At 51.1% G+C, this 71,618-nt stretch overlaps 1 protein-coding gene across 1 annotated transcript; it reads left to right on the forward strand.

The window, feature by feature from the left end:
- The first annotated feature begins 14,491 nt into the window (after positions 1–14,491).
- tap1 (transporter 1, ATP-binding cassette, sub-family B (MDR/TAP)) lies at positions 14,492–56,818 on the forward strand. Its single transcript, XM_030102898.1, has 13 exons — positions 14,492–14,714; positions 19,874–20,201; positions 23,443–23,671; positions 28,290–28,404; positions 28,861–28,991; positions 29,335–29,540; positions 29,623–29,820; positions 47,734–47,862; positions 47,940–48,134; positions 48,211–48,390; positions 54,256–54,415; positions 55,983–56,119; positions 56,190–56,818. The coding sequence occupies exons 2-13, from the start codon at positions 19,878–19,880 to the stop codon at positions 56,418–56,420; spliced, it is 2,235 nt and encodes a 744-aa protein (XP_029958758.1). The 5' UTR covers positions 14,492–14,714; positions 19,874–19,877; the 3' UTR covers positions 56,421–56,818.
- Positions 56,819–71,618: the final 14,800 nt, after the last annotated feature.

Here is a 71,618-nt window from a genome sequence, read left to right on the forward strand (position 1 = left end):
TAGGGATGTGCGCCGCTCCATTCTGGATCTAAATTTCTCCCGAAGCACTGTTCGGATCAGAAAAGCATTCCGTGTGAGTTCTACTTTATTCTATAAACAACGCGAAAGCGGACCAATCACAGCCCTCGACGTTCACGTCACCACGCGTCGCTTCGACGCGGAGTCACTTTTTTCAGGAGGTGGACGTCAAGCCCCGGCGTAGCCCGTCGTAGGGCTACGGCGTAGACGTCGCGGCGACGGGGGAGTATAGACCTTTACGAATATCCGGGCATTTCTGAGATTACCCACAATGCAACACACTTTACTCGGTGAAAACAAGCCTTAGCGGTAGCTTTGTGACAGCTGTAAACGTTTTCTAGAAATCATGCCGAAAAGTTTTTGTGTGGTTAGATGTTCCAGCCACAACATGAAGGAGAAGGCGTCGTCTTTCCACGTCTTCCCCATGGACCTGCCCCATGGACATGGATCGTCGCAGAAAGTAGGTAAACGCCGTGAAGAGAGGAAGAGACGGCTCGGAGTGGAGCCAGCAGCCCTCTGTGGTCAACACTTATTAAGTGGTAAGACTCGTTTTTGAGAAAGATGAAACCTGTCGTTTTGTTCCCAACATGTTTCTGACTTAGCGCCGGCGCCGTGTTGTTGGTTTACTAAGTTATTAACGCCGTAACGCCGTCATGGGGGTGAGTCCCTTGGCACAACACCAGTTTAGAGAAATGCCAGTGGCGTCGGAGGACTGAAAACTGGCGAACGAGTGGTGTTTTTTTTCTCAAACAAATAGCTTTAGGTGGGTGTATTTTAGTGTCTGCGTTTTACAACACACATTCTATTATGACACTGATATCGGGAACCCTCTTCATGAGGGGTAAACTAAACGGCGAGTGCGAGACGCATCACTCTTATCTTCAAATTCTCAGATGCAAATGACTTCAAAACTATACAAGCAGTTAGCGCCATCAGCCGTATCTAAATGCAGCTCCCGACACCTTTTCACCTTCTTTTCTACGTTGTGCTGCTGTAACCCTGCAATTCCCCCGCAGGACGGATAAAGGACTTTAAATTTAATTCTATTCAATGTGGAGTCATGAATAACATCAGTCTGACTGTAGGAACGATGCATCATCATCTAGCCTCATTTATTCATTTTCTGTCTGTTTTCAGGGAGACCCAGCGAAGATCCTACACATCACTCCATTCCCTCCATCTTCAAGCAAACCCAAACTGACCCCAAGTCATCAGAGTCAAACCGCCGGAGATTTGCTGCTGCCGCAAGAGAAAACATGTCATCCCAACACCAAGTCTGTCCAGATTTGTCCGTAACTAAAACTTTGACTGATGAGGTAGATGAACGTGATCTCGGCAGGATTGACAAAAAACTGATTTCTTGTGCAGTTTTTGTCAACCTCGGTGACAGCATTGTGTACCAGGAGTAAAAACACGTTGGTGCCACATTGTGCTGAAGGATTGACTCTGCTGGTTGAACTGACATCGTTCAGGTTGTTTGGGGAGGCGTTCCGGTCTGTTGAAAAGGTTTTTTTAATGTCATCGTAATAAAGCAGCAAACTTGAAAATGTTTCTGCCTTTATTTACAAAGCACATCACAACATGACGAGTTGAACTGACACAGAAACATGAATAATGACAAACTGACTTCCAGTGCAAAGCTTTTATCTGTCACGTGCACATGCACGCTGGCAGTGGGATGTGGCTGAACCACTTACAAGGCTGTGTGCACGTATCTGATGGGATGTGTGATTTGATGTGTCTCTCTTACCCCTTTTCGACCGCACTGGCTCCCGGGCCAAATCGGGGCCAGGGCCAAAGCGGTGCTCGCCCCGGGCCTCCTGAACACGGGCTTGGCTCTTCGACCGCCTCGGGAGTCACGGAGGCGGAGGCGGAGCTACGTCACTGCGTCACTGCAGAACGTCAGTACGTCACTGTGGACGCAGCCGCTCACACGCTAACTCACCACAGCGGTGGAGGACTCCCGGAGATGTTTCTGGCTCTCGATTTTTCATGGCGAGCTATCAAATCATCATCCAGCTGTTGGCGACGCCGACCTCGTCTCACCAGCGACGGCGTTTGAGAAAGCAGGTAAATATCACATGTTTTATTGCTCTATAGTGAACGTGTTACCGTTAGCCTAGCTGCTAACCAGCACGCTAGCGTCAATCATGTCGTGGTTAAACAAATTCAGTAAATATAAGGTGATGTGTGTGTTTCTCTTTCTAGATTATCTTCAGCACTGTGAGCTGCAGATCTCCTGCTGCCTGGTTCTTCCTGGTTCCTCCTGGTTCTTCCTGGTTCCTCCTGGTTCCTCCTGGTTCTTCCTGGCTCCTCCTGGCTCCTCCTGGTTCCTCCTGGTTCCTCCTGGTTCTTCCTGGTTCCTCCTGGTTCCTCCTGGTTCTTCCTGGCTCCTCCTGGTTCCTCCTGGTTCCTCCTGGTTCCTCCTGGTTCTTCCTGGTTCCTCCTGGTTCTTCCTGGTTCTTCCTGGCTCCTCCTGGTTCCTCCTGGTTCCTCCTGGTTCCTCCTGGTTCTTCCTGGTTCCTCCTCCTGGACACATTCCAGCAGCAGCAGTTTGTGCTGAACTTATTTCACTACTTCTGTGATCTGATGGAGGATTTGGATCTTCCTGGTGACTGATGTTCAGAGTGACTGAAGGTTCTGCGTTCTGTCTACAGAACAGAGGGATCATGCTGTTCTGTCTCCACCGCTGCCGTTACTGTCGTTCCATTAAATACATTGAAGAGAGGAAATCACCACGGTGTGTTTGTTCTTAAACACCCTGCTGTCATGATCTCATAAACTTCTCTCAATAACTGAATTTTCTGTAAGTAGCGCGTTCAGACAGATCATATAATCACATTGCTTTGCAGCTGTAGCTGATTTTACCTGCATGGTGCGACGGTAACACAAATATGACACAAAATATTTATCTATTCCAGCTGCTTTTATTCACGCCACACCGGAAAAACCCCAAAGATAAATAATATTTATACAAAGAGAAAGCAGTCCAGTCTGTTCATGTTGTTTAGCTCCCCCTGCTGGCCGCTCCAGCTGCTGCAGGCCCGAATGCTCCACCGGACCGCCGTCAGAACCGGGCTCTGTTTGGCTGAAAAAAAGCACAGAACAAAGAACAGCTTTCAATAAATACTCTATACATTCATAAGAAAACAAATAAATGTTGTGGATGGGGTGGAGAACATTACAATAAAATTATAATGCAGGCGACTGGTTTGATCAGGCGGCGTTCGCGGATCACATGCCGGTCACATGATCTGGTCACATGACCAGAGAGCCGCTCGCGCTGCGCGCTCGTAGCTAAGCTACTCGGTTCAAACAGGATGTCAACCATGAAGCTCCAGGTCCATTCTCCACCATCGTGATTAAAAAAAAAAAAGAAAGAGGCTTTTGGCCGAGTTGGTAAGCAGCTTACAGTCAAGTCGGCGCCGACCAACTCGGCCACTCGAGAGCCCCCCCCCCCCGCCCGCGAGGCCGACTTGGCTTGATGCCGAGTTGACTGTATCCCGGGGCGGTGCCGAGTTGGCCGGGCCGACTTGGAGTGGTGCCGACCGGACTGTATACCTGTTATTAGATATTCTGTAAGGGCATTTTTTTTTTAATTCTTTTTTTTTATTCTTTTGCTTTTTAACCTGTACTGAATGTGTGCTGCTTCTGCTTTATGGCGTGTTTGAGGTTTGGTTTAAAATTATTTCCCTGGATGACACTTCTAGAGTAAACTGTAAGTTGTCCACAAACCGCAGACAGACAGAACCCAGTTCTAACATAGATAATTAATTAATAGTTAAGTTACACAGCTTGATGCGACGACTGACATCCTAGTGTTGATAGGTGCGTTCGACATGAGAAAGCCAGAGGCAGACCTTTAAGACTTTTGAGCCGCCCCGCCCAGATGTGGCCCGGGTCACTGATACGTAGGACCTACGTAGGGCATCGAAAACTCGCGAGACCCAAACGAGATGGGTCCCAGAGGAGCCGGGTGAGCTGCTGGAGAGCAACTCACCCTGCCTGGCCCAGCGCTCTGCTTCAGACAGGCAGGGGATTGGACCCCAGCCCACTCCTCATCAGTTTGATGACAACACGCTTTATTTGCATAAATAAACACCCAGTCCGGCTCCAGCCCAGTGTAGAGGGGGGAGGGGGGGCGGCGGCTACAAGCGGGGGGGGGGGGGGGGGGCGAAAAAGAATCACAGAAATCCACAGATCAGAGGCCTGTTCTACTGTGTCCAACAACATATGATCATTAATCACACTGCTGAAAAGCACAAATAGTAATAAAACAAATGATAAAGTAACCAGCCCTCACCTTTAGTAGAGCTGGAGTCTCCTCTTTTTTTTTTTTTTGGAATTTTGAATAGCACAACACTTCATATTGATTTGACCAAGCCAGCGGAGTTTGCTGTTGTTTTTTAAGCACAAAATAGACTGAAAACTTTATTTATTAATTTTTTGGACTGAGGGGTTGAGGCAGTCTGCCCCCCCTGATGCCTGGTCCGCAGCAGCACACACACTTCACATGACAGAAGCCAAAACGTAACTTAAAATTATTTTGTTTTTTTTTAAATTGTATTCATTTCAGTTAACTGAATATGAATTAACACAATGTGACACACGAAAGAAATTATGAATTCTTTTGTTTTTAATAAGAAAAACAAAATTACCCCTCTGACAGCCAGGGGGGGCAAGGAGGCACAGGCGGGGGGGGGGGGGGGGGGCATTGCCACCCCGGACCATAGATATCTTATAGAACACTAGACGCCTCACGGCAGATTCCACGACGTCCGCAGAGGGCGGCCATCTTTGTACGGGAAAGCTGCAGAGTTTCTGTGGAACGCAGTGTGAGGTTGGTGATCTGTGCAGACTTTTAAACTCTTATTTCACTGAAATCTTTTTAATGGAACGTCTTAAAGCACTATAAGGTAATTGCTGTTGTGACTCTGAGTTATACTATAAAAATGGATTGATCAAGAGATTCACTCAGTTGCCTTTTATTCGTTTACCTAATTATATTGTGACTGTAATTCTATTATTTGACTTGAAACTTTCTGAGCTCCTTTTATACATTTTTACAAAGCCTAATTAAATATTTTTTTTAAACAATGTGTTTTCTGCTGCACTATTTCATGTTTAAATAATCAATGGGGGACATTATACATTCACAATAGATTTAGTAATGTGGAAGGTTACTGTTTAATGTTATATATTAATGAAAAATAATATAATACATTCAATATAATGAGGTTCATGAGATTTAAGTATTTCTGAAGTTTCAGGCGGTAAATTGTTCATCTTCAGCCTCCACTGCAGCCCTGCCACGTTTTCACACAAAACTAAAAATATGGACATGTATGGCTTGTCTAAATTATTCGTAAGAGCTATAAATATATCTCAGTGTCAGGATTTGAACATGGAGCCTAATATGAAGAATATTATGAATATTTATGATATGATATATATTAATGATATATATTTAAGGCATGCCATGCTCATCAAACATCTGTCATGTCATTAACAGAGAATTGATGTTTATTACAAACCAAACCGTTTGAAAATCGTCAAAAATTTGAGCAAGTTACAGCTTGTTAAGCAGTTCATGTCTCATCAACACGATGTCATGAGCGAGCCAGATTCCCGTACAAAGATGGCCGACCTCTGCGGACGTCCGACTTCATTGGCCAGCAGCGGAGACGAGGCATCTAGTGTTCTATAAGATATCTATGCCCCGGACGACGGGCCTGTAAACACCCCCCACTGTGGAGTCATGAGAAACACCGACATGGAGAACATGGGGCTGTCCGACTTGGAGGCAGACTGATAACTCCGCCCCACGGCTGCGCCGTCTGCTTCGTCTAGCTCCGCCTACCTCTGGCTTTGCCATCGTGAACGCACCTAATGCTAGCTAGCTACTCACTCATCTCATCGTGCGGGGGGCACGCGCCGCCCTCGTGGACTGAGTCCCGGGTCCTGCTCGGTCCGGGTCCTGCTCGGTCCGGGGTCCTGCTCGGTCCGGGTCCTGCTCGGTCCGGGTCCTGCTCGGTCCGGGTCCTGCTCGGTCCGGGGTCCTGCTCGGTCCGGGTCCTGCTCGGTCCGGGGTCCTGCTCGGTCCGGGTCCTGCTCGGTCCGGGGTCCTGCTCGGTCTGGGGTCCTGCTCGGTCCGGGGTCCTGCTCGGTCCGGGGTCCTGCTCGGTCCGGGGTCCTGCTCGGTCCGGGTCCTGCTCGGTGCGGGGTCCTGCTCAGGACCGGGTCCGGTGCTGGGTGTGTGTGTCTCGGTGGGACCGTCCCGCCGTGGGGAGGAGACCTGGCGGCGGTGCCGCTGCTGTCTGGCTCTGACAGATCATTAAATGAAACAATAAAAATCTGATCTGTGTCACGTGAGTCCGCCTCATTATTTGTAATATCAGGAAAAACAATATAAAGATGTAACATCAGAGGAAAGCGGTCGTAGGAAATGGTTTTGTTGACATCGTTCCTGTTGCTACAACACGGGACACAGCACCGCGCCGTACGCTTTGGCCTGAAGTGACGTATTCAGCTTCGATGACGGAGCTACGAGCCGTCCCCATACTGAGGCCTTTAACTCCATAGACATGTACACTGGACGCCTCACGACTGGCCTGTACGTACGTCAGTCTGTCCGCCATCTTGGGACTGGTATTTCCGAGCAATTCAGGAACGATGCCGCATCACTGCTCGGCTTGGGGTTGTACAAACCGACAAAATAAAGACTGTAAACTGCGTGGAATTACCTTCCACAGGTAAGAGAAAGTGTGTTTGTTGTTGTGTTTAGCTCACATAATATTTGCTTTGGAGATAGCATTTTTTACACGGTTTGCTTTCAATGAAATGGTCATATATGACGGCTATTTAATCACTTTTTCGCATTTGAAGGTTTCCCACCAACAAATGTGTGAGGAAGCAGCGGGAAGCAGCTCTCCAGAGAGAGGCTTTCGTTGCTTCGTACTGGAGGCTCTGCGGCGCTCTGAGGAGAAGGACCTGGACAGGACGGTCCGACTGTCCGGATCAGGGATGGAGTGTCACCATCTGTATTCAGCTTCCCAGCTCATCTCAGAAGAGTCAGTGCATCACGAGGTGAAGAGGTTAAAACAAGACCACGCTGTTTAGAGGGTTGTTTTGTGTGAATGTTGACGGTGGTCAGGACGGCTGATGGCGTGAATTAGCAGCCTCCCTTCTGTCAGTCTGCCCCAGGGCAGCTGACGCTACAGTAGTACTTTACCACCACCCAGTATGGGCTGAATGAATAATGCACAGTGTAAAAAGCGTCTTGAGTGTATGGAAAAGTGCTATATAAAATCAATGCATTGTTATTAGTATTTTGTTGAGCCGTTTGTTCAGCTCTGAAGAATTAGTTCTATGACATCGTGTTGTAACTAGATGCAGCTTTCCAAGTGTGATTGCTTTCATTTCAGGCCGTGGCCACCAGGACGAGCTGGACGTCACAGCAGGCACTGCAGCGCTTCAGAGCCAGTTAGTGGAGCGTTCCCCACCTGCTCCCGAAGGAGAACCTCAGCTTGACCCCGGTCTGGTGAGTAGGAACTGCTGTCTGGCTGGGCTTCAAACAGCTGAGCAACATGTCACAGATCACTCCTTTCAGACATGTGCACATGTGGCACTGAGTCATTTCAGAGGAACCAAAAGTGTTTTTATAGAGCTAACTGATAGAAAAGGACTTGAATAAAAATAAAACATCCTGCCCCCCCCATTAACTCCCCAAAAAATATGAATTAATGGAACCAGTCAAAAGGACTCAAAACATGAACAAATTATTATGCGCCGTCACAGAAACGTTACTGTTATATTCTGTCGCTGTTGTTTCAGGTGAGGAAAATTGGAACCATAACTATAAGTAAATAAAGTAAAATAACATGATCAAGCCTTTGATTGTGACTGAGATCTGAAATTGTTCGGATCGTGATGGTGAATATAAATGAGTGAGCCCGTAGTAAACAGTTAACAGCTCCAACCGGCGCCATATCTCCAGCAATATTGCAAAGAAACGTTAAAAACTGTCTTCTAAAGGGGTTTAGATCGGCAGCTGTGGGCAGGGAGGAGGGCTCCAGCTGATGACTGGGTTGTAAGGAGGTGGAGCTTTACGTGAATGAATGAATAAAGGGACAAACGATAAGATGCATAAGGCCCGCCCCCATTGCAGGTCTAACCAATAGTACAGTAGTTTCCGGTGGGTTGCGTGAATACGGCTGAAGATGATTTGTCTAACGGTCTGGTACATTGTAAGAAGAATGAGTCAAATTGAAAACATGATCTCAGTTGTCGACTTCATTATTATTATTTTGAACATAGAGAAGGACAGAGACAACAATAACTATTAGTTATTGAAAGACAGTTCTAGGTTAAGTTTAAAAAGGTGAAACAGTTCATTGGGGAATAAGTTAGGTTAAAAAGAAATTCATTGATTGTAAATACCTTTTTTTGTAAATTGTTGTTCACTGGATGTGTTGTTGTATGATCATATGCTCGTAATTTGAATGTTCTTGATGTAGATAAGCATTAATCTGTGTTCTGAGGAGCCTGTGGTCACTGTAGAGTGAGCCGTCAGCTGCGCCGCCACAGAAATGTTATTATTATATTCTGGCGCTGTTGTTTCAGGGAAAATAAATTTGTGTTACACCAAAGATCGACTCCATCGGTTTTTAAAAGTGTAACACACAAGCATTGTATTATATGCTATGTTATATATGGATTCGGATTGCAGATCAGTTGATTGCATGTTGCACAAGCAATAAATTAATGTGATAACACAGGACTCTGAACATGTAAATACTTTTTTTTTCCACTAGGACCACTCCTATGCACTACCCACATGTCCTGGTGCTTTGAAAGCCAGACTCAGCAAAGCCATGGCCAAGGCAGAGTCTGGAAAGAGAACAGAGGAACGCCAGAGATCGAGAACGGAGGGCAAAGAGCACAGTGTGGTCTTCTGGAGGAACTGAGCAAAAAACCTAATAAATGAAGAGCTGAAAGAGAAGCTGGACTTGTACTCAGGTAAAATTACTACTAAATTTTTGAAAAGATTTCACAAATAAAATGTAAAACATTTCCATCTGTGTTTGAAGCTCCTAGTTTTTATTTTGACGGGCGCTTGCTTTTTTGTCTGTGGTAATTCAATGTCAGATCTTCCGGTTCAGCTACTGTCAAACCAGAGCCAGGAAACACCAAAGATCAGAGGGAGCTCGCCCTCACTCTCGCCTACATGGCCCTGAAGCAGACACACACCTGCAGGAGTCCCTTCGCTTGAATCTCCCACATCCACACACTGCAAAGGTATTCATGTCATTTGTAACTCTACTGTCTATACAAGCAGTGTGTATCATTTTATTGGTATATGAAATTACTAGATGAAAGAAGGACTTAGCCACACATCAATATGGATCCTGGAAATTCTGATGGAGCATTCACACTAATTCCTTTGTTGTTTCACCGAGGTGGAGGAGTTCTGTGGATGCCAAACCGGGCCTTAATAAAATGATGCTGGACATGTGAAGAAAGAAGCAGGAGGAGGATCCCACTAAATATGGACGTGTGTGTCTCATGTTGGACTCCATGTCTATGAGAAAACAAGTCCAGTATGATCCTCATAGACAGAAAATGTCCGGCTCTGTTGATATGGGGGATGGAGTGAATGAGACAGATGTTGCTACCGAGGCTCTGGTGTTCATGGTGGGAGGCTCACAAGGCCGCTGGAAGGCCCCAGCTGCCTATTGCTTGACCCATTCTTTGTCACCTGTGACCCAGAAGGTACTGCTTGTTCATGCATTGGAAGAATACATGAGGCTGGCATTCCAGTGGTGTGTGTCACTATGGACGGCTCGCTTCAGATATCAATATGTGCAACCAACTTGGGTTCCAGCTGAAGGCCAGCTCCACTGAGGCCTTACAGACATTTTTTCTGCATCCAGCTACTGGAGAAAGGGTGAATGTAATGTTGGACGCCTGCCACATGTTAAAACTGACAGGTAACATGATGCAAGCTCACAGCCCAATAACGAGCAGCACTGGCCAGATGGACTGGGGGAACATCGTTCGAGCCAAAGAAGGACGACATGCTGCGAATAAAGTGACGGACAAACATGTAAACTTTGACTCCCAGAAGATGAAGGTGTCCCCGGCTGCTCAGACACTGAGGGACGTCGGATATTCAGAGTTTCAGCTCTGTGAGGCAACAGCTGAATTCATTGAGGTAATATTACATTAAAAAAAACTGCAACGTACCCATTGTGTGCCCATGCTCTTAAAATGATTCCCTTTTTCATTTCTAAAAGACGGTTACCAAGTCATGGAGAAATGTTATTTATTTTGGTCATGATTCTGATACTGTTATTAACCAGACTTTTCCTCTTAAGCTCGTGGACAGGCTCTCTGACAGAATGAACAGGCGTACTCCCCGTGCTGATGGTTTTAAAGCCCCTCGGCGCTCTGGACTGGTCAGAGAGAGCAGAGTTCTTGGTGAGAGCCAGGAATTACTTGATGGCTCTGACGATGGAAGATGGCACCCCCCTTCACCAATCAAAGAGGTTTTGGAAATATGAGGCCTATGTTCACACAATAAGTTCAGAAATGTCGAGTTCAGGACATTCTCTCGACCGGGCAATAAGAACAAAAACGCATATTGCGTTGAGTTGGACCAATTTCCTCTATTGCTGCTGCAAGCATCCTGTAAGGATGACTGCTGGTGGTTTCAAACATGACATGGATATAATGTCTATATATTGCCCGGTCTCCTTCTCTTCTCTTGTTCTGCATCAAGTTCATGTGATGCTGTGTTCACTGGTTCCCATCTGTTTCTAGTGTGTTGCTTCTTGCTTTATGCCATTGTTCCAAGTGGCATTACTGTCAGAAAATTAGGTTAAAAAAAAAAAAAAAAGGTTCTGCAGCTATGGCTTGTGTCTTATCATGATTTTTTTTTTTTTGTAGGTACCTGTCTGTCATGGGGTTCATCATTAACATTGATACCCTTATATTTATGATCCCGGAGCTGCTTCAAAATCAGCGATACGTCTGCCCCCATCGCTTCAGCCAGGACCAGCTGGAGCTCCTCTGTCACTCCATCAGGGCATCTGGAAGGGATTTCAGAAATGTTCTTTCTTTCTCCTTATGACTGAGAGGTGTGATGGTCTGCTAAGGGGGGATAAAAATATATACTGTACATGCAAAGAAAAACTTTGGTGTTGAAGCTGATTATTCTGCAGAAGCTGCATTGTTGTCAGCTGCAGAGCTTAATTAGTTTTGCTGTCATTTTTAAGATCTGATGAGAGTAAATGCCCAGAGTTTAAACCACAGTACATCGATGTTGATATGTTTTTGTTGTTTATCTCAGGGGGCTGGAACAACAACCCCTCGGCAGGCCAATTCCAGGCTATTTTCCGCCGCCTCATGGTCAACTGTGGTGTGTCTCCTGGAAAGTCTGGAAACGTGGCAGCAGTAAATGACACTGTGTCCCCGTCTGCTGCTGATCTGTCTTCAGCTGCAGCAGCAGAAGAATCTGATGACCTCCCATCGCTGTTTGTCAACATCCCTGCTCTCGAGTGTGACCACAGCTATTTGCCCACACGTTTTGGTGGCCTTGTGGACAATGCTCTCACATATATATCAGGGTTTGTTGTGAGGATGCTGTCTTGTGGTGTGTGTCGTGGTCGCCTGGCGGCTGATGATCGGAGCGACCCTCGCTGACCCTCAGGAACAGGGGAGGGCTCACGATTCCTTCTGAGGGGGCCGTGAAGGTCGTCACATCACGGCTGGTCCGTGCACACATTGGTTCACAGGACATATTTTTTCTGAAGGGTCACATTGAGGACACACAGTATGGCATTGAAAACCGTCACTTTGGGCTCATGTCAGTGGTCGTCTCTGTTTTCCACCACTTAGCAAAAATGAGAACACTGAAGCTCCAAACTGGCAGTTCACGGAAGAGGCTGTGTAAGACGGTACTCTTCCAAGGTTACTAAGTTGTGAAAATAGAGCAACCTCAAAAATCAATTTGAGCAGTTGCTGTCATCTCTCTGTAAATATATGTAAATATAATGAAATATATAATTGGTGATAAGCAACCAGAAACGTGTCATGTGACGGGTTAGTTTGTAAGAATGAATATGTGAGCAATTGTAAGGGAGTAACTGAAACTCAGCAGTAGGTGGCGATGTAGCACTGCAAGTTGTTCTGCTGAAACAAGCAAATTCTAACAGTTTGTCCTTTCCAGGACACCATCATTTGTAAGCATTCTGTAGGGGGCGCCGTGTTTCTTTATTCTTTTTGTTTCTACTGTTGATGGGAAGCAGTGCTGCTGGCAGCTCACCTGTTTTACCAAATATATTAAGTTGCAGTTAAACAATTAGTGTTTTAAAATATGTTAATATGTTGTGTTAAGCACTGTCTGACTACACTGTGTGGATGTTAAAGAAAGATAAACATAAGAATGATGATTATTCTTTTTGTTTCTACTGTTGAAGGCTGTGTATGTTTGAGCTGTTGGCAAGAAATCCAGTCTCCATCACAGCATCGAACCCTGCCGTCTGGTCATCCTCTCTCTACACGTCACGCTGCTCCTATACAGTACAAGAAACACAATGCAGAGCTAAGCAGGGTTAGTGGAGAGGCGGCTCACAGAGCGGACACTCAGAACAACTGGGTTACACTGTGGAGGATGAATAATGTGCACCACAACACACACACAAAAAATAAATAAATAAAGAAGATAAATAGGTTAGTGTGTGTAAATATGTTAAAATATCTACATTTGTCTTCAAAAAATGTTATAACTTGTGCCCTAATGTACATGTTTAATGTACATAAATGTCACATTTTGTGTAAATAAACGTTTTTGAACATTTTTGTCATGGGCTACATCAAATTAATGCACATCGCAAATTTCTTCCTTTTCCTCTCAATTCTTCTTATAGGTAGGCTACATCCTTAATTATAAAATCAATAAAAAATAAAGTAATAAAAACCCCTCAGTCACGTGATTGTATATTTACGTGTTTTTTTTCAGAAAATGCATCGCTGTCACATCGACTTTAATGGGTTGACAGGGCAGACTTGCCGCTCACAATATGGCGGCCGCTCTGACGTGTCGAAGCGCCGGGCTGACACAAGGTGCGTTCGACATGAGAAAGCCAGAGGCAGACCTTTAAGACTTTTGAGCCGCCCCGCCCAGATGTGGCCCGGCGTCACTGATACGTAGGACCTACGTAGGGCATCGAAAACTGGCGAGACCCAAACGAGATGGGTCCCAGAGGAGCCGCGTGAGCTGCTGGAGAGCAACTCACCCTGCCTGGCCCAGCGCTCTGGTTCAGACAGGCAGGGGATTGGACCCCAGCCCACTCCTCATCAGTTTGATGACAACACGCTTTATTTGCATAAATAAACATCCAGTCCGGCTCCAGCCCAGTGTAGAGGGGGGCGGGGGGCGGGGGGTGGGGGGTGGGGGGTGGGCGGGCATAGGTGCCGAAAAAGTAATGCAGCAGCACAAAAACGGAATCCACAGATCAGAGCTGTTCTACCATGTCCAACAACGTATGATCATTAACCACACTGCTAAAAAGCACAAATAGTAAAAAAAAAAAAACAAAAAAAAACCAAAAAAAACAAATGATCAATAAGCAGCTCTCTCCTTCAGCAGAGCTGCAGTCTCCTCTTCTTTTGACTTTTGAACAGCACAACACTTCATATTGATCTGAGCAAGCCAGCAGAGTTTGCTGTTGTTTTTTAAGGACATAATAGACTGAAAACTTAATGTTTTTAATGAAATACTATATTTTGACTGAGGGGGCGAGGCAGTCTGCCCCCCCTTGATGCCTGTCCACACTTGCAGCAGCAGCACGCGTCACATGTAACTTAAAATTATTTTGTTTTTTTTTTATTTTTTTGATTTCAGTTAACTGAATATGAATTAACACAATGTGACACACGAAAGAAATGATGAATTCTTTTGTTTTTAATAAGAAAAAAAAAGTTACCCCTCTGACAGGGGGGGGGGGGGGGGGGGAGTCATGACAAACACAAACATGGAGAACATAGGGTTGTCCAAGTTGGAGGCTGACTTATAACTCCGCCCCACGGCCGCGCCGTCTGCTTCGTCCAGCTCCGTCTGCCTCTGGCTTTGCCTTCGTGAACGCACCTATTCCGTTCCAGCTCGGGTCTTTCCGTGGGGGTGTGGACCGAACCAACTCGGGTCTTTCCGTGGGGGTGTGGACCGAACCAACTCGGGTCTTTCCGTGGGGGTGTGGACCGAACCAACTCGGGTCTTTCCGTGGGGGTGTGGACCGAACCAACTCGGGTCTTTCCGTCGGGGTGTGGCCCGAACCAACTCGGGTCTTTCCGCTCGTTGGTGGACCGAACCAAGTCGGGGGTTTCCCCTCGTGCGTTGGACCGAACCAAGTCGGGGGTTTCCCCTCGTGCGTTGGACCGAACCAAGTCGGGGGTTTCCCCTCGTGCGTTGGACCGAACCAAGTCGGGGGTTTCCCCTCGTGCGTTGGACCGAACCAAGTCGGGGGTTTCCGTGGGTGACTCTTATCAACAACTACTTTCACTTTCAGTCTGAAGTTCTTTCACAGAGCAGACGTGCGACGAGCCTGCGGACAGATCGCCAGAAGCCTTCCCAGCTGCGTCCTGCTGCCTTCTCGGTGTTCTTCAGCCGTCAGGGCTTCTCCAGCTGTCCAGCTCAGGTGAGCGCGTCACTTTCCTGTTCCCACTGTTTACCGACTCTACAAGTGAAATAAGTGATGTATATTTTCTGCATTATTTTTGTGTCTTGTAAATTGAATTAACAGCAGGCGTGTGTGTGTGTGTGTGTGTGTGTGTGTGTGTGTGTGTGTGTGTGTGCGCGTGTTGTAAGTCAGTCTTTTAAGAGAAAGTGAAAGTGTGCAAAGGAACTGCAAACTTAAAGCTGGTGTCTGGAGTTTCTGTTTGTTTCCAACGTATGAATCATTTTTCAACAGAGCTTCAATGCGTCAGTCTGGTTCGATGCTACAGTATAATATCAGCATAAAGCAATATAAAAATGTATTTATGAGCTCCGCCTTCGTCTCATAGACCCCCATGTTATTAGGTGCGTTCACGATGGCAAAGCCAGAGGTAGACGGAGCTAGACGAAGCAGACGGCGCAGCCGTGGGGCGGAGTTATCAGTCTGCCTCCAACTCGGACAACCCTATGTTCTCCATGTTCGTGTTTCTCATGACTCCCACAGTGGGGGGTGTTTACAGGCCCGTCGTCCGGGGTGTCAATTAGGGGGGCAATGCCCCCCGCCTGTGCCTCCTTGCCCCCCCCCCCCCCCCCCCCCCCCCCCCCCACACACACACACACACACACACACACACACACACCCCTCCCTGGCTGTCAGAGGGGTAATTTATTTTTCTTATTAAAAACAAAAGAATTCATAATTTCTTTCGTGTGTCACATTGTGTTAATTCATATTCAGTTAACTGAAATAAATAAAATTTAAAAAAACAAAATAATTTTAAGTTACATGTGACACTTGCGTGCTGCTGCAAGTGCGGACCAGGCGTCAAGGGGGGACAGACTGCCTCGCCCCCTCAGTCAAAATATAGTATTTCATTAAAAACATTAAGTTTTCAGTCTATTGTGTCCTTAAAAAACAACAGCAAACTCTGCTGGCTTGCTCAGATCAATATGAAGTGTTGTGCTGTTCAAAAGTCAAAAAAGAGGAGACTGCAGCTCTGCTGAAGGAGAGAGCTGCTTATTGATCATTTGTTTTTTTTACTATTTGTGCTTTTTAGCAGTGTGGTTAATGATCATACAGCGCCTCTGATCTGTGGATTCTGTTTTTGTGTTGCTCCGTTACTTTTTCGGCACCGATGCGTCGCCCCCCCCCCCCCCCCCCCCCCCGGGTTTAAGCCGCCGCCCCCGTCTACACTGGGCTGGAGCCGGGACTGGGTGTTTATTTATGCAAATAAAGCATGTTGTCATCAAACTGATGACGAGTGGACTCGGGTCCAATCCCCTGCCTGTATGAACCAGAGAGGTGGGCCAGGTAGCCGCAGTGAGTTGCTCTGGAGCAGCTCACAGCGGCTACCTCTGTGACCGATCTCGCGAGTTTTCGATGCCCTACGTAGGTCCTACGTGTCAGTGACGCCGGGCCAAATGTGGGCGGGGCGGCTCGAAAGTCTCAAAAGTCTGCCTCTGGCTTTCTCATGTCGAACGCACCTAACCACCTTATTCAGGAAGTGCTGCTGGGCGGTGCCATTTTTGAGAGCAATTTCCGGTTGGCCATCTTTGCGCTGCAAAGGAGGACTGAGTCCTCTCGCAAAACTTGCCCGTTTTGTTGTTTTTCAGAAAACGGTTTGTGTCTCTGGCAGCACACTGACACACAGGATCGCTGCTCTTCCTCCTAACTTTCTGCAGACAACATGCGCAGTAGAGCAGGGAGGGAAGTTAGCCTCCCTCCCCCACACACTCTGCTCAGTCAATCTAACAGAAGAAGTGTCCTTGCAGTGGCTCTGCATGTCCCCACTGTCCTCTGCTGAAGAGCCTTGTTTTCATGACAGAAGCATCTCTTCACACCTTCGCTGTGGAAGTTCTAGTGTTAAAGGGGCGTGGCTTGGTCGCTCACTAAAGCGGGGGGGGGGGGTATTTGATGAGTTTGACGAGGGGGAACAAAAATACCATCCACTTCCTTTGTGTCCGTCCCGAAAACCTTCCTGACTCACCTCTGGATAAACAGCTCGCCTCACAGAAACAGTCAGTCTGCTGCTCTGATGACTGAGGAGTTGAGCTCAATGGGCCCGTTTGCCAAAATGTTGAAGTGTGGCTTTAAACTTTTCATGCTGAAACCGGAGCGTGGGCGTCTGCCTGGGGGGGCGGCTCGGATCCGGGCTCTGTGATGACCGCCGGCTGTCTGGGCTCTGAGGGCCTCTCTGGCCTGCTTCTGGCCTTCTCAGGGGTCAGAGGTCATATATACATGATCACTATCACCATCACTGTCACCATCCTATTCACATGATCACGCTGATCTTTAATCACTCTTCACATACTGGGTTACCTTGTCTTCTGGTGGTGGTTAGACTAATGGTGATCTGTAGCAGACCTCTCTTGATGCACGCCCCGAGTTTACTGCTAGTTACTACTAGTTACTACCAGTTACTACCAGTTACTACTAGTTACTACTAGTTACTGCTAGCTATATTCTCAAAAAAAAAGGTTTGTGGTGTCCTTGCATTTCCTTCCTCCCCTACACCTCCTTTTATTTTTGTGGCCTGGTCTGTTCACTACTATGGTTCGTCAGGGGCAAGGAAAAAAAAAATGTATAGAAATATATGTATATATGTATATATATATTTATATATATATATATATATATATATATAAATATATTTTATATATATATATATATATATATATATATATATATATATATATATATATATATATATGGTTAAGTGAGTTCTTGTGTTGGTTGTCGGCTCTGTTGTGGTGTTGTCTAGATTGGGGTTTGGGATTGTTCTTGGTTGCGTGTCGTGCGTCGATAACACTGTTTTGCATTGTGAATTTGTACAGAGGTTGTGCCTCCCCCCCCCCCCCCCCCCCCCTCTCTTTATCTCTCTCTCTTTCTGTCTCTCGCTCTCTGAGCGTCTCCGTCCCGGTCCTGTCCTCAGCCATGCCGGATGCCAGCTTTAAATAAAGGCAGCAGCAGGAGGAGACTCAGTCTCGTCCTGCTGCTGACATTAAAGGTGCATTAAGGAGTTTTACAACCTTAAAAATACTTATTTTCCACCATAAATATGTTACACATTTTTAATGCTGTGTCCAATGTGCCCTGACAGATTCATCACCAGAACCTCTAACAGGCTAAACTGTCACTTGAAAGTCACAGTGCCGGTCCGGCTCCAGAGTTTTTTTGGGGGAGAATTTGAGAGGAATGACGTAATGCGCGCTCCGGCTGGTTAGGTTTCGTTTTGTCCGCCATTACTCCGCCAGATGCTTAGTGAGCAACAGCTGAGCAGGATCTTCCAGGAAGTCAGAACAGACTGGCTTCTAGCACTGCAGCTCCACACAGACTCCACCAGGGAGAGGAAACTTAAATCTTACTGGAGCGCTGCTAAACGAGTGAGGAAGGAGTTCCCCTCTTCCGTGCACGGGAGCCACAGGGACGAGTTTTTCACTAAGCTGCATTACGCCCAAGGCCTGCAGGGGGCGCTGTTTGGCATAAAACGTGCAAACTCCTTAAGGCACCTTTAACATCTGTTCGGACAGTAAAAGGCTACAATCATACAATATTGCACACCCCAGCTGCCGAACAGGACAAGGGGAAAAAAAAATATTTTTCATGCTTTTGCAGAAATTTGCACAATCCTCCTAAGAGAGCGGAAGAAACAGCAAGTACATTTAAACAAAACACAAACTTTATCAACATCACAGTTTGTCTAGATTGATCAGGTTGAGCCTCTCAGCAGAAAGAAAAAGAGATGATGACAGAAAGAAATCTTGCTTTTCTATGAAATGATGAATCCTGGATCACTGCAGCAAACCATGCTTGGTGAATGGGTGAAGTCCAGGAAGCCCGACTGCACCTGGTGACACCACCTTCATTATTGGCTTTAGCTGTCAGTGTCGGTCAACTGTTGGCTTGTCAGCTTTAGCCATTGATGTCAGTCAGCTGTTAGCATGTTATCTTTAGCTGTTAGCTTGTTAGCTTTAGCCATCAACATCAATCGGCTGTCAGCTTGTTTATCTTTAGCACTAATCATCAGTCAGCTGTTAGCTTGTTAGCTTTAGCACTGGTCATCAGTTAGATGATAGCTTGTTAGCTTTAGCACTAATCATCAGTCAGCTGTTAGCTTGTTAGCTTTAGCACTGGTCATCAGTTAGATGATAGCTTGTTAGCTTTAGCACTGATCATCAGTCAGCTGTTAGCTTCTTTATCTTTAGCACTAATCATCAGTCAGCTGTTAGCTTGTTAGCTTTAGCACTGGTCATCAGTTAGATGATAGCTTGTTAGCTTTAGCACTGATCATCAGTCAGCTGTTAGCTTCTTTATCTTTAGCACTAATCATCAGTCAGCTGTTAGCTTGTTAGCTTTAGCACTGATCATCAGTCAGCTGTTAGCTTGTTAGCTTTAGCACTGGTCATCAGTTAGATGATAGCTTGTTAGCTTTAGCACTGATAATCAGTCAGCTGTTAGCTTCTTTATCTTTAGCACTGATCATCAGTCAGCTGTTAGCTTGTTAGCTTTAGCACTGGTCATCAGTTAGATGATAGCTTGTTAGCTTTAGCACTAATCATCAGTCAGCTGTTAGCTTGTTAGCTTTAGCACTGGTCATCAGTTAGATGATAGCTTGTTAGCTTTAGCACTGATAATCAGTCAGCTGTTAGCTTCTTTATCTTTAGCACTGATCATCAGTCAGCTGTTAGCTTGTTAGCTTTAGCACTGGTCATCAGTTAGATGATAGCTTGTTAGCTTAGCCATCAGGGCAGTCAGCTGTTGACAGCAGGACCGTTCTGGGCTCTGACGGAGGAACCTGCTGGGCAGATTCCCACCAGAATCATGACATCCACTCGCAAAACACTGTTTCCATCACTGTGTGTGTGTGTGTGTGTGTGTGTGTGTGTGTGTGTGTGTGTGTGTGTGTGTGGGGTGTTCTCTCATTCACGATGCAGATTTAAGAAACTGAGTTTGTGTGTGTGTAAGATAAATGTGTAAGAAAAATGTCTTGAATGAACCAATCTGCAAAAAAAAGCTGCTGTTTTTAATCCAAACCTTGACAAATGTTTCGCTGTGTTCTGAAGTTCCACCGGACAGAAAAGTGTTGTCAGAACATGAAGTTCCTCCGTTGCTCCAGTCGGTTCTCTGTTCTCTCTTTGCAGAAGGATGCAGAAGATAAGCTCCTCCTCCTTCGTCCTGCCTGTGCTGTGCGTGTGTGTGGATGTGTGTGTGGTGCGCGCCGTCCGCCTGGCCCAGCCCTGCCCCTTCCTCCTGCCCCGCCCCTTCCTGGCCCTGTGGGGGGGGGCGCTGCTCAGGGCCTCGGCCCTGCTCCTCCTGTCCTTCCTGGGGGGCCTGCGCCGGATGCGGGGCCCGGAGGGGCTCCAGAGCCTGGCGGTCCTCTGCTTCCACCGCCCCGCCTACGTGGCCCTGCTGGGGGCGCTGGGCCGCCCCGCCCAAGAGGAGCTGTGGGCGTGGCACTCCTGGGGGAGGGTGAGTGCTGTCGAGGTGGGGGGGTCAGCAACACTCCATCATTTCCTCCATGTGCTGTAAAGACGTAGAATGAAGGCTGGTTCTTCCACGTCGCAGGATATTTGTAAAAGAAAACAAATGTAAAGAAGTGAGATGAGCCAACGGAGAACACCAGGACCAAACGTTCCGCCGGTCTTTAGAGGCCCCGGGCACGCAGCCAGAACATCAGAACCAGGCTCAGAGCAGAACCCTGCAGAACCAGGCTCAGAGGGGGAGAACCCTGCAGAACCAGGCTCACAGGAGAACCCTGCAGAACCAGGCTCAGAGGAGAACCCTGCAGAACCAGGCTCACAGGAGAACCCTGCAGAACCAGGCTCAGAGGGGGAGAACCCTGCAGAACCAGGCTCACAGGAGAACCCTGCAGAACCAGGCTCAGAGGAGAACCCTGCAGAACCAGGCTCAGAGGAGGAGAACCCTGCAGAACCAGGCTCAGAGGAGAACCCTGCAGAACCAGGCTCAGAGGAGAACCCTGCAGAACCAGGCTCAGAGGGGGAGAACCCTGCAGAACCAGGCTCAGAGGAGAACCCTGCAGAACCAGGCTCAGAGGAGGAGAACCCTGCAGAACCAGGCTCAGAGGGGGAGAACCCTGCAGAACCAGGCTCAGAGGGGGAGAACCCTGCAGAACCAGGCTCAGAGGGGGAGAACCCTGCAGAACCAGGCTCACAGGAGAACCCTGCAGAACCAGGCTCAGAGGGGGAGAACCCTGCAGAACCAGGCTCAGAGGGGGAGAACCCTGCAGAACCAGGCCCAGAGGGGGAGAACCCTGCAGAACCAGGCTCAGAGGTGGAGAACCCTGCAGAACCAGGCTCAGAGGGGGAGAACCCTGCAGAACCAGGCTCAGAGGGGGAGAACCCTGCAGAACCAGGCTCAGAGGGGGAGAACCCTGCAGAACCAGGCTCAGAGGAGGAGAACCCTGCAGAACCAGGCCCAGAGGGGGAGAACCCTGCAGAACCAGGCTCAGAGGGGGAGAACCCTGCAGAACCAGGCTCAGAGGGGGAGAACCCTGCAGAACCAGGCTCAGAGGGGGAGAACTCATAGAAACATCAGGAGGGTTAAACAAACTAGAAAAATTTGCAGTTCCTTAAGAAACTGCAAGTGTGAATGCTGAGCTGAAAATGTTAAACTGTAATGCAGAAAAACTGAATAGGAAAAGTTGAAAAACCCTGAAATAAAGTTGAAAAAAGTTGAAAATGTTGAAAACGCTGCAAAAAGTTGAAAGAAGTTGAAAAAGGTTGAAAACATAGCAAAAAGTTGAAAAAGGTTGTAAAAGTTTGAAAATGCTGCAAAAGGTTGAAAAAGGTTGAAAACACTGCAAAAAGTTAGAAAAGTTTGAAAAAGGTTGAAAACACTGCAAAAAGTTAAAAAAGGTTTAAAACACTGCAAACAGTGGAAAAATGTATAAAAAGGTTGAAAACACTACAAAAAGTTGAAAAGGGTTGAAAAAAGTTGAAAAAGGTAGAAGGAGCAGTGGAGTCAGTGTCAGAGTAACAGAGGATCAATAGAGCTCCAGTCTTCATGGAAACATCCAGACTCATCAAGCAGCAGCAGCACAACAGGTGTGTCTGTTGCTATGGAGACCAGCTGCACAGCAGCCATGACAGTGAATCAGCACTTTTTAATGGAGTGCGCATGGTTGAAGAAATGGCATTTCTCGGGGACCAAGATGTGAAATTGAAAAAGATTTTCACACAGTCATATTCAGAAGCCTTTGATGAATTTAATGGTGCAGGAATCATGTCTGTAGGATCATCCATTCAGCCACGGCGATGGTGCGAACACGAGTGAAGTTTTGGATTTGAGCGAGAAAATCTCTCTCCAAAATGCATTGGAGCGGATGGGAGAAAATCCTGCGCTCTCCTCACAGAAATGTAGCTGGAGAGAGAACGGTTTGAGATAGAGACAAAGTGACTCAATTGTACGGGTCACAAGAAAAATGCCTACGTTTTGAGGGCTTATTGTGCAGATTGAGCAGGAAATGTGGCCGTACGGACCAGAAAAGAATTTTTTTTTGGTTAAAATTCAGAGCCTACCCCACTCTAACTGCCACTCTCCCACTCTAGCTTTTCCAATACACACCCATTATAAACTCCAAAAACGGCTGAAATTCTCTCCGTACTTGAAGGCTCACAGTTTAAATTTGGTATAATATCTGGACATGATATTACATACCTGAATAGAGGACAAAAATGCTTACGTTTTCAACATAAACTGACTTGTCTATGTAAAAGTATGACCAAGTTGTAATGGTTTAAATTTGAAGGAGTTGAAAGGTCAGTTGAAGAGTTTTTCCATCCACTTCAATGTTAAAAATAATTTTAAAAAGTTGAACAAAGTTGAAAAAGTTTAAAAAGGTTGAAGAAAGGGTTTAAAAAGTTGAATAGTTTAAAAGTTGAATGGTTAAAATCGGTTAAGATTTGAGGAAGTTATGAGGTTCCAAAGTTTGACAAAATCTCCATCCGTTAACATGGGGCAAAAAGTTGCACAAAAGTTGAAATATTTCAAAAAGTTTAAAACATATTAAAAAGCTAGAACATAGCACCCATGTCCTTAAAAAGCTTCACATTTTGATATATGAATGGTTCAAATCGGACAAAATTTGTAGGAGGAGAAGCGTGCCAAAAAACGGCGGAAGAAGTCAGAAGAGGAATGTAATAGTGTGAATGCCTCAACATTCACACAATAACACAACAATAACAACAACAGTACGAACAGGTTAATGATGAGGCGTCGTTAAGGACCTCAGAGGTCTGGACCACTGAGCAGACCAGTTCTTGAGGACCTCAGAGGTCTGGACCACTGAGCAGACCAGTTCTTGAGGACCTCAGAGGTCTGGACCACTGAGCAGACCAGTTCTTGAGGACCTCAGAGGTCTGGACCACTGAGCAGACCAGTTCTTGAGGACCTCAGAGGTCTGGACCACGGAGCAGACCAGTTCTTGAGGACCTCAGAGGTCTGGACCACTGAGCAGACCAGTTCTTGAGGACCTCAGAGGTCTGGACCACTGAGCAGACCAGTTCTTGAGGACCTCAGAGGTCTGGACCACTGAGCAGACCAGTTCTTGAGGACCTCAGAGGTCTGGACCACTGAGCAGACCAGTTCTTGAGGACCTCAGAGGTCTGGACCACGGTGAAGGACCTCTGAACTGAGCTTTCCCTCTCCGTGACTCCGGGCTGAGCGTTTTCCGGTTCTTCCGGTTCTGCAGGTCCTGCAGGGCTACGCCGTCACCCTGGTGGCCTGGACCTACTGGAGTCGGTACGTGGCGGCGCTCCTGAGCTCCGGCGTGCGGTGGGTGCGGTCGGCGCTGAAGACGGGGTCGGCCGGGGGGTCGGCGGAGGTCAGCGGCACGGCGCTGAAGAGGCTGCTGGGATGCATGCGTCCTTACCTGTGGCGCTTCGTCTTCGTGCTGGCCTTGGTGATGCTGTCGTCCTACGGTCAGTCAGGGTCCGTCCTTCATGTCCTTCATGTCCGTCCTTCATGTCCGTCCTTCATGTCCGTCCTTCATGTCCGTCCTTCATGTCTGTTCTTCATGTCCGTCCTTCATGTCCATCCTTCATGTCCTTCATGTCTGTTCTTCATGTCCGTCCTTCATGTCCTTCATGTCTGTTCTTCATGTCCGTCCTTCATGTCCTTCATGTCTGTTCTTCATGTCCGTCCTTCATGTCCTTCATGTCTGTTCTTCATGTCCGTCCTTCATGTCCTTCATGTCTGTTCTTCATGTCCGTCCTTCATGTCCGTCCTTCATGTCCGTCCTTCATGTCCGTCCTTCATGTCCATCCTTCATGTCCGTCCTTCATGTCTGTCCTTCATGTCTGTCCTTCATGTCCGGGACGAGGCGTGAGGCATGGGGACGAGGTGTGAGGCATGGGGACGAGGCGTGAGGCATGGGGACGAGGCGTGAGGCACGGGACGAGGCGTGAGGCACGGGATGAGACGTGAGGCATGGGGACGAGGTGTGAGGCATGGGGACGAGGCGTGAGGCAGGGGACGAGGCGTGAGGCAGGGGACGAGGCTTGAGGCAGGGGACGAGGCGTGAGGCAGGGGACGAGGCGTGAGGCAGGGGACGTGGCGTGAGGCACGGGGACGAGGCGTGAGGCATAGAGACGAGGCGTGAGGCACGGGACGAGACGTGAGGCACGGGGACGAGACGTGAGGCACGGGGACGAGGCGTGAGGCACAGAGACGAGGCGTGAGGCACGGGGACGAGACGTGAGGCACGGGGACGAGACGTGAGGCACGGGGACGAGGCGTGAGGCACAGAGACGAGGCGTGAGGCACGGGACGAGACGTGAGGCACGGGACAAGACGTGAGGCATGGGGACGAGGCGTGAGGCACGGGGACGAGACGTGAGGCACGGGGACGAGGCTTGAGGCACAGAGACGAGACGTGAGGCACGGGGACGAGGCTTGAGGCACAGAGACGAGGCGTGAGGCACGGGACGAGACGTGAGGCATGGGGACGAGGCGTGAGGCACGGGGACGAGACGTGAGGCACGGGGACGAGACGTGAGGCACGGGGACGAGGCTTGAGGCACAGAGACGAGGCGTGAGGCACGGGACGAGACGTGAGGCATGGGGACGAGGCGTGAGGCACGGGGACGAGGCGTGAGGCACGGGACGAGACGTGAGGCACGGGGACGAGACGTGAGGCACGGGGACGAGGCTTGAGGCACAGAGACGAGGCGTGAGGCATGGGACGAGACGTGAGGCATGGGGACGAGGCGTGAGGCACGGGGACGAGACGTGAGGCACGGGGACGAGGCTTGAGGCACGGGGACGAGACGTGAGGCACGGGGACGAGGCGTGAGGCACGGGACGAGACGTGAGGCACGGGGACGAGGCGTGAGTCACGGGACGAGACGTGAGGCATGGGGACGAGGCGTGAGGCACGGGACGAGACGTGAGGCATGGGGACGAGGCGTGAGGCATGGGGACGAGGCGTGAGGCACAGAGACGAGGCATGAGGCACAGAGACGAGGCATGAGGCACGGGGACGAGGCGTGAGGCATGGGGACGAGGCGTGAGGCATGGGGACGAGGCGTGAGGCACGGGACGTGACGTGAGGCACGGGGACGAGGCGTGAGGCACGGGACGAGACGTGAGGCATGGGGACGAGGCGTGAGGCATGGGGACGAGGCGTGAGGCACAGAGACGAGGCGTGAGGCACAGAGACGAGGCGTGAGGCACGGGGACGAGACGTGAGGCACGGGGACGAGACGTGAGGCACGGGGACGAGGCGTGAGGCACAGAGACGAGGCGTGAGGCACGGGACGAGACGTGAGGCACGGGACAAGACGTGAGGCATGGGGACGAGGCGTGAGGCACGGGGACGAGACGTGAGGCACGGGGACGAGGCTTGAGGCACAGAGACGAGACGTGAGGCACGGGGACGAGGCTTGAGGCACAGAGACGAGGCGTGAGGCACGGGACGAGACGTGAGGCATGGGGACGAGGCGTGAGGCACGGGGACGAGACGTGAGGCACGGGGACGAGACGTGAGGCACGGGGACGAGGCTTGAGGCACAGAGACGAGGCGTGAGGCACGGGACGAGACGTGAGGCATGGGGACGAGGCGTGAGGCACGGGGACGAGGCGTGAGGCACGGGACGAGACGTGAGGCACGGGGACGAGACGTGAGGCACGGGGACGAGGCTTGAGGCACAGAGACGAGGCGTGAGGCATGGGACGAGACGTGAGGCATGGGGACGAGGCGTGAGGCACGGGGACGAGACGTGAGGCACGGGGACGAGGCTTGAGGCACGGGGACGAGACGTGAGGCACGGGGACGAGGCGTGAGGCACGGGACGAGACGTGAGGCACGGGGATGAGGCGTGAGTCACGGGACGAGACGTGAGGCATGGGGACGAGGCGTGAGGCACGGGACGAGACGTGAGGCATGGGGACGAGGCGTGAGGCATGGGGACGAGGCGTGAGGCACAGAGACGAGGCATGAGGCACAGAGACGAGGCATGAGGCACGGGGACGAGGCGTGAGGCATGGGGACGAGGCGTGAGGCATGGGGACGAGGCGTGAGGCACGGGACGTGACGTGAGGCACGGGGACGAGGCGTGAGGCACGGGACGAGACGTGAGGCATGGGGACGAGGCGTGAGGCATGGGGACGAGGCGTGAGGCACAGAGACGAGGCGTGAGGCACAGAGACGAGGCGTGAGGCACGGGACGAGACGTGAGGCACGGGGACGAGGCGTGAGGCACGGGGACGAGGCGTGAGGCACGGGGACGAGACGTGAGGCACGGGGACGAGGCGTGAGGCACGGGGACGAGGCGTGAGGCACGGGACGAGACGTGAGGCACGGGGACGAGGCGTGAGGCACGGGACGAGACGTGAGGCACGGGGACGAGGCTTGAGGCACGGGGACAAGGCTTGAGGCACAGAGACGAGGCGTGAGGCACGGGACGAGACGTGAGGCACGGGGACGAGGCGTGAGGCACGGGGACGAGGCGTGAGGCACGGGGACGAGGCTTGAGGCACGGGGACAAGGCTTGAGGCACAGAGACAAGGTGTGAGGCATGGGGACGAGGCGTGAGGCACGGGACGAGACGTGAGGCAGGGGACGAGGCGTGAAGCACGGGGACGAGGCGTGAGGCACAGAGACGAGGCGTGAGGCACGGGACGAGATGTGAGGCATAGGGACGAGGCGTGAGGCACGGGGACGAGACGTGAGGCACGGGGACGAGGCTTGAGGCACAGAGACGAGGCGTGAGGCACGGGACGAGACGTGAGGCATGGGGACGAGGCGTGAGGCACGGGGACGAGACGTGAGGCACGGGGACGAGGCTTGAGGCACAGAGACGAGGCGTGAGGCACGGGGACGAGGCGTGAGGCATGGGGACAAGGCGTGAGGCACGGGGACGAGGCGTGAGGCACGGGGACGAGACGTGAGGCACGGGGACGAGGCTTGAGGCACAGAGACGAGGCGTGAGGCACGGGACGAGACGTGAGGCATGGGGACGAGGCGTGAGGCACGGGGACGAGACGTGAGGCACGGGGACGAGGCTTGAGGCACAGAGACGAGGCGTGAGGCACGGGGACGAGGCGTGAGGCATGGGGACAAGGCGTGAGGCACGGGGACGAGGCGTGAGGCACGGGGACGAGGCGTGAGGCACGGGACGAGGCGTGAGGCACGGGACGAGACGTGAGGCACGGGGACGAGGCGTGAGGCACGGGACGAGACGTGAGGCACGGGGACGAGGCGTGAGGCACGGGACGAGACGTGAGGCACGGGACGAGACGTGAGGCACGGGGACGAGACGTGAGGCACGGGGACGAGGCTTGAGGCACGGGGACGAGGCGTGAGGCACGGGGACGAGGCGTGAGGCACGGGACGAGACGTGAGGCACGGGGACGAGGCGTGAGGCACGGGACGAGACGTGAGGCATGGGGACGAGGCGTGAGGCATGGGGACGAGGCGTGAGGCATGGGGACGAGGCGTGAGGCATGGGGACGAGAGGGGAGGCACGGGACGAGACGTGAGGCACGGGGACAAGGCGTGAGGCACGGGACGAGGCGTGAGGAAGGGGACGAGGTGTGAGGCACGGGACGAGACGTGAGGCATGGGGACGAGGCGTGAGGCAGGGGACGAGACGTGAGGCACGGGAATGAGACGTGAGGCACGGGGACGAGGCTTGAGGCACGGGGACAAGGCTTGAGGCACAGAGACGAGGCGTGAGGCACGGGACGAGACGTGAGGCACGGGGACAAGGCGTGAGGCACGGGGACGAGGCTTGAGGCACGGGGACAAGGCTTGAGGCACAGAGACGAGGCGTGAGGCACTGGGACGAGACGTGAGGCACGAGGAACCAGGCAGGAGGTGGACAGTGTCAGGGAGGGGACAGCAGTCCAACAGGTGGACACAGAGACACAGCCTGAAACGGAGACACACAGGAGGACAGGAGCCGGGACTCCGGTCCAGAGGACATGTTGTGGTTTTTCGGTTCAGAGCTGAGCGGTCGGAGATAAGGGACATGGTGTATATCAGGTACATGTGGAGGTCAGTGGCTCCTGACGTGACCCTGTGACCTCTGAACTCAGGTGAGATGGCGGTGCCGAAGTACACGGGACACATGGCGGACTGGATCGTCAACGAAGAAGCTCCCAACGCGTTCTCAGAAGCCATCTGGCTCATGGCGGTCCTGACAGTCCTCAGGTAAGGCCGGCTCCGTCTTCTTCTGCGGTTGTTGACCAAACGTCCTGAGCGACTCCGGACAGTGCCGCGCAGTGGGTCGTGGCGACCGCTAGCCGCTAGCCGCTAGCCGCTAGCCGCTGCCAGTTCTGACTTCTCAGGCCTAGTGGTCTGCTCTGATCCGCCTCGTCACTCCAGACGTGTTCAGATTTCAGTTTTCATGTTTTCTCAGAAGGTGAAACTTTCCAGGTGTGGTTGTTGGCGGTGGTTGCTGCTGCAGCGGTCTGAGGTTTGGGGTTGTAGCGCTCCGCAGCACTCTGGCCCGCTGCAGCAATACCCTGCGTTTCTTTGTAAAGTTTGCATGTTCTCCCTGTGCGTGCCTGCTTGGTGACTGTGGCTCAGCTTCGGATGAGACTGTGTTTCCGGGTTCCACTGTGTGACGGGGTGGAACCCCAGCAGATGATGAGTGTCGTGTTTCAGCGCCGTGCTGGAGTTCGTGTGCGACCTGACCTACAACACCACCATGAGCGCCATCCACACGTCCATCCAGGCGGCGGTGCTGGAGGCCGTCCTGCAGCAGGACATCGCCTTCTTCGACGCCACGTCCACGGGTGAGCGGCCGCTCCTACACGCTGCTGACAGGACCTGGATTTGTCCCTGCGCTGGTCTCCGACCGGTCCGCTGTGCACCTCGTCCTCAGGGGAGCTGGTGTCTCGCGTCACCACGGACACCAGCTCCCCTGAGGATGAGGACGAGGACGAGGTGAGCTGGTGTCCTCGTCCTCAGGGGAGCTGGTGTCCCGGGTCACCACGGACACCAGCTCACCTCGTCCTCGTCCTCAGGGGAGCTGGTGTCTCGCGTCACCGTGGACACCAGCTCACCTCGTCCTCGTCCTCAGGGGAGCTGGTGTCCCGCGTCACCGCGGACACCAGCTCACCTCGTCCTCGTCCTCAGGGGAGCTGGTGTCCCGCGTCACCACGGACACCAGCGACATGAGCGAGGCGCTGAGCGACGAGCTCAGCCTGGTCATGTGGTACACGGCCCGCTTCGTCTTCCTGCTGATCTTCATGCTGAGCCAGTCCTGGAAGCTGACCCTGCTGTCCTGCATGGGGGTCCCCATCATCTGGGTGCTGCCGGAGTTCATCGGACACTTCCGTCAGGTGAGGACGGTCGCCGACGTCCCGCGTGGACGGGAGGCTCGCCGCCGTCTCTGCAGTGATCCGTCTTCCCCGATCGCTCCAGATTATTGCTGCCAAGTCTCAGGACCTGCTGGCCAAGGCCAACCAGGTGGCCACCGAGACCTTCTCCTGCATCAAGACCGTCAAGTGCTTCGCCAACGAGGACGGCGAGACGGACAGGTACCGGCGGCGGATGGACGACATCTACGCCCTCAACAAGCAAGACGCGGCCACGTATGCAGCTTCTACCTGGGCCAACAGCGTGAGTTCCACCGGGGGGGGGGGGGGGGGGGGGGGGGGGAAGAACTCAGCAGAGAGAGAGAGAGGGAGGGAGAGAACCCAGCAGAGAGAGAGAGAGAACCCAGCAGAGAGAGAGAGAGGGAGGGAGAGAACCCAGCAGAGAGAGAGAGAGAGAGGGAGGGAGAGAACCCAGCAGAGAGAGAGAGAGAGAGGGAGGGAGAGAACCCAGCAGAGAGAGAGAGAGAGAGGGAGGGAGAGAACCCAGCAGAGAGAGAGAGAGAGAGGGAGGGAGAGAACCCAGCAGAGAGAGAGAGAGAACCCAGCAGAGAGAGAGAGAGAGAGAGAACCCAGCAGAGAGAGAGAGAGAACCCAGCAGAGAGAGAGAGAGGGAGGGAGAGAACCCAGCAGAGAGAGAGAGAGAACCCAGCAGAGAGAGAGAGAGGGATTAACACTTTCACTCAAGTAATGGAGCTGAGGACTTTGTCCACCGCTGTGGACAGACAAATCCTTCTGTCTCCTTTGGGTCTGGGTCTACAGAAAGTCTCCTTTGGGTCTGGGTCTACAGGTTTCTTCCTTTAATAGGGAGGGTCTTCTTCCCCCATGTTACTCGGACACGGTAGCAGTTTGGCTGTGGTGTTTTGCAGTAGCCAGGGCCGTTTCAAGCTTCATGGGGGCCCTAGGCAAGATGTTGTTTGGGGGCCCCTATTTTTTCAGACTGTAATGAAGAGATTCCTAACCCTTTAGATGGTCTACTAAGCCTGGGCTACAGTTAAAATCAAACGTCTTAATAGTTGAGCCACTCAGACAAGTTAAACCGATAAGACTATAATACAAGGAAAATCATCCTCTATATGTCAATAAATAAAACAGATTGAGAATTTATAAAAGAAAAAAACATTTACTTTAAATAATAAAACATAGCAAATCAACATGTATTTTAAAGTTCAACAATCAAAACAAACCACCGCTTAAAATAATACTTAACACGACAGTCTCACACTCCGCACAACAGCTAATAACACACTATTCACAGTAACAGTCACAGTATATTGTGTTCAAAATGTCTGCTTCCTAGCTTTCTGCCATCTTCTTTTCTGGGAAACGTAAAAACAGAGCTGATCTGAAATGGCCCTCTGCCTATCAGTTCTGAATGAATCAGAGAAAACTGACGGCCACTGGCAGGTCAGCTGGATCAAAAACAGACAGCTGACCATGTAAATGTGCAGCTGATGCTTCCTGGGCAGAAAGAGGTTCTAAGGTAAGTGATTGTTCTGGAGTTTCTGGACAGAAGGAGGTTTGGAGGCACTTGATGGCCCCGGGGCTTCCTGGTCAGGATGTTCAGACGATCTCTCAGGCTCGATGTCTGGAGCGCCAAAATATTTTAGAATTGCTCCTGCAACGACAAAGCTCATTAGGTTATCAAGCAAAAAAAGATCCTGAGTACATATTCTATTTTATTATTACAGCGTTGTTGCAGTAATGCAGAAAATTAAAATTATCTGTCTTTAAACTAAACATTGTGATGTACAGCGTCCCTTTAAAGTTTGTACCCAGTTACAAAGTTGCCACTTTTAAGAGTTTTCTGCATTAGTTTACCAATTGTACTAAATTAATAAAACTAAGACAAATGAACCACTGCCATAACAGTCTAAAATAAGAAGAAAACACCATGCCTAGTATTTATAGATCACACTCATTGAACACATTACTTGTATTTGTTTTTATTGGTTTGATATTGTTTTATTGGTTTTAAATTATGTACTTATTTTATTCATATACTTTAATTATTTTGGAGCGCACTTTGGTCACTGTATGTGTTGTAAAGGGCTCTATTAAATAAATGTTGATTGATTGATCGATTAAAAAAACAGACCTTTAAAAGAGTTCTTTAAATTAAAAACAAAAAAGTGGCACAGTTTTAATTAGAGTCCTATACAATACACTCTAAATTTAGTAAATTAATTCTAACTAATCATAAAATAAAGTGTAAAATATGTGAGAGACAACTTCCACACAGAGCAGACTACTACAACGACATGCCTCCCTCCTTATAATCTGAATGAACGGCTCTACGGTCCGGAGTCAGCCAATCATTCCCGGCAAGACAGGCCAGCTTTCATGAGACAAAGCTTAAAGCTGAGTTTGTGACGAACAGATAATAGCAGACAGCAAGCTAACATTTATCCAACACTAGATAGTGCAACAAATAAACAAACTTGCAAAAAGAAAAAAAAAAAAAAAAACAAGTTTCACCTCGACCTCTGCAGCCCACATCACCAGCAATTGACTTACCTTTATCCTTTGAACGTTTTTCTTCCTCAGTCTTCTTTTTTTCCGTTTTTCCGCGCCGCTGGGCTTTCTTTTTGATACCATTATGGTTTGTTTTGTTAATCCACTCGCTAATGACGGGTAGCTGTCAATCATTCCCATCGTACCTGTCGGCGGCCGCTACGTGACGTCACTTGCTGTGTGACAGAGCGGTCCAACACACTAATAATGCCACAAATCATTGCAGTTTATTTTATTTATATCCAACGTCTATTTTTAAGCATATTAGAGGTGTAATAAACACAAGAGCTGGCTACAGATAAAAAAAGGACATTTTAATTTTCCTCAGAAGAGGTTGAACATGCAGCTTTGGGGCCCCCTGGTGGCTTGGGGGCCCAAGGCATTCGCCTAGTTGGCCTATAGGAAGAAACGGCCCTGGCAGTAGCCGTTAGCAGTAGCCGTTAGCAGTAGCCGTTAGCAGTAGCCGTTAGCAGTAGCTGTTAGCAGTAGCTGTTAGCAGTAGCCGTTAGCAGTAGCCGTTAGCAGTAGCCGTTAGAAGTAGCCGTTAGCAGTAGCCGTTAGCAGTAGCCGTTAGCAGTAGCCGTTAGCAGTAGCCGTTAGCAGTAGCCTCCATTGCCATGAACGCTGTTTTCATGCTGGAGGTAGTTTAACAGCAGCAGACAGAAGCCAGGCCGTCCTTCACTCACCGCAGCAAACAGCAGGGGACGGGGGACAGAGGACGGGGGATGAGGGACGGGGGACAGAGGACGGGGGATGAGGGACGGAGCACAGGGGACGGGGGATGAGGGAAGGGGGACAGAGGACAGGGGATGAAGGACGGAGGACAGGGGACGGGGGATGAGGGACGGAACACGGGGGATGGGGGACGGGGGATGAGGGACGGAGCACAGGGGACGGGGGATGAGGGACGGAGCACAGGGGACGGGGGACAGAGGACGGGGGGATGAGGGACGGAGCACAGGGGACGGGGGATGAGGGACGGGGGACAGAGGATGGGGGATGAGGGACGGAGCACAGGGGACGGGGGATGAGGGACGGGGGACAGAGGATGGGGGATGAGGGACGGAGCACAGGGGATGGGGGATGAGGGACGGGGGATGGGGGACGGAGGACAGGGGATGAGGATGGAGGACAGGGGATGGGGGATGAGGGACGGAGGACAGGGGATGGGGGATGAGGGACGGAGGACAGGGGATGGGGGATGAGGGACAGAGGACAGGGGATGGGGGGATGAGGGACAGAGGACAGGGGATGGGGGGATGAGGGACGGAGGACAGGGGATGGGGGATGAGGGACGGAGGACAGGGGATGGGGGATGAGGGACGGAGGACAGGGGATGGGGGATGAGGGACAGAGGACAGGGGATGGGGGGATGAGGGACAGAGGACAGGGGATGGGGGATGAGGGACAGAGGACAGGGGATGGGGGGATGAGGGACGGAGGACAGGGGATGGGGGATGAGGGACGGAGGACAGGGGATGGGGGACAGAGGATGGGGGACGGAGGACGGGGGACGGGGGACGGAGGACGGGGGACGGAGGACGGGGGACGGAGGATGGGGGACGCGACGCCGTGCAAAACCGGGTGCCGGTCCTCCAAAATAAAGCTCTTCTCTGTGAATTCTCACATTCTGGGAAGATGTTTGTTCTACGTTTGGACAGTTGGATTGAGAAGATCAGCTTCCACTGGGTCGACAGTCTGGTTTCAGAACAAACCCATCAGCTGCAATGGAACTCGTTGAAGAATTAACAAGTTCAATTGACAGTAAGAAATATGCAGTAGGGATTTTTATTGATCTGAAGAAAGCGTTTGATACAATTGATCATGGTATTTTATTGCATAAGTTGGAAAGGATGGGGATTAGAGGGGTAGGGTATAATTGGTTGAGTAGCTATATTGGAAACCGGCAACAATTTGTTCAAATGGGTGAGTACAGATCAACTAGCTTGGATATTACATGTGGTGTGCCTCAAGGTTCAATTCTGGGACCCAAATTATTTATTTTATATATTAATGATATATATGTAAAGTATCTAGTATTGTGAAACTGGTTGTTTTTGCCGACGACACGAATATCTTTTGTTCTGGGGAAAATTTACAGCAGCTGTTGGATGTTGTCTCAGCGGAAATGTGTAAGCTGAAGCTGTGGTTTGACACTAACAAGTTATCACTGAATCTCAAAAAAACTACATTTATAGTATTTGGTAAAAGGATGTGAATGCTGGAGTCGAGGTAACGACTGACCAGTGACGTGCAGTCGGGGTAGGCAGGGTGGGCACTGCCTACCCTGGGCTGATAGGAAAAATGAAATCATTCCATTTTAATAATTTGTTTTTCTAATTTTTTTCAATTGCTTTATTATTATTATTTTATATATCATTTTTCAAATTTTAATTTCCGATATAGTACTATATATAGTACCTTTGGGTTTGAAAGTGACAGCATTCAGTGCTTTTCACAGCCCAGTAAAAATGACTCAACACAGACTCCTCCTGGCCAAGCAGAGACGCTGCACCAGTAACTTCCCCTCGCGCTGTTACAGTGAGGCCACGCCCTCTCCTGAAGGCCACGCCCTCTCCTGAAGGCCACGCCCTCTCCTGCAGGCACAGCGCTGCTCTGCCTTGATCTGTGGTATCGTCGCAGTGATGTGGGTTCGCGCAGGCGCAGTCGGTTTCTCCTTCTAAAACTCTTGGACGCAAAAAGGCAGATCGCTACGCTGCCTTTTTTACGTTACTCTGCTGTGCCAATGCTCTACGTACGTTCACGGAGAATTAGTGAATCGGTCCTTTGCAGGTGACGTCACTCTGTTGCATTGTGGGATTGAATCGCCATTTCCCAGGCCACGGTCTCACTCTGTGATTCACGTCTTTAGTGCGGCATTATTTCTCAGAAATGGGACGATCGTGTTGCGTGACAGGCTGCCATAATAAGTCGCATCGACGGAACGGGAGCAGGACAGAAGCCAGGCTCCGTTTTTTCCAGTTTCCCACCTGGAGAAGAAATGACGGGGAGCAGACTGAGGAAATGAGGAAGAGGCGTCAGACGGCGGGGGTCGCAGCGTGACATATCGACTCCAGATCTGCCAACAGGGTTGTTCGCTCTCGACATTTTCATAAAGGCAAGTCAGCGAGTTTATTTGTTTTTAAGCAGTGTTACTGAAAATGTGGTTTCTCTCTGAACGAAGTCACGTTAGCCGCTAACGGTTGGCGCACCTGCGAACTAGCTTCACCAGCTGCGAACCAACTTCACTTGTTAAATCCAGTCAGCGGAGGAGGGCAGTGGAGAATCACTTCATGCTGAGTCTGTTCACTGTGATGACTGTGTGAATGGCATGAATTAGGGGCAAGAGGAGCGCCACATACGAGGGCGGACCCAAAAGAATCCAGAATTTGACTGTAACTTTTTATTTCTGACATTTCAAAATAAAACACCACCGTCGCCTTCAAAATAATCTCCATCCGCATTAATGCAGCGCTCCAGCCGTGTCTCCCACTTCACCAATGCGTCGTCAGACTCGTGCGTAATTGTGCCATTTTTTGCCGGCTGCGATTTGTCTGTCCCCTCCTCCACATCTGCAAACCGCTGTCCCTTCAGCTGCTTCTTCAACCTGGGAACAAGAAAAAGTCCCTGGAGGCTTCATCTGGAGAATCAGGCGGATGGGAGAGGAGATTCATCTCATTCTCCTCCAGAAACGGCGTGAGGCGCAGCGCCGTGTCCGCTGGCGCTCTGTGGTGGTGGATCAACCGGCTCCACTCCGCCACGACGCTCTGCTTCCTCCTCACATCCTCACGGAGCGTCTGAGGACTTCCTGTAGTAGTCCTGGTTTACAGTCTGACCTGGAGGGACAGACTGGCTGTGGACGAGACCCTGGACAGCCGAGAAGCAGCTCAGCGTTGTTTTCACGCTGAGCGGACCTGACGCGCCGACATCTGGCCCTTCTCAGACCCCCGGACCAGAACTCAGATTTCTCACAGATGTGCACGAGGCTTACCTGCAGCACATCTGACGGCCAGAAGTCGGAACTCATTATTATTATTGTTTTCTGACCAAATCCCGGTTTCTTTTGGGAACCCCCTCGTATGTGCAGTTGAGTTTTGAGCATGTTGTTTTTGGTTGTTGCTTTCAGGTGTGTTTCATTAAATGTGTGTTGGGGTGTGGGCGCTGTAGAGAGAGACGTGTCAGCACCGCAGACAGCTTCGCGTCCGAATTGTCATTTTCTCACTCATTTTGCATCTCGATCACAAACAAGGAATGCGCTGTGTGGTCATGAGATATAAAGTTAATTGGGAGAGTTTTGGGACTGCTGTTAAGTCATTGTTTAAGCTTTTTTTTAATGGTGTTATGCGATCTTGATTTTGTTAGAGTAAGCTGGCACTGACCTGCCTACACATGTAAATTGTCATTGGTGTGTCCGTCGCAATTTGCGACTGTCTGCCTACCTAATCCTGGAGCTCACGGCACGCGCCTGCGACTGACGGTGTTGGATTAGAAAGGGTTTTTGAAAATCCTTTCCTGGGAGTGATTGTTGGCCACAGTTTCAGCTGGAAACCCCATATAAAGTATGTTCGATCGATCGAAGTTAGCAAGAAGTATTGGAGTCTTAAGTAAAGCAAGATTAATCCTGAACCAGAAATCACTCTTCATGTTGTACTGCATAGGGGTGTAACGGTACACAAAAGCCACGGTACGGTACGTACCTCGGTGTAAGGGTCACGGTTCAGTACGTTTTTCGGTACAGTGGGGAAAAAGTAAAAAAAGCTCACAAATGCACCAGAACATTTTTCCCAAGCTTTCCCACGCGACACATTATTGGCCCAGTTTACATGGTGTTTTTTCAATCCGATTGTAAACAATAGTATTAAACGCGAGTGTATTCATGTACAGCATACAAAACATCCACGATGAATCCTCCTTTACAAGGACCCTGTGACATGCACACAAAGTCTCACGAGGAACTTGCAGGTCTTCCTCTCTGCAGCAGCAGTCCTCAGCGCCAAGCAGAGAGTTTTTATCTGCTGATATCTGCTCTAATAATGTCCCAAAATCTCCATGATACCTGCTGAAGGAGCGGCTGCTCCCCTGACCGCAGCACCGCCGTGCGGAGCAGCACGTCTCGCTGTGAGCTCTGCGCCGCATGCCGATGTTTCGAATTAACTGGTGCCCGTGTTAACTTGTGACCAATAATGACTGAAACATCTAGTCGTTCTAGCGAACCTCGGCTATCGACAGTTACAGTGAGTGTATACGTTTGAAGTCTTTTGTGAGTCTTACTTTAACAACTGCTGTAATCAGCATGTGTTTACACAGACCTCCGCTGTCATTCGTTAACACGGGAACCAGTTCATCCATAACACCAGCCGGCGATCGCTCGTATTCTGCCATGGAGCTCTTTATACAACTCGCTGCTGCGCGATTTGGTTCCATCTCGCCTCTCCAATGTTTTTTATGTCGGGGTTTTGTATTAAAAAGTGTTTTTCCACCACCGTGGCATTCTCTGCTGGTTTTTTGACTGTGCTGCTTCCTGTTTACTGGCACGTCACACGTCACTCCGTATGAGGGAACGCACGAGGAACAAATACTCTCCCGTTTAATCCGCTCCGCCACACGCTGCAGCTCTCATTCCGCTTGGACTTTCTTCTTTGTTTGTTCATGTTTGGACCTGCTTGTTCTACTTCTTCTTCTTCTGTGATAATGGTGGTTGCCGGCAGCTTTTAGGCTCATTACCGCCATCTAAGGTTGGAATTTTTTTTTTTTTTTAGTCACTGGTGTATTCGTCATGTGATTGTGTGTGCCGAACCGTGACCCCCGTACCGTGACGGTACGGGACGAATACAAATACCGTTACACTCCTAGTACTGCACTCTTATACTACCGTATTTAACTTATTGTGTGGAGGTGTGGGGGAACACTTATAAAAGCAACTTACAGACTCAGTGCTTAATGCAAAAAAGAGCAATAAGAATAGTTAGTAATGTAGGTTATCGTGATCACACCAAGGAACTGTTTTTAGATCTCCAGACATTGAAGCTCATGGATATAGTAGAATTCAAAACTGCACAAATAATGTACAAAGCAAGCAATAACTTACTTCCTGGTAATATACAAAAAATGTTTAGAGAGAGAGAAGGAGGGGATGACTTGAGGGGCAAATTTAACTTCAAACAACCCGCTGTCTATACCACTCTGAAAAGCATGTGTTCCAGTCTGTGGGGTGAAACTGTGGAACAGTTTGTCTGAGTTTATTAAGGAAAGTAAAAATGTCCGACTCTTTAAAACACAGCTAAAACACTTTCTGTTCTGAAATATAGATTGGACTGATGTTATGATGGGGAGTGAAGGAAAGGACCGGAGAAGGGAAGAAAACGGAAACAAAGAAGGAAGGAAGAAAAGGGAAGAGGTAAGGAGAAGGACAGGGGAAGGGGAACAGGAAGAAGGAAGGGGAGAGAGACGGGAAAGAGAGGAAAGGAAAAAGTGAAGGAAGGAAAGGGAAGAAAAGAGAGGAGAAAGAAGGGGAAAAAGATGAAAAAAGAAAAGGGGAAGCTGAGAAGAAGGAAGGAAGAAAAAAGTAAGAAAGGGGGAAAATAGGGAATAAAGAGAAACAAGGAGGAAACGTAGGAAATGGAAAGGCGAAGAGAGAAGAGGAGGTATTAAAAAATAAATAAATAGAAGGGAAAGAGGAAGAGAAGAAGAAAAAAGTGCATGTATGTAAATTTGGCTATGTACATATACATATGTGCGTACATGTGTTTTGAATATTTTGTGCAGTTCTATTTCTTTTTAGTTCTTTGTTGGAATATTAACTACTCATTGGTTGTTGAGACTGTTTTGTTTTGTTTGTTTTGCTCTGGTATAAATGTGTAACAGTGAGAAGGTTCGGCACGTAGAAGCTAAGTAGCTCCAGCCTAAACCTTTTCGGTCAACCTGGTTTTCAGTGGTGTTGCTTTGGTTGGTATACTTTTAAATATGACCGAAATAAACTAATAAAATGAAAAATGAAACGAACGCCAGATCCCCACAGCTCAAGGTTCGCTCTGCACGCTCGAGCATTAGACAGTGTAGCACTGCTGTGCCACAAGGGGGCGTCACTTCCCCCCTTTTTACCATCTATATTATATATTTACCATCCGACTGTCGGAACACTCGGCTAAATAACTGCATCTTAAAGTTCTCTGAAGACTCTGTAGTTGCGGTGGGACATCTAGAAGACATTGGTCCTTCTGAACTTGGACTGAGAACACCCGCCTTGTTGTGAATGCTGCCAGAACCACAGGAGTGGTGTCCGGTCTTAACGGCATGCGTGTCCATGGACCTGTGGGTTTGGGAGACGCAGATTGAGCAGGTTGCCTCATATAAATATCTTGGTATCCAAATGGAAAGTCAGAGCCGGCCCGTGGCATGGGCAGTATAGGCAGACGCTAAGGGCGCCGTCCATCAGGGGGCGCCAGCGCCGCTGTGCCAGCAGTACAAATGGGAAAGAAGAAAAGGTGTAACTTTCCCAATTTTTTTTAAGTCGTTGTACTCTTTAGCGAAGACGATTAATTCCAGTAGTGTGCGTATTATTTACTGAGTCGTCCGCCCCCCCCCCTTCCCGATTCACTCCACTGGACGTCTCCTCAGCGTCTGAACAGATGTCAAAACGAACTGTCCCGATGCCCCGGGAAGAAAAAACAAGAAAACAAGGCGGAGAAACGAGAGAAAGACAGAGGTCATGCTGCATGAAATTATGTCTCTGCTGCAGAACGTGACATTAACCTGGATTAAGCTACATGGCTGCTAATCACTAATCAATATCAATAATGTGGAGGGGCTTGTTGTTGTGGAAAATAATGTAGATCATGTAGATAACCACTGGTATTCTCAGCTTACATTCCTCAGGAAAATTTATACTAGATCATTTCAGACGGTGTTCACATTTTCTTTCATTCCTTTGTTGAACGTTTGATTTGCCATCTGGGGAGCTAACGCTGGCCCTGCTGGTAGTCACTTTTCCACCCAGATCTTATAGCTGTGGGCTCATCATTAATGTTAAGAGTATCACAGGAGAGGGATGCTGCTGTGAATATCAGCACTGCTGTAATTCAGTCAGATGTGTATTATAACATCAGTACTGCAGTTCACTGCTGCTTTACACTGTGCTGTTCAGCATTCCACTGTAATGACAATTAAAGCCGCAAGCGGCATTGGTCGGGACCGAGTCTCCCCGCCGGCCCGCGACTGAATCGTCCATCCACTAACATGGGAGTTGTTAGCATCTGTCATCCACTAACATGGGAGTTGTTAGCATCTGTCATCCACTAACATGGAGTTGTTAGCATCTGTCATCCACTAACATGGAGTTGTTAGCATCTGTCATCCACTAACATGGAGTTGTTAGTATGTCCCGTCCACTAAAATGAAGCTGTAAGTATCTGTCATCCACTAACAAGGAAAATTAGTTGTCTTTCAGTTGGTGAGGCTTTCAGAGCAGTCAGACTTTTAGTTTGGACCGTAGAGGCCTCAGTTTGTGAGAAGCGCGAGATTTTTCCCCACCCGGCTCCATTATAACTGAGAGCAAAAAAAATGCAGAACGCACACCGTTTCATACCTGTGAAAACGTACATATAACATGAAATTAGATTCAGATTCAGAAAACTTTATTGATCCCATAGGGCAATTCGTTTGCAGCACATCTCGAGTCGTTTCACACGTAAATACAACATGAGACAGTCCAGTTTAACCACAAGTGGAACTCAGGTTGAACAATATTAAAACAAGCAATACAATAAACAATTTAGGATTATCCCCACTTATGTAACATCATCTTGTTCAGGAGAACCTGGTGAGGCTTTGCGTGTGCTCGGTTTGTTGATAGGAGTCACGGTTTAGCCACAATCTCCAGTTGTTCGAGGTGTTGTTCTTTTTTTCCCCATTATAATGGATGAGGGCCGGAGCAAGGCAGGATTTCAGACTTCCATTTTTGAACGCTAATCAAATCCACACCGTTAGACTTTTGACAAAGTTGTTCACAACTTTTGTAGAGAAATTTGTCCTCTTTCACGTCGCGTGACTCTTATGTTTGTACGACAAACGGTCTCAGAGGAGATAATTTTTTCGTGAGGAGTGATTTGGAGCAAAATTTTACTTTGAAAGGGAAATAGCGGGCTTCCTGTTGGATTTAGGTCAGGGGTGTCAGTGTGTGAAATGTAGATCATGATGAGACGAACGCGTGAGTTTTGGTTTGATCTCTCTACGACATTCCTGCGGGCCGTAGCGACTGTTTTAGACGTTTTTTGGGATATAGGTGGCGCTAAAGAGCCGGTGGTTTTCGTTTTTGTATTTTATAAAAACTTTTGCCGGTCACGATGTGCGTGCCAAATTTGGTGAGTTTTGTGCATGTTTAGGGGGTCAAATTTGGGGTCAAACCGGGGGGGTGGGGGGCGCGTAATAATAATATCTCAAAAGAAACGAACGAAAAACAATAGAGACCTTGCTCGGTCCCTAATAAACTGAACATCTTATTGGCACATCAGAAACAAGTGCCTTGTATATTATACATGCACTCCATAGTGAACATCATACATGTATATGTTTTGTTTTTTGTTTTTTTTTCATTATTTCGTATATCATTTCATTTTATTCTTGGAATCATGTGTTTTCATTATTAGATACTCTGTGGAGTCACATACTCTTTTCAGATGTGCTGCTGAAGTTTCTAAATCCCCCTGGACCACCGACCACTTCTGCTGCTGCTGCCTCCACCTCAGCAACACAATCCGCCTGGGGTGCAGCAGAATCAAGGCTTCATTTGGTGCCTCCACCTCAGAATCAATCAATCAATCAATTTATTTTTGTATAGCCCAGTATCACAACAACAGTTGCCTCAGAGGGCTTCAAGAAGAATCAAGCGCTCCTCCTGGTGCCTCCACCTCAGCTACTTCACCCCAACATGTGGGCTGCACTGGGAATCTCTGCCACTCCTCCTGTTCCAGTTGCTTCTGCTGAAAGAAGCTTGATGTTTGATTTTCTGTACCATTTATACCGTATTGGCCCGAATATAAGACGATGTTTTTTTCCAGAAATTGCATCCTCAAAAGTGGGGTGGTGTTATAATCACGGACTTACGGTAGATGGTCAATACGCATCCGCGCCGCTAGATGGAGCCAAAGTATCACTGAGCAGAGAGCGAGTGGAGCGATGAAATGAGATCAAATGATCTGATGAAAAATGGCGGATCATCTGGAACAAAGGGGCTGAACGCTGGACAACTGAGCAACAACAGAGGAGAAGTTATGATACCAACTTTAAACTGATGGTGATCAACGCAGCAGAGTCATCAAACTACTGCCAAGCCGCCAGGAGGTCTGGTGGAGCAGAGCCTCGTTCTGACTGGAGAGCACAGAAAAAACACTCCAGATGCTAACGCTATGAGAAAAGCTTTCCGTGGTCCTGAGAGACGCTTCAGAGAGACTGATAGAAGGGGGAGTGAAGACGTCTCTGAAAGACGGACAGACGGAATGTCCACCACCAGAGCCTGATTCAGCTGAAGGACCTGGACAGTTATTTACATCATTTATGCAGTTTGGACCCCTTGAGGTTCTTATTTGTTGCTTATTGTTTCTTATTTTGAGAAAGACAATATATTTTTTCATTTTATATCTCGTGAAATGTTATCTCAGTTGTGAGTTTTGAGTTTTTCATAAGTCGTTTTGAGTGACCTTACTGTCTTCAGCATTTTTTTTTTTCACAGAATGATCTTTGAAAAACAGGAGTCGTGTTATAATCGGAGTCGTCTTATATTCGGGCCAATACGGTACTTCATGTTAGGTATTCATATTGTATTTCATATATTCATTTAATTTTGCATTATATTTATCTTTGATTTATTATCTTGCTGACGATGCTGATTGGGAATTATCTTCCTTTGAACAAAACAATTGTCAAAGACAAATCTATCAAGTTTACTGTACAGTGTACAGTATACGCTGGCAATGCAAGGGGGCGCCACCTAAAATCTTGCCGAGGGCGCCGGATTGGTTAAGGCCGGGTCTGCTGAAAGTGCTTGTTAGAATAGAAAGGCATTTATTGTCATTATACAAAAGTACAATGAAATTTGGAGAGTGTCTCCTTCAGTTCAAACGTAATACATTTAAAAGCATAAATAATACATGAAAAGTAGCAGCAGCAGCACATATAAATATCCCCTCTGGAGCCCGGGATGCTCAGGGAGAAGCTGTTCTATAAATATCCCCCTCTGGAGCCCGGGCTGCTCTGGAAGAAGCTGTTCTATAAATATCCCCCTCTGGAGCCCGGGCCGCTCAGGGAGAAGCTGTTCTATAAATACCCCCCTCTGGAGCCCGGGCTGCTCAGGAAGAAGCTGTTCTATAAATATCCCCTCTGGAGCCCGGGCTGCTCAGGGAGAAGCTGTTCTATAAATATCCCCTCTGGAGCCCGGGCCGCTCAGGGAGAAGCTGTTCTATAAATATCCCCTCTGGAGCCCGGGCCGCTCAGGGAGAAGCTGTTCTATAAATATCCCCCTCTGGAGCCCAGGCCGCTCAGGGAGAAGCTGTTCTATAAATACCCCCCTCTGGAGCCCGGGCTGCTCAGGAAGAAGCTGTTCTATAAATATCCCCCTCTGGAGCCCGGGCCGCTCTGGAAGAAGCTGTTCTATAAATATCCCCCTCTGGAGCCCGGGCCGCTCTGGAAGAAGCTGTTCTATAAATATCCCCCTCTGGAGCCCGGGCCGCTCAGGGAGAAGCTGTTCTATAAATACCCCCCTCTGGAGCCCGGGCTGCTCAGGAAGAAGCTGTTCTATAAATATCCCCCTCTGGAGCCCGGGCCGCTCTGGAAGAAGCTGTTCTATAAATATCCCCCTCTGGAGCCCGGGCCGCTCTGGAAGAAGCTGTTCTATAAATATCCCCCTCTGGAGCCCGGGCTGCTCTGGAAGAAGCTGTTCTATAAATATCCCCCTCTGGAGCCCGGGCCGCTCAGGGAGAAGCTGTTCTATAAATACCCCCCTCTGGAGCCCGGGCTGCTCAGGAAGAAGCTGTTCTATAAATATCCCCCTCTGGAGCCCGGGCTGCTCTGGAAGAAGCTGTTCTATAAATATCCCCCTCTGGAGCCCGGGCTGCTCTGGAAGAAGCTGTTCTATAAATATCCCCCTCTGGAGCCCAGGCCGCTCAGGAAGAAGCTGTTCTATAAATATCCCCCTCTGGAGCCCGGGCCGCTCAGGGAGAAGCTGTTCTATAAATATCCCCCTCTGGAGCCCGGGATGCTCAGGGAGAAGCTGTTCTATAAATATCCCCCTCTGGAGCCCGGGCCGCTCTGGAAGAAGCTGTTCTATAAATATCCCCCTCTGGAGCCCGGGCTGCTCAGGGAGAAGCTGTTCTATAAATACCCCCCTCTGGAGCCCGGGCTGCTCAGGGAGAAGCTGTTCTATAAATACCCCCCTCTGGAGCCCGGGCTGCTCAGGGAGAAGCTGTTCTATAAATATCCCCCTCTGGAGCCCGGGCTGCTCTGGAAGAAGCTGTTCTATAAATATCCCCCTCTGGAGCCCGGGCTGCTCTGGAAGAAGCTGTTCTATAAATATCCCCCTCTGGAGCCCAGGCCGCTCAGGAAGAAGCTGTTCTATAAATATCCCCCTCTGGAGCCCGGGCCGCTCAGGGAGAAGCTGTTCTATAAATATCCCCCTCTGGAGCCCGGGATGCTCAGGGAGAAGCTGTTCTATAAATATCCCCCTCTGGAGCCCGGGCCGCTCTGGAAGAAGCTGTTCTATAAATATCCCCCTCTGGAGCCCGGGCCGCTCTGGAAGAAGCTGTTCTATAAATATCCCCCTCTGGAGCCCGGGCCGCTCAGGGAGAAGCTGTTCTATAAATATCCCCTCTGGAGCCCGGGCTGCTCAGGGAGAAGCTGTTCTATAAATACCCCCCTCTGGAGCCCGGGCTGCTCAGGGAGAAGCTGTTCTATAAATATCCCCTCTGGAGCCCGGGCCGCTCAGGGAGAAGCTGTTCTATAAATATCCCCTCTGGAGCCCGGGCCACTCTGGAAGAAGCTGTTCTATAAATATCCCCTCTGGAGCCCGGGCCGCTCAGGGAGAAGCTGTTCTATAAATATCCCCTCTGGAGCCCGGGCCACTCTGGAAGAAGCTGTTCTATAAATATCCCCTCTGGAGCCCGGGCCGCTCAGGGAGAAGCTGTTCTATAAATATCCCCTCTGGAGCCCAGGCCGCTCAGGGAGAAGCTGTTCTATAAATATCCCCCTCTGGAGCCCGGGTTCTTCAGTCTGTCACTCTCATTCATTCATTCATTCATTCATTCATTCATTCATTGTTCTGACAACCTGCAGTGCCTCTCAGAGTTCAGCAGGTCAAACAGCGGGGCCCCGGGGTGGGAACCGTCCTGCTGAGGACCCGGGTGGAGCATGTCCATCAGGGAGGACAGGGCAGCCTGGACTGTCCTCTGAAGCCTCCCTTTGTCCCGGACCAGATGGAGACGCAGGAGGCCAGCAGCAGCTCCCGGTCCAGCCTGGTCCTCCTGAGGACTCAGGAAGTGGAGACGCTGTTGAGCCTTCTTGAGGACAGCTGTGACGTTGGCCGTCCAGGAGAGCTGTCCTCAGAGATGTGGACTCCCAGGAACCTGAATGTGTGGACCCATTGATGTAGAGGGGGGGCTTTGGGGGCCGGACTGCAGTGGTAGGTGTAGAGCGGTTCAGGAGGGGGTCAGCACGCTGCCCTGTGGTGGTCCGGTGCTCAGGCTGCGGGTGGAGGACCGGTGGGGGCCGAGTCTCACAGTCTGGGGTCTGTCAGTTAGTTTTTAGTCTCGTAAGTCCAGTTTTCTGAGCAGTATGTCTGGGATGATGGTGTTGAAGCTGAGCTGCAGTCCACAGAGAGCGTCCTGGCAGAGTGGATCAGCACCATGCAGGGCTCTGGCCACGGCTCCTCTGTGGATCTGTTCCCCGGTATGTGGACTGGTGGGGGTCGAGTGCGGGGGGAGACAGTCCTGTCTGGTGAAGAGCCGTCTCTGGAAGCTCTTCATCCTTGGTGTGAGGGCGGCGGGCCACCGTCTGATGCTGGTGATGCTGATTACTTCTGTGTCAAATTGTCCCAAAGAACTCTTTTCTTACCGGGCTCAGACTTTCTGGTGCAAATAAAGACGATGCAGTGCGAGGCAGTATCATCAGGTCTAGTATTATGGTATGGCAGCTCGGCTCAGGATTCTCTGTCCAGCTCAAAGCCAGACTAGCCAAAATGGAAAGAACAGCCATGAAGATAACTGGACAGAAGGACTGCCCATGTCTTCAGAGGATCTGTGAGAAGGCAGAGCTGCGCCGGGCTCACAGAGGACCGTCTGGTCCTGAGGCTGAGCCGGAACCTTCTGGCAGACGCTATGGAGAGTCGGACCCAGAGGGACCGCTGGAAACCTTCCTCCACTCCCGTGTCTGTTGTTTTATTGAAGAGCCGGACCAGCGGCTGCTGCAGGACGGACTGCTGTGCTGCTTCAGGGACGGGCTCACAGTGCTGGACCTCTGCTGTGTTTTTTGTGTATACACACACACACACACACACACACACACACATATATACAGTATATATATACTATATATATATATATATATATATATATATATATATATACACACGCACACACGATGATGTAGCACTTTGCAAACGACAAATTTCCCCAGTGGGACAATAGTTTGTCTATCTCATCCATCCATCCATCCATCCGTCCATCCATCCGTCCATCCATCCATCTGTCCATCCAGCATCCATCCATCCATCCAGCATCCATCCATCCATCCTTCCATCCATCCATCCGTCCATCCAGCATCCATCCATCCGTCCATCCAGCATCCATCCATCCGTCCATCCATCCATCCATCCGTCCATCCAGCATCCATCCATCCATCCAGCATCCATCCATCCATCCATCCATCCATCCATCCATCCGTCCATCCAGCATCCATCCATCCATCCATCCATCCGTCCATCCATCCATCCATCCATCCATCCGTCCATCCAGCATCCATCCATCCATCCAGCATCCATCCATCCGTCCATCCAGCATCCATCCATCCGTCCATCCATCCATCCATCCGTCCATCCAGCATCCATCCATCCATCCATCCATCCAGCATCCATCCATCCATCCAGCATCCATCCATCCATCCAGTCAAATCTGCAGGGTTTGTCCTCTCTCAGCTGTCGCTAGTTACCAGATTTTTTTTCTTTAAACCATGAACGATGAAGTTTTTATGGTAGGAGTAAAAACCCCGTATTGTGCTGGACTCTGTGGCGTGGGTGTTTTGTGGAGAGCGTTCTCTCAGAGGGTGAAAGCTCGCCGCTCGGCAGCAGACGGCCCGGTGGAGAATCCGGGTGATTCTTGCTCATTTTTGTTTCTCAGTTAAAGTGTCCAAAGTTGACGGGGCTTTTACTTGGCGGAATACAAATAAAGCTGAGTTCATTGAATTGAAATAAGCTGAACTTTAACTTGATTCCATGGAAAACTCAGCCTGATCAGGCTGCTCTTTCTTTCACCTGAACATAGCAGACCAACTGCACTGGTTGAGTGAAAAAACAGAAAACACGTCAGGATGCAGCTGAAGAATTCAGTCCAATGCTGTTGTTTTGTCATTCTCTCATTAACCTGTAAAAATCAAACTGTTCCTCCAGATGACCTCTTTGGCCTTGAAAGTGGCCATTCTGTACTACGGAGGACTGCTGGTGACTGAAGGAGCCGTCAGCAGTGGAGACCTGGTGGCTTTCGTCCTCTATGAGCTGCAGTTCACGTCCTCGCTGGAGGTGAGGCTCCAGGAGAACGCCAGGAGAACGCCAGCCTCTACAGCCAGTCCTGTCTTTCAATAATGTCTGCTCTCCAGGCCGTGATGCGTTGTTACCCAGAAGTGAAGAAAGCCATCGGAGCCTCTGAGAAGATCTTCGAGTATTTGGATCGGGAACCTCAGGTCCCCCCCGACGGCAGTCTGGAGCCGGATCGTCTGGAGGGACACGTTCAGTTCAGAAACGTCACGTTCTGCTATCCTGGAAAAGCCAACGAAAACCCCCCGGTGCTCAAGGCAGGTCTCATTTGTTCCTTGGGCTTTGTGGTGTTTGCCGTGTGCCGGTTCTCAGCTTGTGCTTCTCTTCTACCAGAATGTGAGTCTGGAGTTGAAGCCGGGTAAAATCACGGCCCTGGTGGGCTCCAACAGGTCCGGGAAGTCTACATGTGTGAAGCTGCTGGAGAGGTTTTACCAGCTCCAGAACGGAGACGGGGAGATCTTACTGGACGGGAAGCCACTGCAAAGCTACAAAGACCAGTACCTGCACGACCAGGTGAGAGGCCACGGGTCCAGGTCTGTACCTGCACGACCAGGTGAGAGGCCACGGGTCCAGGTCTGTACCTGCACGACCAGGTGAGAGGCCACGGGTCCAGGTCTGTACCTGCACGACCAGGTGAGAGGCCACGGGTCCAGGTCTGTACCTGCACGACCAGGTGAGAGGCCACGGGTCCAGGTCTGTACCTGCACGACCAGGTGAGAGGCCACGGGTCCAGGTCTGTACCTGCACGACCAGGTGAGAGGCCACGGGTCCAGGTCTGTACCTGCACGACCAGGTGAGAGGCCACGGGTCCAGGTCTGTACCTGCACGACCAGGTGAGAGGCCACGGGTCCAGGTCTGTACCTGCACGACCAGGTGAGAGGCCACGGGTCCAGGTCTGTACCTGCACGACCAGGTGAGAGGCCACGGGTCCAGGTCTGTACCTGCACGACCAGGTGAGAGGCCACGGGTCCAGGTCTGTACCTGCACGACCAGGTGAGAGGCCACGGGTCCAGGTCTGTACCTGCACGACCAGGTGAGAGGCCACGGGTCCAGGTCTGTACCTGCACGACCAGGTGAGAGGCCACGGGTCCAGGTCTGTACCTGCACGACCAGGTGAGAGGCCACGGGTCCAGGTCTGCTGTTTGGAGCTGGAAGGAAAACCTCGACATTATTAACAAAGATAAAAGTGCATTTAATCCGAAAAAGGAGTCACTGACACACAAAGCCGAGCGGGACACAGCTGCTACGATCAGCTGCAGCAGGCTCAGCAGGGATGCCCAGACCTCCTGTCCCCAGACCGCCTGTCCCCAGACCGCCTGTCCCCAGACCGCCTGTCCCCAGACCTCCTGTCCCCAGACCTCCTGTCCCCAGACCGCCTGTCCCCAGACCTCCTGTCCCCAGACCGCCTGTCCCCAGACCGCCTGTCCCCAGACCTCCTGTCCCCAGACCGCCTGTCCCCAGACCTCCTGTCCCCAGACCTCCTGTCCCCAGACTCTTCTTCCAGCTCTTCCAGGAGGATCCCAAGGCGTTGAGCGATCATATGCTGCACTAAAGTGTGGATCTTGCACTGTAGGGGGGTATTTTTACAAACACAAAGCCAGCCAGTTACTGTATCACAATGGATCTAAATCTACAATATATTTCACTCCTGAAACAGCCTGGAGATCATGTTAAAATGAAGGGGTAACTATGCCTTTCCCACCTGTATGGAATTTAAGTCCAGGTTACTTAGTAATAGTCCAAGTGGCTCACATGTCTCATTCACAACCTCTTATTATTATTATTATTTTTTTTTTTTTTTGCTAGCTAATACCCAAGTGCATCCACATAAATTGTCATTTAGACAAAAATTTCACAAAATTATTATTGTTCTCATGGAAACCTATATAATAATAATAAACTCCCAGATTGCAGTCTTGCAAATGGCTGTAAAAAACACAACTAGCGATTTTCGAAAAGAAAAACTGCAATTTCAACAGGTCTGCGCGGCCTGGATCATAGCCACGTTAAGAAGGTTTTTAATAAACCAAACCAATTGTAAATTCCTCAAGAAGTCAGCAAGTTAAGTGTATTATTGTCTGTGTAGGTCGCTCACCTTCCATCCACTACTGTAGAGCGCTCCGGAGAAGTCCCCCTGGGCAAGATGGCCGACCGGTGACGTCTCCGGCGAAACCCCAATCAGCCATGTAGCCTTTTCTGTCTAAATCTATGCTGATGCCGGCCATGCTGACTGTATTGATCTGTGATCGTTTGTTCAGACTGAGAGTTCACCCCGATGCGGCCATGCTGACTGTATTGATCTGTGATCGTTTGTTCAGACTGAGAGTTCACCCCGATGCGGCCATGCTGACTGTATTGATCTGTGATCGTTTGGTTCAGACTGAGAGTTTACCCCGATGCGGCCATGCTGACTGTATTGATCTGTGATCGTTTGTTCAGACTGAGAGTTTACCCCGATGCGGCCACGCTGACTGTATTGATCTGTGATCGTTTGTTCAGACTGAGAGTTTACCCCGATGCGGCCACGCTGACTGTATTGATCTGTGATCGTTTGTTCAGACTGAGAGTTCACCCCGATGCGGCCACGCTGACTGTATTGATCTGTGATCGTTTGTTCAGACTGAGAGTTCACCCCGATGCGGCCACGCTGACTGTATTGATCTGTGATCGTTTGTTCAGACTGAGAGTTCACCCCGATGCGGCCAAGGTGACTGTATTGATCTGTGATCGTTTGTTCAGACTGAGAGTTCACCCCGATGCGGCCACGTTGACTGTATTGATCTGTGATCGTTTGTTCAGACTGAGAGTTCACCCCGATGCGGCCAAGGTGACTGTATTGATCTGTGATCGTTTGTTCAGACTGAGAGTTCACCCCGATGCGGCCATGCTGACTGTATTGATCTGTGATCGTTTGTTCAGACTGAGAGTTCACCCCGATGCGGCCAAGGTGACTGTATTGATCTGTGATCGTTTGTTCAGACTGAGAGTTCACCCCGATGCGGCCACGCTGACTGTATTGATCTGTGATCGTTTGTTCAGACTGAGAGTTCACCCCGATGCGGCCAAGGTGACTGTATTGATCTGTGATCGTTTGTTCAGACTGAGAGTTCACCCCGATGCGGCCACGTTGACTGTATTGATCTGTGATCGTTTGTTCAGACTGAGAGTTCACCCCGATGCGGCCAAGGTGACTGTATTGATCTGTGATCGTTTGTTCAGACTGAGAGTTCACCCCGATGCGGCCATGCTGACTGTATTGATCTGTGATCGTTTGTTCAGACTGAGAGTTCACCCCGATGCGGCCAAGGTGACTGTATTGATCTGTGATCGTTTGTTCAGACTGAGAGTTCACCCCGATGCGGCCACGTTGACTGTATTGATCTGTGATCGTTTGTTCAGACTGAGAGTTCACCCCGATGCGGCCATGCTGACTGTATTGATCTGTGATCGTTTGGTCCAGACTGCTGGGGCCCGATCTGCTGGCCTAAAATTGGAATCTTAGTGTTACATTCTGTGAACTATAGGATGTGGTTGTTTTTTGTTTGTTTTTTTAATTGGATGTTTTTTGCACGTTTGCATAATTTTTACAGACCATGCTGAAACAATCAACCATGAATGTAAGAAACAAAATCAGATATATTACATGCTTTAAAACAGTTTTGTAAATGAGTTGATGTAGACATGGTTTTTCTTCATCCTGAACTCTTTACACTAAATGTGAGAAGAGTGAGACATGGGCCTCATCGTCATGTTTGCAGTTGACAACATTGAGCTCTTGAAGGTGCACTGAGGAGTTTGCACGTTTCATGCAAAACAACGGCCCCTGCAGGCCTTGGGCGTAACTGCAGTTTAGTGAAACGCTTGTGTCTGTGGCTTGCCTCCATATACGTGCACGGACTAACAGAGCCAGGAGCTCCCTCCTGGCTCTGTTAGCAGCGCTGCAGTAACCTTTGAAGGAGGGGCATTACGTGTTTTTTAGCCCTTTAGCCCTGCATGTGTTAAAAACAACTTATATCAAATGTTTCTCTGCATCAGGCTGCCTCAAACCACTGGAAATGGGTCCCTGTCTCTTTAAGAATCTCCTTAGCTTAGTGACACGCCCCCCTCAGAGCGTCCATCTCGGCGATTTGCGATGTATTTCCCCCGTCCCCGAGAGGGCTGGCGCTCAGCACTGGACGCCGAAGCGCCGCGCACGGAGTTTGTGATCGCCTCCCATGTTAACCTATCTGACTGCCCGCACACAACGCGCAGGGAGGCGCCGCGCGCACCGCCGCGGCGAGCGCTCTGCAGCGCGCCCGCTCTGCTTCGTTCTATTTTTCACGTGAGCCGAGAGCGCCTTGGCGACGCGCACACTGAACCAGGGCCAGTGCACGCCATTGAAATGTACGCGCAGGGGGGCTGGTAGAAAGGCGAAGGGATTTGATCGGTTTCTTAAGAGCGGTCCGCGCCTTCCGATTGGTCGGAGTTTTGTTTTGGTTTTTTTTCCCCTTGTCCTGTTCGGCAGCTGGGGCGTGCAACACTGTCTGATTGTGGCCTTTTACTGTCCGAACAGATTTTACTGTCAGCAGCAGGACGAGACTGAGTCTCCTCCTGCTGCTGCCTTTATTTAAAGCTGGCATCCGGCATGGCTGAGGACAGGACTGGGACGGAGACGCTCAGAGAGCGAGAGACAGAAAGAGAGAGAGATAAAGAGAGGGAGAACGGGGGGGGGGGGGGGGGGCACAACCTATGTACAAAGTCACAATACAAAACAGAGTTGTTGACGCACCACACGCAACCAAGAACAATCCCAAACCCCCAATCTAGACAACACCAAAACAGCCGACAACCAACACAAAAGGACGCCACAAATCTTTTTTTTTTTTTGAAAATATAGCTAGTAGTAACTAGTAGTAACTAGTAGTAACTAGTAGTAACTAGTAGTAACTAGCAGTAAACTCGGGGCGTGCATCAAGAGAGGTCTGCTACAGATCACCGTTAGTCTAACCACCACAAGAAGACAAGGTAACCCAGTATGTGAAGAGTGATTAAAGATCAACGTGATCATGTGAATATGATGGTGACAGTGATGGTGATAGTGATCATGCATATATGACCTCTGACCTCTGAGAAGGCCAGAAGCAGGCCAGAGAGGCCCTCAGAGCCCAGACAGCCGGCGGTCATCACAGAGCCCGGATCCAAGCCGCCCCCCCAGGCAGACGCCCCCGCTCCGGTCCAGAAACGGGGCAGAGGAAAGCCCCGGCCGGGGACCCCGGCAGTCCCGGGGCCCGGGCCCCGCGGAGCCACGACCGGCAGGAGCCGGCAGGGCCGAGAGCCCAGGAGCCAACCCCCCACCCAGGCGGAGGGCCATGACCCCCCCGGGAGAACCGGCCCACACGGGTGGCTACCCACCCCAGGCCAGTACCCCCCCAGCGCTCCGGCCACGCACCCCGAGATCCCGGGCATCACCCCCCCCCCCCCCCCCCCCCCCCCCCCAACCCAACACTCATACCCAATTGGTCGGAGTTTTTACTGTCCTGTGGCCGCTACAGTGGTCAGATTTTTTCCGCACCTTTTTCCGTCCACATAATGTATCGACTTCTCCCAGGGGGGAGGAGCATTTCACTCAGGATGACAGGAAGTGCTGTTGGACAGCATCGTCTACCCTGGCTTTAAAGGTATAATGGACAATGTTTTAGCCAATGAATGGCGTGATGCGAGTCTCAACTATTTGTCCCCCAACATGTCAATCACGCTGGAGAAATGCTTGTGTAACGCTGTCAAGCGAGCTCGTAGAGCAGTGGAGCAGGTAGGACGGTCTGGCGCATGCGCATTTTTCAAAAAGCGAGTAACAGACGTTTGGCTTCGACTCCTTTAAGAAAATCGTCCACTATACCTTTAAGGTTCTCCTGCCTGGTGGGTCTGTGTGGCGCTGCAGTGCTGGAAGCCGGTCTGATTCATCCTCAGTACTGCTCAGTTGTTGCTCGCTAAGCATCTGGCGGAGTAATGGCGGACAAAACGAAAGATAAGGAAGTCAGGCCAGCTGGAGGCGCATTACGTCACATCATCTCAAATTATCCCCAAGAAACACTGGAGCCGGACCGGCACTCCGACTTTCAAGTGACAATGTCGCGCTGTTAGCGGTGCTTACAGTGAATATATCAGGGCACATTGAACACATCACTGAATGTTTGTAACATATTTATGGTGGAAAATAAGTATTTTTAAAGTTGAAAAATTCCTTAATGCACCTTTAAATAAACCTGAGCAGAGCTCCTTCAGTTCCTCTGCAGAGTCCTGGACTGAAGCTCTGGCAGCTGGAGGATTCTTTGTTGCCAGCCGTTCTCAGTTCGGACCTGTTGTTTCAGCCGTTCTCCTTTCTGACCTGCTCTTCCTCAGATTGCTGTGGTGAGCCAGGACTGCCTGCTCTTTGCTCGCTCCGTCCGCGAGAACATCAAGTACGGCCGCGAGAACGCTTCAGAGGAGGAAATGATAGAAGCTGCTCAGCTGGCCAGCGCCCACAGCTTCATCACCGGACTGCCCAGTGGATACGACACAGGTGGGACCGTCCGTCCACCGCTCTGGCCCGGGCCGCATCTTTAGCCCCCGGGTCCCCTCTTTAGCCCCCGGGTCCCCTCTTTAGCCTCCGGGCCCCCTCTTTAGCCCCCGGGTCCCCTCTTTAGCACCCGGGTCCCCTCTTTAGCCTCCGGGCCCCCTCTTTAGCCTCCGGGCCCCCTCTTTAGCCCCCGGGTCCCCTCTTTAGCCTCCGGGCCCCCTCTTTAGCCCCCGGGTCCCCTCTTTAGCCTCCGGGCCCCCTCTTTAGCCCCCGGGTCCCCTCTTTAGCACCCGGGTCCCCTCTTTAGCCTCCGGGCCCCCTCTTTAGCCCCCGGGTCCCCTCTTTAGCACCCGGGTCCCCTCTTTAGCACCCGGGTCCCCTCTTTAGCCTCCGGGCCCCCTCTTTAGCCTCCGGGTCCCCTCTTTAGCCTCCGGGCCCCCTCTTTAGCCCCCGGGTCCCCTCTTTAGCCCCCGGGTCCCCTCTTTAGCCTCCGGGCCCCCTCTTTAGCCTCCGGGCCCCCTCTTTAGCCCCCGGGTCCCCTCTTTAGCCCCCGGGCCCCCTCTTTAGCCCCCGGGTCCCCTCTTTAGCCCCCGGGCCCCCTCTTTAGCCCCCGGGCCCCCTCTTTAGCCCCCGGGTCCCCTCTTTAGCCCCCGGGTCCCCTCTTTAGCCCCCGGGTCCCCTCTTTAGCCTCCGGGCCCCCTCTTTAGCCCCCGGGTCCCCTCTTTAGCCCCCGGGCCCCCTCTTTAGCCTCCGGGCCCCCTCTTTAGCACCCGGGTCCCCTCTTTAGCCCCCGGGTCCCCTCTTTAGCCCCCGGGCCCCCTCTTTAGCCCCCGGGTCCCCTCTTTAGCCCCCGGGTCCCCTCTTTAGCCTCCGGGCCCCCTCTTTAGCACCCGGGTCCCCTCTTTAGCCCCCGGGCCCCCTCTTTAGCCTCCGGGCCCCCTCTTTAGCCTCCGGGCCCCCTCTTTAGCCCCCGGGTCCCCTCTTTAGCCCCCGGGTCCCCTCTTTAGCCCCCGGGCCCCCTCTTTAGCCCCCGGGTCCCCTCTTTAGCCTCCGGGCCCCCTCTTTAGCCCCCGGGCCCCCTCTTTAGCCCCCGGGTCCCCTCTTTAGCCCCCGGGTCCCCTCTTTAGCCCCCGGGTCCCCTCTTTAGCCCCCGGGCCCCCTCTTTAGCCCCCGGGTCCCCTCTTTAGCCCCCGGGCCCCCTCTAGTTCTCCGTCTGCCACGTTTTACATGAAGGTCTTGGAGTCTTGAACTTGAGTCGTGCATGGTCGCTGTTGACTGAGTGCAGTGCATTGTGGGAAATAACCAGATGCAGAACGGCCGAAGCTAACGGCCGAAGCTAACGGCCAAAGCTGTCGCGCATCTAGTGCGGCGCGGTGTCATTTGTTGTGCGAATGCAGTCTCGTTAAACGCGTCCGGTGGAAACATGGCGTAACGTACGACGCTAACGTGCGAGGCTAACGTGCGAGGCTAACGTGCGACACTAACGTGCGACGCTAACGTGCGAGGCTAACGGGCGAGGCTAACGGGCGAGGCTAACGGGCGAGGCTAACGGGCGTGTCCTCCGGTGCAGATGCTGGGGAGAAGGGCGGCCAGGTGTCTGGAGGGCAGAAGCAGCGCATCGCCATCGCCAGAGCTCTGATCAAACAGCCTAAAGTCTTGATCCTGGACAACGCCACCAGCGACCTGGACGGAGAGAACAGACACCAGGTGGGACGTCGGGCGTCTCCAGCCCCGAGACCGAGCGTCTGTCTGCACTAATCCCCGGTAACCTCCACAGGTCAGCCAGACCCTGCTGAACCAGGCCAGGAGCTGCTCGGTGCTGCTCGTCTCCAACAACATGAGCATGGTGGAAAGCGCTGACCACATCGTGGTCCTGAACGGCGGCGAGGTGGAGGAGGCGGGCGGCCATGACGAGCTGATGAGGAGAGGCGGCTTCTACGCTCAACAGGTGGAGAAACAGCATCTGGGCTTCCAGCGTCCAGAGGAGGCCGGCAGCCAGCTCCTTTAAAGACAGAGGCTACCCTGAATCATTCCCCCTGGGCGGGGCGGGGCGGGGCGGGGCGGGGCTTGGCCGTTCTGATTGGTTCTGGTGATGGCGGGTTCCTGATGACGGGGAATTACAGCAGTCTACTCCGGACGAACACATGATGGATTCATTTCTCAGCTCCGAGTCAGCATGTTCCTGATTTTAGAGAAACCACGCAGCTGGAAGGAGGAGGTCCTGCAGACCTGGCCAGTTAAAGGTCAAAGGTCACTCGAGGTGTCCAGATGTTTTTAACATGTCCTTCTTTTCTCTCAGTATGTTTGTGATTGTCTCTGAAGCCAGCAGCATGTGTTGAATCCGTTGTGCAGTTCTCTTTCGTGTTCGTGCTGTGAGCCTCGTTGCATAAAGTCCTGTTGACTCTGTTTCTGACTTTGTGGGTCTAATCCTGACATGAGGAAGCAGGATCCACCGCCACCTCCGGATGCTTTTCCTTTGATAGTTTGTGTTCCTGCAGGCTCCAGTCTGTCCTTTCCCACACACACACACACACACAGTCTTGTATTTCTATCCTTGTGGGGACCGTCCATTGACTCCCATTCATGTCTAGCCCCTAACCCTGACCCTTACCCTAACCCTAACCCACACCACAACAAAGCCTAACCCTAAAGAAATGTTTTTGACCTTTTACTGTTTTCAGTAACAACAACATGGTCAAGAAAACACTGTTTCTCCTACTGAGGACCGGAAAAAGGTCCCACAAGGCACGTCGTTCCACGTTTTGCTATCCTTGTGGGGACATTTGGCCCCAACAAGGATAGAAATACAAGAACACACACACACACACACACACACACACACACACACACACACACACACACAATTGCTGGAGGTGAAGAGGAATCAGAGCCGGACTGACGAAAGTGGACAAAATCCTCCTTCCAGTGGTCCAGGGGACGGCGTATTAGCACGTGAAGTAAATCCAAATGGTTATAAAGCATTTTAAAAGACGTGTTTTCTTTTCAACCAGTTAAAATAACGTTCTGATGCACCGGCAGATGGCACATGGCAGCGTTCCGGGGAGGATATACCGGCGCACAGCAGCAGCAGCCGGAAGAAGGCGACAAAACTCTCGGAGCACTTCTCTTAATTCTGCTCCTTCCGGCTGCTGCAGCTGTGCGCCGGTATAGTAGTATCTTTTAAAATGTTTGCTTGCTAATACGCCGTCCCCTGGACCACTGGAAGGAGGATTCTGTCCTTGGAGTTCATTATATTTAGCAGGTGTCTGGGATGTTCCAGTCCACCAGCTGTGATTCAGATCCACATTCCTCCATCTACACTTCCCTGTCTGTCTGTGAGCTTTAGTCCAGACCAGTTCCCAGTCCTCGGTCCAGACCAGTTCCCAGTCCTCGGTCCAGACCAGTTCCCAGTCCTCGGTCCAGACCAGTTCCCAGTCCTCAGTGCAGACCAGTTCCCAGTCCTCGGTCCAGACCAGTTCCCAGTCCTCGGTCCAGACCAGTTCCCAGTCCTCGGTCCAGACCAGTTCCCGGTCCTCAGTGCAGACCAGTTCCCGGTCCTCGGTCCAGACCAGTTCCCAGTCCTCGGTCCAGACCAGTTCCCGGTCCTCGGTCCAGACCAGTTCCCGGTCCTCAGTGCAGACCAGTTCCCAGTCCTCGGTCCAGACCAGTTCCCAGTCCTCGGTCCAGACCAGTTCCCAGTTCCCGGTCCTCGGTCCAGACCAGTTCCCAGTCCTCGGTCCAGACCAGTTCCCAGTCCTCGGTCCAGACCAGTTCCCAGTTCCCGGTCCTCGGTCCAGACCAGTTCCCAGTCCTCGGTCCAGACCAGTTCCCAGTCCTCGGTCCAGACCAGTTCCCAGTTCCCGGTCCTCGGTCCAGACCAGTTCCCAGTCCTCGGTCCAGACCAGTTCCCAGTCCTCGGTCCAGACCAGTTCCCAGTCCTCGGTCCAGACCAGTTCCCACTCCTCGGTCCAGACCAGTTCCCAGTCCTCGGTCCAGACCAGTTCCCAGTCCTCGGTCCAAACCGCCTGTTTAATGAGCTCTCTGAACATTTCCTCATCAATAATTGTATTTCTGGGACTTTCCCTCTTTCTGAAAGGTATCGAAGATCTTTATTACTAACAAAAATGAATTAAAGCGAAAAAATGGCGTTACTAAGCTGCAGCAGCCTGGTTTTTATCCTGATCAGAAACAAAGAAAATAAAAATTAATCAACTCTGGAGGTTGTAAAACCAACATTACTTTAGCCAATCAATAAGGAGGTAGCCTCCTTATCGATTGGTTTTCTGACGTGTCAATCAACCTCTCTGCATTTGTAGTGTAACTGTCATGCTCCTACGACCTTTTCGTCCCCCCTCCCCCACCCCCACCCCCTCCCCCAGGCGCTCCACCCCCTCCCCCACCCCCTCCCCCTCCCCCACGCGCTCCACCCCCTCCCCCCCACCCCCACCCCCTCCCCCTCCCCCACGCGCTCCACCCCCTCCCCCACCCCCTCCCCCACGCGCTCCACCCCCTCCCCCACCCCCTCCCCCCCCCATGCCAGGCTCTGCTGCCGCTATCAACACCTTTTCACCTGCAGACTTGAGACAGTTTTTCTTAATCGTAGCTGCAGCGTGCTGCCATTTGGAGAAAATGTATGTTTAATCTTAAAACAAGACTTGTATGAAACAGTCCGGAGGGGGGGGGGGGGGTTGTTTAGCCTGCAGGCTGCAGCCACACAGATCAGCTGTGAGCTCCAGTCTGCTCCAGTCCTGCAGCTCCACACAAACCTCCCCGTCCTCCTCTGATCCACCGAGACCAGGGACGGCTCAGGGACAGGGTTTTACTCATATTCGCTGTGTTTGTGTTGCTCAAAAGGACACACTGGTAGCTATGTGTTAGCGCTATGATGCTAAGTTGCTACATGCTACTTTCTGCGCAGGAGGAGGCGGTCCTCCCTGGAGAGCGGGGGGGGTCACGCATGGCAGCGTTTCAAAAAGGACTAACTGTCACTGGATTTCTCTCTCCATGGAAAATCCTCGATACAACCTTGAACAACCTTTAGTGGTTATGTCTTCGGCTTTAGACTTCAGTGGTCTGTGGAGGCCGTCCACTGTCTGTCCAGTGTCTGTCCAGTGTGGGACTGTCTTCATGCAGGCGCAGCAGCTGCTCGTCTGGAGCGTCCTTATTAGTTGAAGACGGTCATCTTTGCTCTCTTCCTTCTCTCCTCTGTTGTTGTTTGCTTGTCTGTTCACTTGTTTTTCATTCTCTGTCTCTCTTCCTGTCTCTGTGTCCTCCTGTCCAGCAGTATCCTGTATCAGTACTCAAAGTGAATAAAAAGAAGTCAGAAAGCTTGTCAACACAAGGAGCTTGACACCTATACGCTCAGTCTGGAACAGAACCGCAGCCAGAACCTCTGCTCTTGCTTCCATGCTGGACAGGTTCAGATAAAAATTAAAAAAATAAAAAGTTGCTCCAGGACTACCATTCTGGACATTTGGACACATTGTCCCTCCTTTGTTAAAGGGTAGGTAAAGCAATGCATCTTCTGTTCTTTCATTTGAAACCTGGACGAATCTTTTGAAGCTTCTTAACATCCAGCAGGGGGCAGCAGAGGGACATTTTGGGAGACGCACAGCACTGTGGCAGAATATTCCTTTTGGCAGAAATATGGGAAGGGACAGCCTCTGTTTGACGTGGGTCAAAATATATGATGGAATGGGATGACATCACAGCTATGGCCGCACCGCTGCACCTCAGACCGCTGCACCTCGGACCGCTGCACCTCGGGCCTCGGACCGCTGCACCTCGGACCGCTGCACCTCGGACCACGGACCGCTGCACCTCGGACCTCGGACCGCTGCACCTTGGACCGCTGCACCTCGGGCCTCGGACCGCTGCACCTCGGGCCACGGACCGCTGCACCTCGGACCTCGGACCGCTGCACCTCGGACCTCGGACCGCTGCACCTTGGACCTCAGACCTCGGACCGCTGCACCTCGGACCTCAGACCTCGGACCGCTGCACCTCGGACCTCGGACCGCTGCACCTTGGACCGCTGCACCTCGGGCTTCGGACCGCTGCACCTCGGACCTCGGACCGCTGCACCTTGGACCGCTGCACCTCGGGCCTCGAACCGCTGCACCTCGGGCCTCGGACCGCTGCACCTCGGGCCTCGGACCGCTGCACCTTGGGCCTCGGACCGCTGCACCTCGGACCGCTGCACCTCGGACCTCGGACCGCTGCGCCTCAGACCTCGGACCGCTGCACCTCGGACCGCTGCACCTCGGACCTCGGACCGCTGCACCTGGGACCTCGGACCGCTGCACCTCGGACCTCGGACCGCTGCACCTCGGACCTCAGACCTCGGACCGCTGCACCTCGGGCCTCGGACCGCTGCACCTCGGACCTCGGACCGCTGCACCTCGGACCTCGGACCGCTGCACCTGGGACCTCGGACCGCTGCACCTCGGACCTCGGACCGCTGCACCTCGGACCTCAGACCTCAGACCGCTGCACCTCGGACCGCTGCACCTCGGACCGCTGCACCTCGGACCTCGGACCGCTGCACCTCGGACCTCGGACCGCTGCACCTCGGACCTCAGACCTCGGACCGCTGCACCTCGGACCTCGGACCGCTGCACCTCGGACCGCTGCACCTCGGACCTCGGACCGCTGCACCTCGGACCTCAGACCTCGGACCGCTGCACCTCGGACCGCTGCACCTCGGACCTCAGACCTCGGCCCGCTGCACCTCGGGCCTCGGACCGCTGCACCTCGGACCTCGGACCGCTGCACCTTGGACCGCTGCACCTCGGGCCTCGAACCGCTGCACCTCGGACCTCGGACCGCTGCACCTCGGGCCTCGGACCGCTGCACCACGGGCCTCGGACCTCGGACCGCTACACCTCGGACCTCGGACCGCTGCACCTCGGGCCTCGGACCTCGGACCGCTGCACCTCGGGCCTCGGACCTCGGACCGCTGCACCTCGGACCTCGGACCGCTGCACCTCGGACCGCTGCACCTCGGACCGCTGCACCTCGGACCTCGGACCGCTGCACCTCGGGCTTCGGACCGCTGCACCTCGGACCTCGGACCGCTGCACCTTGGACCGCTGCACCTCGGGCCTCGGACCGCTGCACATCGGGCCTCGGAGCGCTGCACCTCGGACCTCGGACCGCTGCACCTCAGACCTCGGACCGCTGCACCTCGGACCACTGCACCTCGGACCTCGGACCGCTGCACCTCGGACCGCTGCACCTCGGACCTCGGACCGCTGCACCTCGGACCTCGGACCGCTGCACCTCGGACCGCTGCACCTCGGACCTCGGACCGCTGCACCTCGGGCTTCGGACCGCTGCACCTCGGACCTCGGACCGCTGCACCTTGGACCGCTGCACCTCGGGCCTCGGACCGCTGCACATCGGGCCTCGGAGCGCTGCACCTCGGACCTCGGACCGCTGCACCTCAGACCTCGGACCGCTGCACCTCGGACCACTGCACCTCGGACCTCGGACCGCTGCACCTCGGACCGCTGCACCTCGGACCTCGGACCGCTGCACCTCGGACCTCGGACCGCTGCACCTCGGACCTCGGACCGCTGCACCTCGGACCTCGGACCGCTGCACCTCGGACCTCGGACCGCTGCACCACGGGCCTCGGACCTCGGACCGCTACACCTCGGACCTCGGACCGCTGCACCTCGGGCCTCGGACCTCGGACCGCTGCACCTCGGGCCTCGGACCTCGGACCGCTGCACCTCGGACCTCGGACCGCTGCACCTCGGACCGCTGCACCTCGGACCTCGGACCGCTGCACCTCGGGCTTCGGACCGCTGCACCTCGGACCTCGGACCGCTGCACCTTGGACCGCTGCACTTCGGGCCTCGGACCGCTGCACCTCGGGCCTCGGACCGCTGCACCTCGGGCCTCGGAGCGCTGCACCTCGGACCGCTGCACCTCGGACCTCGGACCGCTGCACCTCAGACCTCGGACCGCTGCACCTCGGACCTCGGACCGCTGCACCTCGGACCGCTGCACCTCGGACCTCGGACCGCTGCACCTCGGACCTCAGACCTCAGACCGCTGCACCTCGGACCTCGGACCGCTGCACCTCGGACCTCGGACCGCTGCACCTCGGACCGCTGCACCTCGGACCTCGGACCGCTGCACCTCGGACCTCAGACCTCAGACCGCTGCACCTCGGACCTCGGACCGCTGCACCTGGGACCTCGGACCGCTGCACCTCGGACCGCTGCACCTCGGACCTCGGACCGCTGCACCTCGGGCCTCGGACCGCTGCACCTCGGGCCTCGGGCCTCGGACCTCGGACCGCTGCACCTCGGACCTCGGACCGCTGCACCTCGGGCCTCGGGCCTCGGACCTCGGACCTCGGACCTCGGACCGCTGCACCTCGGACCTCGGACCGCTGCACCTCGGGCCTCGGACCTCGGACCGCTGCACCTCGGGCCTCGGACCTCGGACCGCTGCACCTCGGGCCTCGGACCTCGGACCGCTGCACCTCGGGCCTCGGACCTCGGACCGCTGCACCTGGGACCTCAGACCGCTGCAACTCGGACCTCGGGCCTCGGACCTCGGACCGCTGCACCTGGGACCGCTGTGTAACGCTTATCAGGGGGTGTAACAATGGAATTAAAGTAAATTAACGTGAGGGCAGAGTTTTGGCAATGGAGGGGTGTATCTGACTTAACAAAAGAAACCATGTTCGCTACGGGAGCTCGGTACGTGAATGAAAAACCAGTGGAAACAGAAATGAAGTTTTTGGTAAATTGTATTAAATGAAAAATGTACTGACAGACAAACAATAATAACAACAAAGGGCCCTGTTGTGGAATTTTTGGTGGATGAGGAGTCCAGGTGTTGACGCTGCACAAGGAGGATTTATTGAGGACTGCAGAGGAAGCACACACAAATCAGCTGATTGAGAGCAAGGCTGCTGCTCCGGGGAGAATCCAACCCGACTCTGCAGGACTTCCGGCCACGCCATCTCATATAGCGAGATCTCACCAGACCAGCAGACGCTGTTTCCAAGTGACTCCAGACAAACAGAGCGGCCTTCACACTGAGTTCCTGAGAACTTTGAAAACAAAGCTTTATTCCACATCAATCCCTCCTGTTGTTAAATTTCAATTTAAACAAACCAGACACAAAATAAATTTGAATTTTAACAATAATCTAACTCACTATCGGTGACAGTAAAGCCAGACAAAGTAAAACCACTTTTCATTTGTGTCACACGTTAATATTAATGTTTCCCATAAACATCAATAAGATCAGTTCCTCCAAGTGCATCGTCATTTTTATTTCATATGTCCTAAGTTACCGATGTTTCAACGACCATTTCCAACTGATCCACTGTCACAAAAACACCAAGCAGCTCTCAGTCATGGATGCACAGTTTAAACCAATCAGCACCATGGGACAGTGACAGCTGGAAATACCTTCATGCCAAACAACAATCCTGGTCCAGGCCGATCAACCAGGGAGGCAAAAGACAATCAGTGGCCGCGATGTGTCCAATCAAGCTAAACCAAGAAAAGAAAGAAAAACCATTAAAATCAGCAAAAACATTGAACACAACAATAAAACACTGAACATCTGGTCGTTCTCAAAGTCAGTCATCAGTGTCAGTGTTAGCTTGTTAGTAAGTTAGTTAGTCAGCCGTAACACAGTCACAGTCACATTCACCCAGATTCAGTTGAGCAGATATTTCCAAGGTGAAAGTAAAACCACAGAACATGGCTTCACACCCCGACCCCCTGCTGACAGGCACTCTCTGCTTTATTCACCAGCAGCAGAATGTGACACATGTACCAAGCATCCGCCGTCCTGCACCAAAACCTGCTGCAGTGATAACCTCTGCTGGAGCATCAGCTGCTCTCAGACTGTTTAGGAGCCCAGGAACCCAGTCAGGAGTCTGCAAGAGAAATAAGCATCAGGGTGAAACCGTGATCCATGATCCCAACCAGAATACCTGTAGAGAACCGTCCCTTCTCCTGGAATAGAGATGACAGGGCGGTCTGTAGCCAGGTAATCCCAGACCAGAGGCTGATGCTTAGTCCTCCTCCAGATGTTGACCCTCCTGTGACCTGGTCTCTGTTCACTCCAGTCCTGCAGAAACATCCTTGTGTGGTTGTTCCTAACACAGAGTCTACAGCCGCAAACCAGAAATCCAGTGACGACAGCATTCTGCCAGACCTAGAAAAGACAACGTCTCCTCCCCTTAGTCTGTAGCGGCAGATTAGACCACAGTCCAGGTCTTCCTGGAGACCAGGACCGGTTCTTCTCCTCCAGAACGGGTCCAAGGAACGTCACTTTCAGCTGCAGCTGGGCTCAGGATGCTCGGCGGCCTCCCTCAGGAAGACGGTTCAGGAGGAGAACAGTGTCAGGCTCTTCAAGCTTCCTTCAACCTTTTAATCTGGAAACATCAACCTCATACTGTATCAGAGTTCCACCTGACAGGTCCAGATCCAGATCCCCTCACTGCCGATGCACAAACTCCCAGACCAGAGACAAAGTCCTGGGCCAAAGGTGAAGCAGTATTTACCTTTTTAGGTGAATGCAGCAAATATTGCCTTTCAGGATCCAATCTGAGTGAAAATAATGCAGCAGACAGGTCAGACAGGTCAGCGACTGGACAGCAGCATGAGTCAGAGGTCCAACAGACAAAATGATTTCATAATCAGCAGATTGTGGAGTAGCAGATAGTACAGTTCAGCTGATTTCTATAAAATCTTGGAAAAATGTCCACCCATCAGGTCCTCCTCGTCTTGGTGTAGAAAGAGTCGGTACTAAACATCACTGAATCATTCACTGACTTCATAAGACATTCAATACCTCCCATGACTTCTGGACAAACATTCTATTGTCTCTCTGTAGCAGTTCAACATTTAGCTCCAGTGTGAGTCTGTGAGGTTTAGCCGATGCTAAATCTGAGTAATCTCTTTATAGTTAGTCCACAAATCCTCCAACTAAATCAATTAAAGGTGCAAATGTAATTCATTTCAGCAGATTTCTGAGTTAAGAATGTAGATTCATAGACAGTAACAAATTCTTGTAGCACAGTCCTGTAAAAACATTGTCGTGCTAGTTTTGTTATGTCGAAGGGGAAGGTCGAGATAAACCTGCCCCCCCCCCCTTCCCTCAGTTTGAAAACCTGGAATGTGACCTCCAAGTTATTTCATTGAAACTGTATTGAAACAAATTCATTGAATTAATTCACTTCAATTCTTCACCCAACTGAGCAATCGGTTGATAATTAAAACCACTAGAACCAGAAGCCCCGCCCCCTGTGTTCAGGTTACAGTGATGTGGGGAGAAGTGACCATCATGGAGGATCCTGCTGCCTCTGGTTCAGTCTGATCAGGACGGTTCAGCCCGTCGACCCACTGATATCTTCCTGGTGACTTATAAAACAAACAAAAACACATAATTCATTCAAGAGTTCATAAAATAAGGAATCTAAAACTTTTTAAAGTCTAATCTCTCCTCCCCCCAGTGTGTGTGTGTGTGTGTGTGTGTGTGTGTGTGTGTGTGTGTGTGTGTGTGTGTGTTCATGGCCTGACCTTGTCGTGGTCATGCTGCCTCATGTTTTCCATCACGTTGCGGTACGCCGTTATCACGTCCGATGTTTTCACGTCATAATCAAACCCAGCGCCTCCACAGCCTCCTCCCAGCAGCCACCAGGAGCAGCCGTCTCCGAGAATGTGTCCACTGCTCCCGCAGTCTCAACGTCTCCTCAACGTCTCCTCAGCGTCTCCTCAACGTCTCCTCAGCGTCTCCTCAGCGTCTCCACAACATCTCCTCAACGTCTCCTCAACGTCTCCTCAACGTCTCCTCAGCGTCTCCTCAACTTCTCCACAACGTCTCCTCAGCGTCTCCTCAACGTCTCCTCAACGTCTCCTCAACGTCTCCTCAACGTCTCCTCAACTTCTCCACAACGTCTCCTCAGCGTCTCCTCAGCGTCTCCTCAACGTCTCCTCAACTTCTCCTCAGCGTCTCCTCAGCGTCTCCTCAACGTCTCCTCAACTTCTCCACAACGTCTCCTCAGCGTCTCCTCAGCGTCTCCTCAACGTCTCCTCAACTTCTCCTCAGCGTCTCCTCAGCGTCTCCTCAACGTCTCCTCAACTTCTCCACAACGTCTCCTCAGCGTCTCCTCAACGTCTCCTCAACGTCTCCTCAGCGTCTCCTCAGCGTCTCCACAGCGTCTCCTCAGCGTCTCCTCAACGTCTCCTCAACGTCTCCTCAACGTCTCCTCAGCGTCTCCTCAACGTCTCTTCAGCGTCTCCTCAACGTCTCCTCAACTTCTCCACAACGTCTCCTCAACGTCTCCTCAACTTCTCCACAACGTCTCCTCAACGTCTCCTCAACGTCTCCTCAACGTCTCCTCAACTTCTCCACAACGTCTCCTCAGCGTCTCCTCAACGTCTCCTCAACTTCTCCACAACGTCTCCTCAACGTCTCCTCAACGTCTCCTCAGCGTCTCCTCAACGTCTCCTCAGCGTCTCCTCAACGTCTCCACAACGTCTCCTCAGCGTCTCCTCAACGTCTCCTCAACTTCTCCTCAACGTCTCCTCAACGTCTCCTCAGCGTCTCCTCGACGTCTCCACAACGTCTCCTCAACTTCTCCTCAGCGTCTCCTCAACGTCTCCTCAACTTCTCCTCAACGTCTCCTCAGCGTCTCCTCAACGTCTCCTCAACTTCTCCTCAGCGTCTCCTCAACGTCTCCTCAACGTCTCCTCAGCGTCTCCACAACGTCTCCTCAGCGTCTCCTCAACGTCTCCTCAGCGTCTCCTCAACTTCTCCTCAGCGTCTCCTCAACGTCTCCTCAACTTCTCCTCAACGTCTCCTCAGCGTCTCCTCAACGTCTCCTCAACGTCTCCTCAGCGTCTCCTCAACGTCTCCTCAACGTCTCCTCAGCGTCTCCACAACGTCTCCTCAGCGTCTCCTCAACGTCTCCTCAACGTCTCCTCAACGTCTCCACGTCTCCTCAACGTCTCCTCAACGTCTCCACAACGTCTCCTCAACGTCTCCTCAACGTCTCCTCAGCGTCTCCACAACGTCTCCTCAACGTCTCCACAACGTCTCCTCAACGTCTCCTCAGCGTCTCCACAACGTCTCCTCAACGTCTCCTCAACGTCTCCTCAACGTCTCCTCAGCGTCTCCTCAACGTCTCCACAACGTCTCCTCAGCGTCTCCTCAACGTCTCCTCAACGTCTCCTCAGCGTCTCCTCAACGTCTCCACGTCTCCTCAACGTCTCCTCAACGTCTCCACAACGTCTCCTCAGCGTCTCCCCTCCTGTACGGAAAGTCTCAGCAGAACAGAAGGACAGAGAATCACCACACATGTCGTCATCAAAAATCTAAAATCTGAGGCTCGTCACTCCTGTGTGTGTGTGTGTGTGTGTGTGTGTGTGTGTGTGTGTGTGTGTGTGTGTGTGTGTGTGTGTACTTCCCGCCGCTGACAGAGCTCCCCCTCCTGGCTGGCTGGTGCGGTGCAGCTGGCCGTGAGGATCGGGGTCGTGGATCGGAGCGGCGAGCGCCTGTACAGGACTTTATAACAAAACACTCAAGAGAGAAAAACATATGAGTATGTGATCATATCTGTCAAACAGTGTGCCTGGTGGACCTTCGTCTCCATTCTCTCACTGGTGCTGATATTTTCTCTGGATTGTTTCCTGTTCAGGGTCCTCGGCTCCTCAGCAGTCTGATAAGGAGGAACCACTGAAAGGACTTTCTTCAGCTCACTTTGGAGGGTTTAAAATAAACTGGAAATTCATGAGTTTTTTCATGTTGCAATCCCAACAAGCTGAACTCCATGTTCTGCTTGTTTTAAAAAAACAGACGCTATGCGGGTTAACAGTTTGTCAAAAAAATTGATAGCCTCAAATTCAGGTTGTCTTTTCTCTTTAACATAATCATGAATAATCATCCTGAGGGTTTGTCCTCAGGGAACCGTCCTCAACCCTGTCAATGGCTCCAGCAGTGACCTCTGACCCTGACCTCTGACCCTGCACACACCTGGCAGTCTTGGAGAAATCAGTTTTCTCTCAAACAGGCCTGAATCACTGCTTTACAGTATTTTCCAGGAAGGCTCACAGGTGGCTCTCCTGGCCTCTGACCCGACTGAAGATGGAAAAAAAGACATTTGTTATGACAAATTTCCAGAGGTGGAGGTTTCTGAAAATTTAGCACTGAAGTACAAATACTGCTTCACTGGTTAATGCTCTCAATTACACGTAAAAATACTGGTGTCAGAAAATACTTATGAGTACAAAGCATGTCTAAGACAAGCTGCTCAGAGTGTTACTACTTTTAACCAATGGATGATTTGTGTTGTCAGTAATAATAATAATATATAATCAAATAATAATAATCTTATTTGATTCATCTGATAAAATACTGCATTCAAAGTTTGTTCCTCAGAGGAACAATGAAAAACTACGTCAAGACAGCTTGTCTTGTGACCAAATGTAGATATAAGCAGGAATCCATTTCTACTGAATTCCCTCTCTTTAGGAAAAGGTGACTGTTTTTCTTTATTTTGGTTTAATCTGCAGATGAATTCAATTTTTAGATTAACCAAATTTTTTAAGATTGCAGAGTGAATCTCTCTCAGAGAACCAATCATCAATCGCATCATAGATTAATCAACCCGTCGTGATCAGACAGGCTGTTAGAGTCAAAGATGCAGATTGAAGGATTTGAATATAAATTCAAATCGTGGGCGTCCTCTGCAGACTGCAGGTTAAAAATAGTGGAGTAGATTACATGTTGTAAAGTTTATGCAAGTATGAGTAATATACTAAAAATAAAGGTACAAAACTCAATAACATTACGATGAGTATTTGTAATTTGTTACTTCCACTCCTGCAAATTCTCACTCAACAAGCAACTTTGTTGACTCGTTGATGGATTCTTTATTTTAAACATGTAAAAAACAGGAAACAAAACAAACAGGTTGGAAACCTTCCCTGTGGTTAAAACCTGCTTATTTTTCTTAACTTCCTGTTCTTCCTCCCTGTTCATCACACTCTTCCTCTCTTCACTTCACTCCGCCGCTCTCTCTTTTTGTCTATCTCTCTCTCACTCTGCCTGTCTCTCTCTCTCTCTCACACACTCTGCCCTGTCTCTCTCTCTCTCTCTCTCTCTCTCTGCCCTGTCTCTGTCTCTCTCTCTCTCCAGCATGTCTATCCTCACGCTTCTCTTCAACAGCTGGTTTTGTGGCACCAGTGAGGATCTCAATCAGTGTTTTACACAGAACCAGCAAATCAAACCCACCATGCATCTAAGTAAACTTTAATCCTCTCGGCGGTCTCAGATCACTCGGTTGTCTGCGTAACCAGCCAGAAATCATCGCTCGGGCCGTAGATTGTGACTCTTCTAAACATTCCAAACTTGGTCCTGCCGACCACCCGACCGGTGTGAACTTATTGAATAGTTTCTGAAAACTCTCAACAGGATCAGACCACGCCGTGCTGTTCTACTTCCTGTCTCTTCTTTTCCTGTGTTTAACACTTTGGTGTTTACCAAACGGTTAGCACAAACAATAACTGCACACAAAACAGCAACACAAACAGCAACACATGTCCTCTACAAACCTGAACACCCTCCCAGCATCATGACCTTCTTCTCTATTTACCCCCTTTTCTTTTAACGTGAGAGAGAGAGTCAGAGTCGTGAGGTGACCTGGGGTCTATTTCACCAAGCAGGTTTTAAGGAAATTCTGTGTTGAATAACCCAGAAATGAGGGAAACTCTGAGATTTCCATTACACAAAGAGAGAGAACTCAACCCAGAGACAGAGGAGTAACTCCAGCTGTTCCACCAGGAGAGGGAACTTAAACTGTTGGTCAGTCACCGCAGTAACACACTCCGTGACTCTAACCTGGTCGGAAGCAGGTTTTTCTCAGTCAACCCTGAAGTTTCTCTCTGGCTCCGCCCCCTTTCAGCCACACGCGCTGCTCCGTTTCCTCATTCTTTCAGTCAGCTGGAGAGTTTTTGTGTAGCTGTCAAAATGTCATGTCCTTTTCTCAGCGATCCTGCAGATGAAGGAGCGGCATTACTGCAGCGGGAACTGAATATTCGTCGGGAGATTATTTACAGACCGCGCATAGTTTTGGCGTTTCCGGACAGTTACCTTTATGAACGGTACCGCTTCACGTCTCAATCCGCTACATTCACAATCTTTTCCGTCCATATTTTGCAACATAACCAGACATAGTCGCGCACTCACATCCCAGCAGATGTTGTGTGTTGCGCTGCGGTTCTTTGCAAATGGGAGTTTTTTATATAACACTGGAGTTGCAGAGCACTGAGGAGTTTAAATCACCACCATCATTACACCACAGCAAATAAAAGACAGGACACACATTTCATGTTGTCTTCTTTATTTCCTACAATAATAATAATAATAATAATAATAATAATAATAATAATAATAATAATAATAATTAAAGCTGCAAGCGGCATTGGCCGGGACCGAGCCTTCCCGCCGGCCCACGACTGAGACGTCCACCCACTAACATGTAGCTGCTAGCATCTTTCATCCACTAACATGGAGCTGTTAGCATTTCCCATCCACTAACATGGAGTTGTTAGCATGTCCCATCCACTAACATGGAGTTGTTAGCATGTCCCATCCACTAACATGTAGCTGTTAGCATCTGTCATCCACTAATATGGAGTTGTTAGCATGTCCCATCCACTAACATGTAAATGTTAGCATCTCCCATTAATAAACATGGAGGTGTTAGCTTCTGTCATCCACTAACATGGAGTAGTTAGCATATGCCATCCACTAACATGGAGTTTTTAGCATGTCCCATCCACTAACATGGAGTTGTTAGCATGTCCCATCCACTAACATGTAGCTGTTAGCTTCTCCCATCCACTAACATGGAGTTCTTAGCATCTCCCATCCACTAACATGGAGTAGTTAGCAACTCCCATCCACTAACATGGAGTTGTGAGCATGTCCCATCCATTACCATGGATTTGTTAGCATCTGTCATCCACTAACATGGAGTTGTTAGCATGTCCCATCCACTAACCTGGAGCTGTTAGCATCTGTCATCCACTAACATGGAGTTGTTAGCATGTCCCATCCACTAACCTGGAGCTGTTAGCATCTGTCATCCACTAACATGGACTTGTTAGCATGTCCCATCCACTAACCTGGAGCTGTTAGCATCTGTCATCCACTAACATGG

This window comes from Salarias fasciatus, chromosome 11 (assembly GCF_902148845.1).
Source record: "Salarias fasciatus chromosome 11, fSalaFa1.1, whole genome shotgun sequence".
Lineage (NCBI taxonomy): Eukaryota > Metazoa > Chordata > Actinopteri > Blenniiformes > Blenniidae > Salarias > Salarias fasciatus.

Coding starts and splice junctions, on each gene's coding strand:
- tap1 (XM_030102898.1), top strand. CDS start 19,878: ATGCAGAAGATAAGCTCCTCCTCCTTCGTCCTGCCTGTGCTGTGCGTG. Junction 29,541..29,622: donor TCATCGGACACTTCCGTCAG/GTGAGGACGGTC, acceptor CGATCGCTCCAG/ATTATTGCTGCCAAGTCTCA. Junction 47,863..47,939: donor AGTTCACGTCCTCGCTGGAG/GTGAGGCTCCAG, acceptor TCTGCTCTCCAG/GCCGTGATGCGTTGTTACCC.